Genomic DNA, 72,089 nt, shown 5'->3' on the forward strand with positions numbered 1-72,089 from the left:
GTTTATTGCTGTTGCGTTTGACATTTTAAGAAGTTTCTGCTATTGAAGTACTTGTGGTTACCATTGTGCAGAAGAGTAGACCACAAAAAGGTAAACACTTTTGACTCTATGAGCAATGTCTTCCCTAAAGCCAAAGGCAAGTAATATCTCGCTTCTTCATTATATTTACATGCCAAGTAAGTTATATTTAGCATATATGTTTGCTAGCTGTTGATTTTAAAAATCAAAAAAGATATTGATATTGATTGGTTCCAGGCCCACAGACCCATTAATGTAGCAAAATTATGTTTTATGCTACAAATGGTTAAGTCCTTAATTATTACATTCTTCTAACTCAATGAAAAATTATTTCATTAGAAGTTGTCAAAGTGTTGATGCAAAGTGTTGCATTATTACTACTTAAATAATTGAAATAAAGTAATAATGCTTTCACACTCATACTATAACTATGGCACAGATGCCCTCTAAATGGCACACATGTATACTGACATACTCTCTGCAAAAGTTTTACACATTGTTCTATAAATAAAAAATAAATACATGCAAATGATTACAGAAACTCAATGTTTGCCCTTTTCATGACTTTCTATGACATCTAAAGTCTAATAAAATGTTATGATATGGATTAATATTTTTAAGGAAAAAATAAGTTTAATATAATAAGTAAATAAGTAATAAATTTTTCATTGTGTTGTACCTGTCTGTACAGGAAATGCTGTAGCGTGTGCCATGGAGAGGAAAAAAGGAAGTATGACCTTACAATGTTGTAGCGTTAGCCATGGAGAGGTAGAGTTACACAGAGCCTGCAGGAAAAGATGAAGCTTTAGTTTTCTCATGTAGTACCACTTAAATCAAAATGTCATACATGTGGTTCCCATTACTCACGATTTGTTGGCCGTGCTCACTTGAGAGATTCTGTTTCTTCTCCTTAACCTTGTCGACTGCGCACTTTGTCATATGCGGGAACAGAATTTCATGGAAACTGCAATTGTCAAGAAACAGTTGCAGGAAACTTTTTGTGGATTCACAGGCTAAATTGATGCTCAATTACCAGACGCCACCTGATTCAAATATTCCACCAACGTTAAATAGTAATGACTTTATGAATTTCCTCACTGATAAAATAGATAACATTAGAAATACAATAGCGAATGTAGATTCTACAGCGTCTAACACTTCAGTTTCATCCATCGCACCCAAAGATAAACTGCAGTGCTTTACAAATATAGGACAGGAAGAGCTAAATAAACTTATCACTGTATCTAAACCAACAACATGTTTATTAGATCCTGTACCCACTAAATTACTAAAAGAGCCGTTACCTGTAGCCGAAGAACCGCTTCTCAATATCATTAACTCGTCGTTATCTTTAGGTCACGTCCCAAAACCATTCAAGCTGGCGGTTATCAAGCCTCTTATTAAGAAACCAAAACTAGATCCTAGTGTACTGGCAAATTATAGGCCTATTTCAAATCTTCCATTTATGTCTAACATTTTAGAAAAAGTTGTGTCTGCTCAATTGAGCACCTTCCTGCATAAAAATGATCTGTATGAAGAATTTCAGTCAGGTTTTAGGCCCCACCATAGCACAGAAACTGCACTTGTTAAAATTACAAATGACCTGCTTCTTGCGTCAGATCAAGGCTGCATCTCATTTCTAGTCTTACTTGATCTTAGTGCTGCGTTCGACACCATAGATCATGACATACTCATAGATCGATTACAAAACTATACAGGTATTCAAGGGCAGGCTCTAAGATGGTTTAGATCCTACCTGTCCGATCGCTACCATTTTGTTTACTTAAATGGGGTGTCATCTCATTTATCATCAGTAAAATATGGAGTGCCACAAGGATCCGTCCTAGGTCCCCTTCTATTTTCAATATACATGTTGCCCCTTGGTAATATTATTAGAAAATACGGAATTAGCTGCCACTGTTATGCTGATGATACTCAGCTATATATCTCAACGAGACCAGATGAAACTTCCCAATTATCTAAGCTAACAGAGTGTGTTAAAAATGTAAAAGATTGGATGACAAATAATTTTCTCCAATTAAATTCGGATAAGACAGAGATATTAATTATTGGACCAAAAAACACCACACAGAATCTTGTAGATTACAATCTGCAACTAGACGGATGTACTGTTACTTCCTCTACAGTCAGAAATCTGGGTGTTATATTGGACAGCAATTTGTCTTTTGAAAATCATATTTCCAATGTTACAAAAACCGCATTCTTCCATCTTAGAAACATTGCCAAGCTACGAAACATGTTATCTGTTTCTGATGCAGAAAAGCTAGTTCATGCTTTCATGACCTCTAGACTGGACTATTGTAATGGACTTCTAGGTGGTTGTCCTGCTTCGTCAATAAACAAGCTACAGGTAGTCCAAAATGCAGCAGCTAGAGTCCTTACCAGGTCAAGAAAATATGATCATATTACCCCAATTTTACAGTCTCTGCACTGGCTACCTATTAAGTTCCGTATCAGTTACAAATTATCATTACTTACCTATAAGGCCCTAAATGGTTTAGCTCCTGCGTACCTAACTAGCCTTCTACCACGCTACAACCCATCACGCTCCCTAAGGTCACAAAACGCTGGACTTTTGGTAGTTCCTAGGATAGCAAAGTCCACTAAAGGAGGTAGAGCTTTTTCCCATTTGGCTCCCAAACTCTGGAATAGCCTTCCTGATAATGTTCGGGGTTCAGACACACTCTCTCTGTTTAAATCTAGATTAAAAACGCATCTCTTTCGCCAAGCATTCGAATAATGTATCTCTTAAATTGTGAGTGTAGTTGCATCTGCATTTTTATTCTTTAGCTTGGGTTAAACTAATTTTACTTTGTTGGATCAGCAGCTATGCTAATGATGTCTCTATTTTGTTTCTATGTTTTGCCACGGGATTTACATCCCGTGGTAACTAGGATTTACACAAGCTCCAGTCTGGATCCAGAACACCTGAGAAGAGATGATGCTGACCCTCAGAGGACCCCAGATGATCCTAATCTTGAATCAACAAACAGAACTAACAATTATTGCTACATGTGTGACTGCATCCTATAATTACTATTAATTAATAATATTGATAGTTCATCATCTAGCTGACTACGTCTTGTATTATTATTATTATTTTTATTTTTCTAAAATCCTGTCAAACGTGCACAAACTACTAGCTACTACTAAATATTGTAGAAACATAATTTTCTGTAAAGTTGCTTTGTAACGATTTGTATTGTAAAAAGCGCTATACAAGTCAACTTGAATTGAATTGAATTGAATTGAATGCTCAGTAAGTTTACTGATATTATAAAGAGCTTTCCATCAAGCATCAAAGCAGGAAAACACCTGAGGAAATACGCACAAACATCCCAAACCAGGGCACTGAGAGGTCCAGCTGACCTAATATTACCTACACAGCTGCACTTTCACACACAACCACAGCAGTCCAGCACTGTTTCATCTTCATTTAGCATGATTCAGCAGGGCTGGTCTAGAATGGAGATGGTTTGAGAGAAAGGGAAGAGAACAGTGAAGTCAAATAATAACATTCACTAAACGAATAATATTCAGAAAATATTCTGAAATATGAACACTTTTTAAATGTATTTTTTTTTTTTTTTTACATTTTATTTTTAAATGTATTTAATGTAATCTCAGTGTCACACAATCCTTAAAATCATTATATTTTGCTAATTTGCTGCTCAGGAAACATTTCTTATTATTATCAGTGTTGAAAACAGTTGTGCTGCGTAATTTTTAAAAGTTTAAAGGCTCAGCATTTATTTAAATCAATGTAAAAGCCTTCTCTCACTTTTGATCAATTTAATGCATATTTGCTTAATAAAAGTACTAAGTACTAATACTAATCAAAGCTCTCAATAAAAAAGCCAACATTCTCGTGTAATGGGATTTCAGCCATAAACCACAACCACCTACATTGTATTCATCTTCCCAATATGAAAATCTGTTTTTTTTAATTATATATGATTAAGGTCATACTTCCTTTTTTTCTCTCTATGTCCAGGCTTCCTGGCATTTACTCCTTTTCTGTGTAACAAACACCACATTCACTGGAAGAAGTTCATTGGAAATTGCTTAACTAGATATGATAATAAACAAGCTCTCTTATGGTTACATTTATTCATTCTTCAAGATGGTGTAACACTGAACTTTACACCAATTCCACATCCAGCTGCCATAATGGAAACAGATGGTAGTGATGTTTTGGCTTATCAAATAGACCAATGCTTCCTTCTGACTGCATTAATATCTCTCTAGCACACATCCACTGTGAATGCCAAATCCATTTTAAGATTAAATGAGTTCGATCTGCTCTAAAACATAGTGAGTTGTCAGAAAGAACAACAGAATAGTTTGCCCAAACATTTATATTGGCTGAAATTTACTCAACCTCAGGCCATCAACTATTACTTTTTTCTTTATAGGAACAGATCTGGAGAAATTTAGCATTACATCATATACTGTACATGGATCCTCTGCAGTGAATGGGTGCTGTCAGAATGAGAGTCCAAATAGATGATAAAACTTAAGCGCTGAAACAATATGGCTGCCCACTGCTCCAGGTATGTGTACACTACTGTGTGCGTGCACTTGGATGGGTTAAATGCAGAGCACTAATTCTGGCTATGGGTCACCATACTTGGCCACACTTCACTTTTACTTTTCACTTCACAAGACATTAATTTAAAGACTGGAGTGGTGTGGATTACTCATGAACTATTGTGATGTTTTTATCAGCTGTTTGGACTCTCATTCTGACGGCACCCATTCACTTCAGAGGATTGATTGGTGATCTTGTGATGTAATGCTACCTTTTTTAAAACATCTGTTTTGTTGATGAAACAAACTCATTTACATCTCGGCTGGTCTGAGGGTCAGAAGAACATTTTCAACACATTTTTGGGTGAACTATTCCTTCGAAGTTTAACATGCATGAAAGTTTTTCCAAAATATGCATTTTAATTATACCTTGATTTAGCCTAATTATAAGGCAGGATTGCATGTATAGTATCCTTATTGAAGAAAGCAACATCCATGATTGAGGCCATTGAGGAAAGAGGATTGCTTATTATAAATTGTCCTAAATATGTTCTGTGCTTATTAATAAGAGTTTTGTGATGTTATCTTCGCAACACGCTATCTTCAGACTATTATTCAACTGAATGTTGACTCCAAAAAGAATACAAAAATCGTTAAGTGGATGCATAATGAAAATGAGAGTGATTCCTGAGGATTCCCATCTTTACAAATATTTGATGTTAATGCAGAGCATATTAGGTGTCTTTTGAGGTTTTCCGCTTGACTGTTCTTTGATTAAATTCCCCGGTGCTGCTTGTTAGTGAATGTTGTTTTAAGACAATGTTATTTTACAACTGGATCAAACAGTTTGGGATTCTAGTGCTAGATGAAAGACTGAATCCATCTCTTTACACAGTGGAACAACAGAACATGCTGTCCTGGACACAGACTGTGTTTGTGTTACTGTCTGTGCACACTGCCAATCTGATAATGGTGTAGTTTTCTTTGTTTTAATCAGGTACCGTTATAGGAAGTAAAGAGAAAGATGGAGTTAGATGCTCTCAGATAACCCAAACATTTCACCTATAGATTAAAAGCATCTAGGGAGACCAGATAACAAAAAAACGAATAGACTGAGACAAAGCGAACAGAGAAGAATGAGAGACGAGACTAGAAGGGGTTTGTAAAAACTGAAGTGAACTATGGTATAGGTGTACAACAGAAAAAAGACATTGGGTCCTTATTGTTATTGGCTTAACTTGTTTTAAAATGAAAATTAAGCTAGATGGGGTCTGGTCTGGTTTGGTCTAGTCCAGCAACAGCAACTGCATCAGATGAACTGTCCAGTTCAGGGATGAACCTTTTATAGCTATGTAAGAGGAGAGGAGTACAGGGAAATACAATGCCAACCTGAAAGCCTGACTTTGGTTCTTCTGCTTCAACGCAGTGTGGATCTCTGTGCCATAATTTCCCTGAGTAAACCCATAGAGACAATGGACCACAATCAAGAGCTGTCCACTCATGCCTCAAGGATGCTGGGACACAGAACAGCAGCTCAATACAATTGCATGTTGTGTAACCATTGCAAAATACCAGACAGGAGTCAACGTTGACGCACTGTAGGCCGCAGAGACTTCTGTATTGTCAAAGCCACAATTGCCAAACATTTAAGACTTTGTAAACCTGCCAATAATTGTTGTGGACGACAATTTTTAAAACTCTTGTTTGCTTGACGGGCTCATACATAAGAACAATGGCGTGGCTTTTAGAAAGAAAAACACTGAGAAAAAGACCTCTTCTGCCTTCACGTCTGTCTGCAAGCTAAATTTAAAGATTTTCTAGCTCATCAATCATCTCTATTGTATTTTCAAAGGCACAAAGCCATACCACATTTCTACTACCAGAGCTGAAACTGCAAAAAACAACTTTCGTGAGATTTTTCGTGTTGTAACATTGAACAGCCATTCTTCTCCATGTCTATCCACAGAATTAACAGATTAAACACATTACTCAACCCCTCCCCACATCCTCTGTCGCAATCTGTCATATAAATAACAACCTCACGTTCTTCATCAGTTGTCAAATTAAATTCAAACACATGGTTCAAAAATTCTGCATTTCAAATGATTTGCATGGTTTAGATTCACACTCAGAAAACCAGCATGAACATTTTAGAATAAACATAAAATGTGTTTGAAAACGTCCTGAAGCTGTTCACTGGTCAACTGGAAAACTGTTAAGCGCAATAAAATACAACGAACTCTGTGTATAATGACGTTTGACATATTTGCCTGAACATTGTTTGTCTGATGAGAACTAATTAGATTGTTCTGCATTGCTCTTTTATCAGCACTATGTTTCAGTCATGGGTCACTTTGTATAGAGAACTGATTACGTTATTTGATTAACCAGCTTTTTGCAATTATGTCATCACATGGTACTGTATATTCATATGAATTCACTAAATGTTTATTCTCTACTAAACAAACCAGTATCCAGGGCACTATCCTGTCTATCAGTCCAAAATAAAATTATTCTGAATTATGCAAACATCATATACTCCATGTAAACTAATTCAATGCCATGACTTTTACCGGTTGGCCTAATGTATATCAATAACTTTTGAGAGGTAAATTAAAAATAACATTTTATTTCCTTTTCTAAATTTTGGAGATTTGTAAACTCAAGCTACTTTATTTTCACTATCCTTCTTAAACAATAACCCCTGTATGTTTCATAAAAGCAGTTTGAAATATCATAAAGATGCTGAATTAATAAAAAAATTAATTAAAAATAAAATAATAAAATACCGAATTAAATACTCCTAACTTTTATTTGCTATATACTTTATTTAAATGCAATCTGATTGTTGCATCAAAAGTATCTTGTGATACATAATTATCAGATGATAAAAATGCTAACAATTTGGCTACATGATTTTAACAACTATTATAACTTGATATTATTTACAGATATCATATATTTGAATTGCAGGATTATTATAATTAACTAAAACTCAAATGTAAAATATAACTGACAAAAGAAGAAATTATAAAAACAAAACGTGTGAATAAATATGAATAAAAAACCCATCTCAGTGATACTAAAATAACACTGGTGAATTGTTTTCTATGAATTGTATTTACAACTGCTCTAGTTTGATGCATTAAAACAGTTTACACAATTATAAAATGCTGAATTACAGGTATATCACATGGAAAGTTAGAATATATTTACAAATGACATGCAAACAAAGACTGTTATGTTTATTTTTGGACAAGTTATGTGGTAACTTTAATTCTGCAGTGACAACATATTGTCAGTGACACAGGTCAATATATAACACAGATTTGGTGCAAAAAGGGTAATTGAACCCCAGCTTCATCCGTAATATGACCTGATGTCAGGGAAGGGTCACTTTCACACAGCCCAGACAAGCCTAAATCCATATGCTTCCTTGTGAAGGCTCCGCTCACTGTTAGTATGCATCTTAGTTCAGAGACAGAAGGCTGCTGGATGCTGTTGGCTGAGGATGTTTGGTATGATATCTACTCAAACACACACTGGGAAACCGTCTTTGATGTACGGCGTCTCTTTTGTCTTCACACCGTGTTTAAAGAGGTCCTCAAGACTCCAACCACTGGGTAAATCCAAAATGCCCCAGGACAAACCCATACAGACAAATACACTCCATGGGCTACAAAATAAAGCATCAAGGGAACTTTTTCCCCCATGCACAACAGGACAAAGACTGCCAAAGGACACCACAGAAAGCCAAATATTATTTGTTACCTGCCGTTTATTATTGATAATAAAAGAAAGAGACTGGATAAAGCTCAAATATGAGGTCATTCTCTATTAGCACATATTCAGACATAACTAAATAAAAAAAACTCATTCTGCATGGAACAGGTAAATAAAATTAAACCGGCAGAAAATTATAGTTTAGTGGGGGAAAATGAAAAATTAAGGACTGAAACTGGTCAGGCATTCTTAAAACAGCATCAAAGTTACTCGCTGCATCTGAAAACACATTTACAGCCACCTCATATCAATCAAAAGCCAACAGTCAGTTTATATAAGTCAATTATTCACAACATCAAACCCATTGTTACACAACCTATTACGCAATGCAGCACTCTCAGCCAAAGACACTTAATACAGGGGTTCAGCTTTATAGTTATGGTCCTCAGGGCATCTATAAAAAGCCTATCTGATTTAGTATTGATGTGTCATGGACTATATGCAGAGGTTGTGAGACAGAAATTGTGAGATGGTTTTAATAATCAACTACTGATCAAAAACATCTGTTTCGACAAAGTTTGATGTGAAGTCACCAGTTCTTGAATTTCAATTGAGGTAGCAGAAAGGATGCAGAATTGTGTTGATATGGACAGACAGTGAGATAGATAGATAGATAGATAGATAGATAGATAGATAGATAGATAGATAGATAGATAGATAGATAGATAGATAGATAGATAGATAGATAGATAGATAGATAGATAGATAGATCATTGATTAAAAATTTCATGGCATCTCAAAAAAGTTGTGGCACAGGCCATATTTACCACTGTGTGGCATCCCCTCTTGTTTTTAGGAATAGGAATGTTGTCCCATTCTTTTGCTCAGTTGCTCAACTGTCTCAGGTCTTCTTTGTCGCATCTTCCTCTTTATGATGCACCAAATGTTTTCTATGGGTGAAAGATGAAATCTGGTGTGCAGGCTGGCCATTTCAGTACCCGGATCCTTCTTCTACGCAGCCATGCTGTTGTAATTGATGCAGTATGTGGTCTGGCATTGTCATGTTGGAAAATGCAAGGTCTTTCCTGAAAGAGATGACGTCTGGATGGGAGCATATGTTGTTCTAGAACTTGGATATACCTTTCAGCATTGATGGTACCTTTCCAGATGTGTAAGCTGCCCATGCCACATGCACTCATGCAACCCCATACCTTTAGAGATGCAGACTTCTGAACTGAGCGCTGATAACAACTTGGGTTTTCCACTTTGCCACAGTCCATTTTAAATGAGCCTTGGCCCAGAGAAAACACCTGTGCTTCTGGATCCTGTTTAGGTATGGCTTCTTTTTTGACCTATAGAGTTTTAGCCGGCAACGGCGAATGGCACATTGGATTGTGTTCAACGACAATGTTATCTGGAAGTATTCCTGAGCCCATGTTGTGATTTCCATACAGTAGCATTCCAGTATGTGATGCAGTGCCGTCTAAGGGCCCAAAGATCATGGGCATCCAGTATGGTTTTCCGGCTTTGACCCTTACACACAGAGATTGTTCCAGATTCTCTGAATCTTTGGATGATATTATGCACTGTAGATGATGATAACTTCAAACTCTTTACAATTTTTCTCTGAGAAACTCCTTTCTGATATTGCTCCACTATTTTTTGCCGCAGCATTGGAGGAATTGGTGATCCTCTGCCCATCTTGACTTCTGAGAGACACTGCCACTCTGAGAGGCTCTTTTTATTCCCAATCATGTTGCCAGTTGACCTAATAAGTTGCAAATTGGTCATCCAGCTGTTACTTACATGTACATTTAACTTTTGCGGCCTCTTATTGCTACCTGACCCAACTTTTTTGGAATGTGTAGCTCTCATGAAATCCAAAATGAGCCAATATTTGGCATGACATTTCAAAATGTCTCCCTTTCAACATTTGATATGTTATCTATATTATATTGTGAATAAAATATAAGTTTAAGAGATTTGTAAATTATTCCATTCCTTTTTTTACTGACAATTTGTACAGTGTCCCAACTTTTTTGGAATCGGGTTTTGTAGATAGATAAATAGATAGAAAGACGGATGGATAGACAGAGAACAATGGACATAAAGACAAACAGAACAACAGACAGACAGACAGAGAGAGATACAAACAGAACAACAGACAGACAGATACAAACAGAACAACAGACAGAAAGACAGATAGACAGACAGCTAAAAGAAAGATAGAACAACAGACAAATTAAATGACACAGACAGACATATGCAAAAGACAGACAGAAAGAAAGAACAACAGACAGACAGACAGATAAAAGACAGATAGAAAGAACAAAGACAGTTAAAACAACACAAACAGATGGAAAAACAGACAGACAGAACGACAGACAGATAAAAGACATAGAAAGAACGACAGACAGATAAAACGACAGACAACCATACAGACAGAAATAAAGAATGACAGATAGACACAGACAATGACAGACAGACAGATAAAAGACCAATAGAAAGAACGACAGACAGATAAAATGACACGGACAGACAGACAGAAAGAACGACAGACAGAAAAACAATAGAAAGAACGACAGAGAGATAAATTGACACAGACAGACATATGGAAAGAGACAGACAGATAGAACAAATTCCACTTCTAGCTTCCTGTGGGGTGCGGCCTATTCAGTTTAATTCCAAACTATGCTAATTAACCTCATTTATCCATTCAACAGTGTTCCAGCAATGGACCTCTTATAGCAGCTCCAGGGTATGTTTATTTCAAGCTGCATATGCATGTCATGTAAATAATTTTACTTGTCCGTTCTCCAATCTCAAGTGCATAAATATATCCTTTCAAAACGCCATTGGATATCAATATCCAGCTGCTCTAAAGTCTTCAGCCCCCACCACTAAATCCAAACTCCTGCATATTGGCATGACAGAGTCAAACGGCAGGGGCCTCTGAACTCCAGTGCTATTACTCATACTGTTACCCAAGCCCAGAATATTTCAACACCTCACAGGCACTAAACACACGTGCACAATGACATCTACTTCCAGTAACGTAACGAAAGGCTTTACTTTTCTTTTCTTTAATTCTACAACAAAGTGTCACTTCAAAGTAATACCTTTAGTCCTAGCCTAGTAAAATGCCTTGACAAGTACAATGTCTGGGGAAGAGCTTGGTAATCTAGTCCCATGAAGAAAGCGCATTTATTTATAAAGAGCTTTATACAATACAGACCATTTCAAAGCAGCTTCACAGTAAAAGAGAAAAATAATATTAAATGCTGCAAAATTCAGCAATTAAATGACTTCAATTTCAGCAGTAAAACAGCTCTACAGAAGATATTTGTGTAATTATTCAGCTCAATTTAATTTATAATTGATTCAGTTCAGTTAAAACTTGATTTAGTTCGGTTTCACTGTTGCAAAGGTGATCAATTATGGAACCAATAAAACTGAACTAAACTAAGCTAAGATAAACTAAACGAAATGAAACTAAACTAAATAACAAATAATTAAATAAATAAATAAATATGTCACAATCTTTCAAACTCTCAACCTGTTCTCAAGAATAACAGTATTGATACCTGTATATCCTGCTGGTGTACAGTTACCTTTATTACACAGAGCCGGAGAGCATTGCAGAAGGATGTGGAAGACAGGCTGGAATAATATTTGACATAATTAGCAGGGGAGGATAAACAGAGCTGCACCTGGTCTCTCTGCAGCAGCCTTTCGCTGCATGCTGGCACTGGATCTCTGGGATATGCTCATGCTTGGCTTTCAACCGGCCAGTGAGGCTAAAGGAACCGAGCCATGATACACATGTAAGAGTTTGCAAGAGGTTAGTGGTGAGGTTTTGGTAAAATTAAGAAATCTGTGTCATGACTAAGCCAAATGCATCCATTTTGGAGGCCAAATTTTGGTAGAACTAGCATAAAATGTAATTTAGAATCACATGCCGAAGCGAGCATTCTTTAAATTCAATTTATAATACAATAAAGCAATTACATTTAAAGTCTTAGCTTGTTTTGGCATACGTTTGAAATTAATCTTTTAAATGTCTAAATATAGTGATTCAGCTGGGGAAATAATAAGCCATTATGTTTAATAAGATTCAGGTGGCTGGGGTGTAATAGTGAGAGTGATAGGTGAGCGCAGACATGTCATTTAAATGTATGTTGGCATCAGAAGGATACAAGGTCTCTTGTGGAGAGGGGTGAAATCGGAGTAAACACTTGGCATACCGCATCTATTGTGTATGTGTTGAAACATGTTCTACTGGGATCGAATGGTTACTCAATAACTGGGTGACGAGATATGTTGTTTCGATGTTTGTGGTTACTCCCATGTCGTTCCAAACACATAAAACCTTTGTTAATCTTCAGAACACAGATTAATATATTTTTTCATATAATCTAAGATCTTTCTGACCCTACAAAGACAGCAATGCAACCGACACATTCAAGGCCCAGAAAGGTAGTAAGGACATCATTAAAAAATAGCCCATGTGACATCAGTGGTTCAACCTTAATTGTATGCTATATTTTAAGCCATGACAACAAAAACTATGACTTTATTCAACTATTTCTTCTCTTCCATGTCAGTCTTCATGAAATTAGATTCCTAAGATTAAGGATGAACCACTGATGACACATTGACTGTTTTACTGATGTCCTTGCTATGTTTCTGGACCTTGATCATCGTAGTAACCTTGCTGACTATGGAAAGTCAGAAAGCTTTCGGATTTCATCAAAAATATCTTAAATTGTGTTCTGAAGATGAACGAAGGACATTCGGTTTTGGAACGACATGAGGGTAAGTAATTCTTTTTTGAATGAACTATCCCTTTAATTTAGTCCAAGGCCCATTTCCAGGAGAAAGGTCACAAGATCAAGCTCCTTTCCCTTAATAATTATGTTCTCCAACCAGTCTCAAACTAAAGGAAACAGATGAGGGCATCGTTAGGCAATTAAAAGGTTTCCTGGGTAACATGCGATCCAGACTACCTGTGGGCTCACAGAGGGATTCTGGTTTAATGTGAGGCCTTCTGCTCCTGACGGATTACACGATTCTTTCTACCTAGCGATGTCATACCAGTCATAAATACAACAACAATAACCGAAACCAGATGCACGCCATCATTTCGAACCATAAACCCCCAAAACTGGCCCTGGCTGAGGTTAGACCGCATGCCCTGTAGTCTTTGAGCAGACTGTTTGTAATTGGACCCATATCTCACTGATCATTTATGTGTAGGGTGAGTGGCATTTGTAGCCACGCACATGTTTCTCGTTGTGTTTTCCGACAATGAATCTGTAAGGGAACAATGAATACATCCGATTCAGGAATGAAACACATGACCTCGGCAGGACTTGGGAGTTTTAATATGACATGCCTCTTGTAGGACACCAATAAGTTTGGTGCCACTGACATTATAACAGAGAGGCTCTTCCTGAAGACCTTTGTAACCAAGCAAGGCTGCTTTTGTTATGAGAAAGTGAAAAATCAGGGACATATTTCTGAACTGTTTGTTCAGTGATGTTCATGCCCCTATACTTTAGTCCAATATTTCCCTTGGAGCAATCCCAGAGCTAGCTGAAAAACCCTGAGCAGGCCCCATGCAGAGTGAAATTGAACAAAAGGAAAAATCTGTTCATGTTCAGCGCATACTTTTCAAGAAGGAGGAAACAGTATGTTATCTGATGAACCTCAGGCATATTCTTACTCTACTGTTAGGATTTTCAAGTATCTTTTTACAATGTCTTAAAGGGATAGCTGACCCTAGTTTAACCACCAACATGTTGTTTCAAACCTGTATGACTACATTTTTGGTAACTGGGGATGTAGCTCAAATGCTGGTAGAGCAAATGCTTTGCATGTATGAGGTCCTGGGTTCAATCCCCAGCATCTCCAATCACTATTGAAACTTTAGAGGCAGTCATGGCCTAATGGTTACAGAGTCGGACTTATAACTCAAACATTTGATGTTGACTGATATTTCAACATTAAAAAAGATAGTTTATTCTTCTGCATTTAAACATAGTATTTATGTTACACAGCTGTATTACTGTATTACTGTAGCAACTACATATATGCATTTTATGATTGATTTAAGGTGCAGTTACGTTTACTGTTTTTCTGCTAAATTTCACACACAAAATCCAGTCAATCTAATAGACAATTCTCTAAAATGTAACTAATGTGACAGTACCTTTCGTCTGCTATTTGAGAGCCAATATCAAACCAGACATGCAGGCCAATTTTTTAACCACTGCTGTACATCACATTTAAAGAGCCTGTATACAAATTTATACGGATTTACAATCGCAGGTCTTCCAAACAGCTCTTATTGTTTACTGAAACTCAGGACAATGCCCTCATTGCATAAACTGTGGTAGTGCTGTATTATTTTGCTTGATGTACTACATACTCAAACAGGACAAAGCGAACAGTGGTTCACTTAAGTTTACATCTCATCTTCAATTAACCACAATGTTGAAATTGAACGTGCAGAAAATCGAATCCCTGTAGGCAGAATTCTCTGAAATGCTAACAAATCCTCAAGAAAAACATCAGTGTACTACAACTAAATTACATCCAATTGTAGTTTCACAAGTAGTGGTTTGAATGCTTGCAGATCGTGAGCAAAGGTCATGTGAAGTCTGGATGAATCTGGGGTGAAAAAAAAAGCATCTCCACAAATATGTAAGCTAACACTTTGAGAAAAAAGCCACAGAAATAAGTTACATGACTTACTGACAGGGACAAAACATTTCAACTCGCACATTTCTCAATCTGAGGCATGAAATGTCACATGAAGTCCTCCCAGGACACTGTGATGCATGAGATGAGACCTGAAACCTTTGGCTTGGTATTCAAAGGGATGATCTATCTAGCGACTAAATGCCAACTCAAAGGCGCCATGTGTAACTGATATTTGATTGAGGTGGACTGCTAAGGGAGTGTTATATTCAGCTAAAATGATCACACGTATCGCAATATTTTGAGGAGGCACTGCCTCCCTTGCCCCTGATATATATGATTAGTGTAATGGTCTGACTGACCAAATAAAAGTGATAATGTAATAAATGTAAATGAAAAAAACATTTAGTCAGGAAGGTTTACAAGGTCTCATAACATGCCGGTATTACCGTAATTATGAGATGACAAGCCAGAGATATCAAAAAAATCTAATTTTACAAGTTTTAAGCACAAAGTTTTATGAGGCTGTGAGCATTATTTACGTAATCCCGTAATTATGGTAATTCCACGTGACATAAATGCACCATGAGTTTTCTCATCACATGACAACAAAATGCACGTGATACATTAAATAGAGAGAATGCTAATAATAATCAGATACAATTAATATTTAAAGGCAAAATGAATTCACTGCACATTCTGCAGTAAATATTCCCTGGTTGAAGGTTAGGAACAATATTTTTTATTACTCTGGTCAGTTTAAAATACAATGCCTACTCTCTTTTTTTTCCCAGTTGAATCACATTTTTTAAAGAAATTTTAAATAATGTAAAAGATTCAAGCGATAAAAACAAAACCAAGACAAGCATAATGTCATTGAGAAAATACCTTTCAATAACTTCCTGTTTTATGAAAGACTTCTTACGCACTGAGCATCTATCACTCATATCAGTCATGTTACTGTAAGATTACTCAGATATTGTGATTTTGAAGATTTGGACATCTATGATACGTGTGATAAATTCAGCTTATTATTATGATTGTTACACACAGTTAGCATGACTCAGCAGTCCATCGCAATCAAATATTCAGCAACAGTCAAAAGTTCAAGATTTGGTTTTTGGAAAAAGTCGGTTATGCTTTGGGACAAGCATCATGTCATTGACCAATTTTCGTTTCAGCAATTTTTTGTTTTAGTTCAGCAAGTTTTATAAAGGACTTCTTATGCACTAAACATCTAACTCTACATTCAGTTGAGAGTTTAGACATATGTTGCACAAGTTGCTTTAAACATTTGCAATCTTGAGATCCACTTGAGACTACAAGAGGATATTGGCTTCAGTCTTTAAGAGCACTTAGAAAGCCAAGGTCTCTTTTAAGAGGTCCCACGCTGTATTCAGTTGCTTATTAAATATGATTGACAACTAATAACTGTGTATTTCATGTTTAAATACAGTTATGGGTAATAAAAATAGTAGTTAATCGATATTTGATGTCAAAATTTGTATTAAAAGGTCAGGTTTTTCTTATATAATGACAGTCAGTTCAGAGCGAGGCATTGCGTTCACACTACGACTACGTCATTGGGATTGATCTGTTTGTGTTGGTTCAGGCTGCTGTTTTGACTGTCCTTCCTGGTTGTAGGAGAACCAGCTCAAATCACTAAACAGACGTCATTGGCTGCTCGTCTCGGGACTTTCTGGAGGTCAGAAACAAGAGGAGTGAGAAAAATGCTGATTATTTTGAGACATGGAACATATCTGCTTGGGTTTAAAGATGAACTCAACATATTTAGGCCACACTTTAGATAAGATTTAGGAAATGAATGGGCCACACAAGATGTGTAACTGTATATTTTTATTTTATGTAACACATATTGTGTTTAAAATCTATTTAATATTTATTTAATTCTCCAAGCAATATAAAGAGCATGTTATGTCTGTAATGACTTAGTCCTATTCTTAAAGGGATAATTGCCCTAAAATTCTGTCATTATTTTGTCATTTTCATTTCGTTTCAAATCTGTATGACTTTTTTCTTCAGTGGAATGTAAAGAAAGATATTATGAAAAACATTTTTGTCCTTAGAGTGGAAGAAAATATGTTGATTTGGACGACACTGACTTTCACTGCATGGACAAAAATGCTTTTAAGTGGTTCTCGCAGAGAATTTTCTTTTCAGTAAAGCTATGCTTTCATTCTGTAGAATTACAGTAAAACATACACATCCACAGAAATATGCACTCATAAAGATGCCATGCAGGACCCATAAAGCAGCTGGGTCTGATTTCCACTCAACTCTGGTGCCTTTAGGAAGTTGTTAAACAGAGATACACAAAGAGGGCATGGTCCAAGTCAGCACTGATGTAATACAAGGTAGCGACTGATGTCATTTTAAAAGAAATCTGTATAAATTTCAAGTTTTGCTTAATAAGAAAGTGTGAAAGAGTATAGAGAACTTCAGGGAAGGAGTTTTAACCTTCAGAAACTGACCTAACATCATGATTTACAGTTTTTACAAAACTATAAAAGTCACTAATTAGTTCATTAAATATCTGTTATTATGTCAAATCTGTTTACACACCTGCATTTTAAAGCATATAATAAGGTGTGTCTCTGTGTACATATGTAAACTTGAATTTTAACAGCAACACTACTAGGTTAGATCACATTTTGTCTCATTTTTGTCATGAGAAAAAAGCAACTTCTGTCTCACATTAGTATATGCATAGAGTGTGTATAAAGTAAGGATTTAGTGTAAATATTTTTGTTTAATGCCATTCAATAGTTTGGGGTCTATTTTTATTATTTATACTGCATGTTTATCTATACATTAAACTGATCAAAATGAATATTAAAGACTTACATTCACATTGTTACAAAGCACAGGTGTGTTTGTACACAGGAACCATTAAACAAACATCTTCCTGAGGCCTACGTGACAAACGTTTGACGTGATTGACGTGTGTTTTCTAGTTCAAACGAGGAAGTCACAACTACAAACTGAACTTTCTCCAGATAATTTCATTGTTAATAATAGCACATCTTGAAAGAAAACAAACAATAATAAGATTATGTTATTTTATAGGAAACACTACTGTATCAGATCAGGATGTGCCAAAGAAAACACAAGATAGAGATTATTTATATTACAGATAAATATATTTATCTAAACATAACATATAAATATACATATACATCTAAATATCAACTGCTATATATATATATATATATATATATATATATATTTAATTTAGCAATTTATATTTATATACATTTTTATACATGATAAATATTCAGAACTACATATTTACAATGTACATTTATATATTCAGACTTAAGCATATATTCATATTTACTTATTTTATATATATATATAATTTTCATAATCTGATATATAAATATACAGTATATTTTAAATTTGCTTCTACATATTCAGACTTCATTATGAAATTACACAAGGTTTAAAGATGTACTTAAGTGAATCAAAAAAGTTAAACCAAACACATTTAATTTGACAAAACAATAATACATTATTGTTTCAGTGAAATTTAGATGTAATTTAATTGTCTAAAAACACTACATTGACACTACAGTAAGTATATTCTTTTAAAATATATTATTTCCCTAATAAGTACTTTTTTTAAATAAAATACTTTATCACAAGAGAAGCAAAATTAAAGGAAAAGTTCACTCAAAAATGAAAATTATATAATTATTTACTCACATTCATATTATTCCGTATCTGTGCATTGTTTTTTTTGTTTTTTTCAGACACAAGACAGGCAAGAACCAATCATGTTCATTGTTATTTACATCCAACATAATTAATTAGAAACCTGCTTAATTACACAGAGATTAATTTACAAGTCATTTTATATGTAGTTGTCATAAATGAAAAATGAGTTGGGATAAATTAGTCTGGATCACATTTATTGTGGTTATTTTTTTTATTAGACTTGATTGCCCGTGATCACTTTGAACTGTTCTTATATGTCACAGGAGAAAAAAATAACACCATGCAGATTTGGAATGACATGAGAGTGAATAAATAATGACTGAATTTATATTTTTGGGTGAACTGTTCCTTTAAGACATGTTACTGTTAAAAAGAGGGTTTCGGAAGCCCCCTCGCTTCATAAGACAGATCTAATTTCGATTACACAGCTGCAGGACATGTGTCTCTAAAATAAACATTAAAAACAACCCATTTCATTCATGAACACACTGAGTCAGCTGTGTCTGGAGACTATAGCATCATCTCATGAATGTACTCAGTGCCCTTGCAGACAGGGACATGTACATTGACCTTGTCTTGAGCTTGCCTTGAGCTCACCCTGTCAATCCCCTCGTGTGACGTTCTTTGTCTTCCTGCCATTGTATGCTTGTTGAGGAGGAACGTTCTAAAATTGGCTTTTTGTTTGAGAGTTTACTCAACAGCACGGTTTCCTTTCATTGCTCGTGCAATTCCACACTTACTGATACATCTTTAAAATTAGTCGACCAAACAGGAACCTGTGCGGATGAAAATTGGGATGCTTAGAGTGGGTGGACATCTTCCTCCTCTGCTTTATTTTTACACTGTGAAGGATCCAGTTTCATAACATCTCATATTTCCAGTTGTTATCTGGGCATGTGGAAATCATGGACGATGTACTCCTCGCGCAACACGATCTCTCCACTAAATACATTCTAGTGGCTCCCGTGGGAAACACTCGCGGCTCGGCCTCCACATATACAACATGATGTAATGTTTGCATAGGCTACATAATGAACTCGCTGAAGTTCTTGATTCCTTCATAAATAACAGCTTCACAGTCATTCTAATCTGGTTATGAGCTGATGCCAGATGCATTTCAGCTTAGAGGCAAAGGATGTTGGCGATTTCCAGGTGAATGAGAAGTTTCCAAAAAGTAAAAGCAGAACAATACAACTTGCGGTGACTCTTAGAAGTTGGAACAGCGCTGACATCCGGAGCTGAGCAGGGGATTGTGTCGGGCCAGACCTGCTCCAGGCCTCCATGAAAGAGGTAGTGGAAAAAGAAATGAAGCTTTGATTTCTAAATCTCTCATAATGTCTTGTTCTGTAAAAGCCCAAGTCCCGTGAGTTGATGGCTTGCTGGATAATGCCTCTGGTGTTTTTCAGGTCTTTTACAAAAGTAAACAATGTATCTTTTACATTGTCGTCCATGTTTTATGGATAGTGGCATGAAGACATGGAGGCACACTCAAAAGTAAATAAATATTTTCAACTCACACTGTGCAAAAATAGGGAGTGTATAATCTTTTACAAATTTTTGACCATAGTTTCATCTAAAAATCTAATTCATTTATTATTAGTTAATTTAATAAAACAGTTGTTATAAAGCTTTCAAAGTTAAAAGTGCAAAGGTTATAGCAGTGAAGTATAGATAATAAAATTATATTGACATTACTTAGAGTAGAGTTTTAAATATTTTTTTACATTTTTAAATGGTGCTATAAAGTCTCTTTTGCTCACTTTATGCATTTGTGTGATCAAAATTAGAGTATATATATATATGAATGATTTCTCTTGGATGATGTTACACTGAAGGCTAGGGTAATGTAGCTTTGCCAGTACATAGATAAATGTAATTTTAAAATATATTAAAATAGAAAACATTTTAAATTGTAGGAATATTTCACAATATTATTGTTTTTACTGTGATTTAATATAAAAAAGCCTTGGTGAGCAAAAAAACTTGAAATATAATTTTCAACTTTTGACCAGTAGTGTATATATTTGTGGAATTCTTTACATCATTTAAAGAAATATAAAATAACATATTTTACAACCTCCTAGTGAATATATTATGGCTTTACTGTAGTAGTTGAAAATAGCGTAAAATGAAATATTTTTTAAGGGATTGTTTGAATGAGAACCATTTAGACACAGGTTCTCTTTTCCATAAGCACTCGTGTACACGTTAACCCAGTGGAATAGATGTAAAGATGGAATAGCCAACCGCAGCGACTGCAGGGGTGAAGAGGAAGAACAACAGTTCAGGAAAACTGTAAAACAAATTCCAGTTTTCCTGATATCTGCCCTGTAGTGGTCCCAATATCGGCACTCCATCCGACCCCCTTGCTTCCTGAGATTTCCTGTCTATTCCCGGCCCATCCGGTCCCTGGCATGATCCGACTGTTGCTCAGGCAGATCCGGACAGGGAGACAGCAGGGAATTTATTTTCCAGACGTGCAGAGCCCCCACACTGCTCCCAAAGAAAGTGGCATCAGAGCCTATCACACGCTATTTAAAGATGACCCGAAGTGTTTAAGCGCATGTCGGAGTGTGTTACTGATGCTGGGAATGTTCCCTGATAGCTCTTCTGGAAAGTGCCACAGTCAGTTTGGCACCACACACACACTTCCTTGGAAACCTACTTTTAAATTTACTTTTGTGGGATGTTTCAGCACAGGAAAACACTATTTTTAAGTAAATATATTTGTCTGAGGACATATTTTCTTTTTTTGGAGAAATCTATTTTTTTTTTACTTGGTTTAATTCCTTTAGCCTAATACCTCTAGCCTGATCTGTTTTCTTTCTTTCTTTTCATAATCATAAAGCCTTCAATAATGGCAATAAAAACTGACACTACTTATTTTATGTTTTTAATACATTTTAGTTTAAATAATAAATAAATAAATACATTTGTCTAAAGCAATGTTGCAAAAATATCATCAAATGAGTTTCACCTTCCACAGATCATTTTTTTTAAATCATCTATTCTTACAGTATGTCACTCCTATTTAATTTGTTTGGCTTTTTTTCACAAACAAGAAATAAAACAAAACACACACAAAGAAGAAAAAAAAAAAAAAAAGTCCAAAAACAAAAAAAGCACAGAAAAACACCTTGTATGTAACCATTCGTGAAATTGTAGCTTTTGATCTCACAAGTATAAAATGGGAACAAGTGAAAATAAGAAAGGGAAAACTGAATCTGTTCTGAGACTATTGAAAGCAGTGGGGTTATGGTTCTTTTAAGAGTCACCTCAGTGTGTGACATTTAAAGGGGTCATATGAAGTGATTTCAATGTTTAATTTCTCTTTGGAGTGTTCTAACACGCCCCCACATCTCTACGTCACTATGTGGGAAGATTTGCATAACGCCACCAAGATGTTCATGCAAAGAATCTTTGTTTGTCCTTGCAAAAGAGGATGATATCTGCTTCATCATGCCTGGAGCTGATGGGTGCTGGTCGCTGAGGAAATACATCAACTTTGCCCTATGGATCACCGGATCAGCTTTCCTCGTGGACGAAGCAGAGTCCAGCCCGGGGTTGTCACGTAGTTGCCACAAGCTCCTTGTTGAATCCACCAGCCGCACCGTTCTCACTCAAGCTTGCCTCCACTCACTCTAGGCCACGACTCACTCTAGGCCTCCACTCACTCCAGGCCTCCGCTCACTCTACCGTGACTCACTCTATGCCTCTGCTCACTCCAGGCCTCTGCTCACTCTACCGTGACTCATTCTATGCCTCTGCTCACTCCAGGCCTCCGCTCACTCTGGGCCATGACTCACTCTAGGCCTCCACTCACTCCAGGCCTCCGCTCACTCTACCGTGACTCACTCTATGCCTCTGCTCACTCCAGGCCTCCGCTCACTCTACCGTGACTCACTCTATGCCTCTGCTCACTCCAGGCCTCTGCTCACTCTACCGTGACTCATTCTATGCCTCTGCTCACTCCAGGCCTCCGCTCACTCTGGGCCATGACTCACTCTAGGCCTCCACTCACTCCAGGCCTCCGCTCACTCTACCGTGACTCACTCTATGCCTCTGCTCACTCCAGGCCTCTGCTCACTCTACCGTGACTCATTCTATGCCTCTGCTCACTCCAGGCCTCCGCTCACTCTGGGCCATGACTCACTCTAGGCCTCCACTCACTCCAGGCCTCCGCTCACTCTACCGTGACTCACTCTACTGTGACTCACTCTATGCCTCTGCTCACTCCAGGCCTCCGCTCACTTTAGGCCACGAATCACTCTAGGCCTCTGCTCACTCCAGGCCTCCGCTCACTCTAGGCCTCTGCTCACTCCAGGCCACTACTCACTCTAGGCCTCCGCTCACTCTAGGCCTCTGCTCACTCTACCGCGACTGACTCTAGGCCTCTGCTCACTCTATGCCTCTGCTCACTCCAGGCCTCCGCTCACTCTACCGTGACTCACTCTACTGTGACTCACTCTATGCCTCTGCTCACTCCAGGCCTCCGCTCACTCTAGGCCATGACTCACTCTAGGCCTCTGCTCACTCCAGGCCTCCGCTCACTCTAGGCCTCTGCTCACTCCAGGCCACTTCTCACTCTAGGCCTCTGCTCACTCTACCGCGACTGACTCTAGGCCTCTGCTCACTCTAGGTCTCTGCTCACTCTACCGTGACTCACTCTACTGTGACTCACTCTATGCCTCTGCTCACTCCAGGCCTCCGCTCACTCTACCGTGACTCACTCTACTGTGACTCACTCTATGCCTCTGCTCACTCCAGGCCTCCGCTCACTTTAGGCCACGAATCACTCTAGGCCTCTGCTCACTCCAGGCCTCCGCTCACTCTAGGCCTCTGCTCACTCCAGGCCACTACTCACTCTAGGCCTCCGCTCACTCTAGGCCTCTGCTCACTCTACCGCGACTGACTCTAGGCCTCTGCTCACTCTATGCCTCTGCTCACTCCAGGCCTCCGCTCACTCTACCGTGACTCACTCTACTGTGACTCACTCTATGCCTCTGCTCACTCCAGGCCTCCGCTCACTCTAGGCCTCTGCTCACTCCAGGCCTCCGCTCACTCTAGGCCTCTGCTCACTCCAGGCCACTTCTCACTCTAGGCCTCTGCTCACTCTACTGCGACTGACTCTAGGCCTCTGCTCACTCTAGGTCTCTGCTCACTCCAGGCCACTACTCACTCTAGGCCTCCGCTCACTCTAGGCCATGACTCACTCTAGGCCTCCGTTCACTATAGGCCACGACTCACTCTAGGCCTCTGCTCACTCCAGGCCTCCGCTCACTCTAGGCTACGTCTCACTCTAGGCCTCTGCTCACTCTAGGCCTCTGCTCACTTTAGGCCTCCGCTCACTCTAGGCCATAACTCACACTAGGCCTCCGCTCACTTCAGGCCTCCGCTCACTCTAGGCCATGACTCACTCCAGGCCTCTGCTCACTCCAGGCCTCCGCTAACTCTTAGTCTCCACTCACTCTAGGCCTCTGCTCACTTCAGGCCTCCGCTCACTCTAGGCCACAACTCACTCTAGGCCTCCGCTCACTCTACCGCGACTGACTCTAAGCCTCCACTCACTGTAGGCCACGACTCAACTCTAAATCTCCGGCCTTCGCTCACTCAAGGCTGCGGTGTGTGACACTATTTTGTTGAGAAAGCGAAACTACTTTCTTTGACCTTCCAAAAGAGAACATGACTAGAAATTGTGTTTATATCATGTTTATAATGGGGTTTAATGTTTATGTCTCATCGCAATCACAATAAGTTAAGGGGTGTAACGTTTCAATCACACGCTTGAGGTATTCGGCCAATCACAATGCACTGGATAGCTGGCCAATTACAGCACACCCCGCTTTTCAGACCGATGAGCCTTGTAAAAATAAACGAGTTTCAGCAGGTGGGGCATAGAGGAGAAACAATAATGTACAGTATGTGGAAGTCTTAAAGGGATAGTTCACCCAAATAGCTAAATTATGTCATTAATAACTTACCCTCATGTTGTTCCAAAACCCTTAAGACCTCCTTTTATCTTTGGAACACAGTTTAAGATATTTTAGATTTAGTCCGAGAGCTCTCAGTCCCTCCATTGAAGCTCTGGGTACCGTATACTGTCCATGTCCAGAAAGGTAAGAACAACATCATCAAAGAAGTCCATGTGACATCAGAGGGTCAGTTAAAAATTTTTGAAGCATCGAAAATACATTTTGATCCAAAAATAGCAAAAACTACGACTTTATTCATCATTGTCTTCTCTTCCGTGTCTGTTGTGAGAGAGAGTTCAAAACAAAGCAGTTTGTGATATCCAGTTCGCAAACGAATCATTCGATGTAACCGGATCCTTTTGAACCAGTTCACCAAATCGAACTGAATAGTTTTAAACGGTTCGTGTCTCCAATACAAATTAATACACAAATGACTTAAGCTGTTAACTTTTTTAATGTGGCTGACACTCCCTCTGAGTTAAAACAAACCAATATCCCGGAGTAATTCATTTACTCAAACAGTACACTGACTGAACTGATGTGAAGAGAGAACTGAAGATGAACACTGAACTATTCCTTTAACAGTCCAAAAGAAGTCAAATAAAGCATGCACATCCATAATAAAACGTGCCTTTCACACCCTCCTTGGGTGAATAAAGGCCTCCTGGATTTATGTATTTTTGTAAGAAATTACAGCATTCGTCACTAATCAATGGCGCAACACATACGTCCATGTCATCCGCCAGAATGGCGACATCAATTTTCTTACACATCGATTCGCTACAGGACTGATGAACAAAACACCTGACCATTCTAAAGTTTGGAAGAACCAGGATCATTTTTAATATAACTCTGATTGGATTCGTCTGACAGAAGAAAGTCATATACACCTTAGATGCTTTGAGGGTGAGTAAAACCTAAGTTAATTTTCATTTTTGGGTGAACTTACCCTTAAACTTTATTGTCCTTAAAGGCAATTATTTATTTAGACAGGATTATGCATACATATACACATACAGCTGCAGCACAGCACACATAAAAACACATTTATATGAGTCTTTTAAAAACATGATTTCAGCAGGTACAAAGGAATTCTTATACCTATTTGATTTGCACAAAGGGAGTTTTAAGTCTCCGGCCAGAAGGAAGTAGTTGATATTTAGTACACAATGGGTGAGTGGCATCAGAATAGACTAACTGGCCCTTCTTAGTCACCTTATGTCAGTGGTTCTCAACCTCATTCCTAGAGGCCCCCCAACACTGCACATTTTGCATGTCTCCTTTGTCTGACACACCCATTTCAAGTCTGTGAGTCTTGTGATACTGTCTGTACTGAGTCTGTGATATTGTTTTCTATCATTGAAGTTGTCTTGTCTGAATCAGGAGAGAAATATGTACAGAACAAGGAACCTTCTGCACTGCTAAACAAATATATCGGTGGATTTTAATGTGAGAGGACTTTTTCACTGGAGAAAGCATTATTATTGAGTTTTAGACTTGTATTTTGACCAGAAGTGATGGTTTAAAGTTTAAGAAGATAACATCCATTGGTGAGCAAGTGGTATAATACTATATGTCTCCAAATCAGTTCGGAAGAAGAAACAAACTCAGCTATATCTTGAATGACAGGAGGAAAAAAAATGGTCAAAAATCACATTAATGGCTGTACACCTTTTTATTACAGTATGTGAAATTACACTAAAAAAATTACACAAAAAGATTAAATGTGTAACAGCATTAATTTTATAGATTAAATCCACACTATTCCAATATGATCACAATAATGCAATAATTATTCAAATATTTATGTGAACGCAGGACACAAGATGCTTGTAAACTACATGTTCTCTAGCTAATTTCCTGAACAGACATCTACCTGGTCCTGGAAGATTTGCTTGGCTATGGGAATTTGGACCAAGATCAAGAGAAACAACCAAAACCACTCCTAAAGAAACCACTCAAAAACAGCATCTGGTAAGAATATTCAGTGTAGCTTTACTCATTCTTTTTCTCTTTTACTTTTGTCTCTTGCTCTCTTCCTCCGTAAATCTGGATTCTTTCTGCTGTTAACGCACATGAAAACAAATCCATCTCTTCTTCTTACTAAAAACAAACATTTCTTTGATCATATTGGGTCAATCTTTTTTTCTTTTTTTTGAGAAATCTGCAAACAATCTCTCTCGGAAGAACTTGAAATGCAATGTTAATTAAGAAATCTCTGTTCGGTCACAGTTGTGCTTAAAGCAAAGTCCTTTTCTCATCTGGATCTCATGGTACTAAATATCCGAAAATGAAAAAGCGCAGCCTATTTTTAGAAGAAGGCTAAATAATTAGTATGTCATGTATTGTGCTTTTACAATCTGACAGTGCCACCCATAATTATATAAATCAGAATCAGACACAGGACCTTGCCCAACCTTATCAAAATCCCACCTCGGAATTCCTCCCTCTAAATAAGCAAAACTCAGATACTAATAATACAACATGGAGTTTATATAACCTGAAAAACATAGGACTGGTCAACTGACGTCAACCTGTAGGTTTCATACTGTCTGACAGGACATCCTGCAGGTGTGGGTGGATTACCTGGTCTCCAGTGCTCTCCACGGGGGCCTTAGATTCAACACCCACCCCATCCGCTGCCTCAGCCGGGTTAGACCGCTGCCAGCAGTGGGTGGTTCACCACAGACCTCCAGCGCTGGAAATCTGGATCCAGTCTGCAAATTCAAAGACAGGTATTAGAGATCAAACTCTTTGGAAAGTATTTTTTTCCCTTTTCTTTTTAATGATGACTAAATTGTATATTTTGTTATCCACTCTATAGCATTTAAATTCACAACCCACTGGGTAAGCTAGAATACTAGTTATTAAGAAAAGAGATGGACACCTGGATCATCCGGCTGGAATGTCTTTTGAGCCTCAAAGTGTTCTAAACAACATCACTCATATTGCAGCTTACAGAAAGATTTGCCCTGGTGCAGTATTTCATCCTTTTTTAAGTCTACCTCCCACCTCTGTCATCGTGCCATTGGGACATACTCTTCTTTAATACTGAATCAGGATTTCAACTAGGGATGGGACGATAACCGGTTTTATTGATAACCGTGATAAAATGTGCTGAAGGTTAGTAATATCGTTTAAAAATGAATTATCATTAAAACCGTGTTTGATTATCGCTGTTTTAATAACTCACTATTAAATCATGTCCAGCCAGCAACAGTCTGACGCAAGCGCAGCGCACAATGTTTTTTTTTGTTTTTTTTTCGAGAAGGAATGGCGAAAGTCAGTGACTTTTCTATGCTTTTCTATGCTTCTACACTTTTCATTGTAAGGAAGGAAATGCCACAGAATTTAATCTTTCTTTAAATTAAGTGCATAGAGTTGCTTGTTTTATTAGTTGTTTGTTGATTATTAAATATAAAACTTGCTGAAATGTTTTCAGTGTGAGCATCAACTATTTTTGAACACTTTCATCTTGTTTCAACAAAACCGTGATAATATTGATAATCGTGATAATTTTAGTCACTATAATCGTGATATTAAATTTTCATACCGTCCCATCCCTAATTTCAACTCATTCCATTATGGAATGAAGCACAAGGCAGAAGCTAAAACTGTGAGGTCTGTGTAAACTTAGAAGGCAGGTCACAACATAAAATTTGACATTACAGTATTGCAGACATGCCACAGTGTATAAGTAATTATTCACTCAGCTTTCCTCATTGATGTTCAAATGAATTAAAGGGGCAATTCACTCAAAATGATCCCAAACCTGTAACTTTTACTTCTTTGGAACGCTAAACATATTTAACAAACTGTTGCCCTAGGTGCTCTTCTCCGAACAGTGAATGATGGCAGATGCTGTTTAGCTAAAAAAAATGATTAGCCATAAAAGTCCAAAACAAATTTGCACTGTAAAAGTGTTTAAAATTTCCACAGAAAAATAAATAAATAAATAAAACACTGTAAATTAGTTAAGAGTAAAATACCATGAAACACTGTAAACATAATTGTATGTTATTTTACTGTCAAATATTACCAAATTAACTGTTGCAAATGAAAACTATGGGCCCTATTTTAACGATCTAAACGCATAGTGTAAAGTGCACAGCGCAGGTGCACTCAGGGCGTGTCCAAATACACTGCTATTTTAACGACGGAAAAACGGTTGGCGCGTAACATGCAATAAACCAATCAGAGTCTCAGTTTCCATTCCCTCGTGCCATGATGGATTTGCTATTTACACAGCGGAATTTGGCAAGCGCAAAGGCAGAACGCGTCTCCGAGATGAAACGCAGCTGCTCGTGTGCGAGCATATATATATATATATATATATATATATATATATATATATATACAGTACAGACCAAAAGTTTGGAAACATTACTATTTTTAATGTTTTTGAAAGAAGTTTCTTCTGCTCATCAAGCCTGCATTTATTTGATCAAAAATACAGAAAAAATATAATATTGTGATATATTATTACAATTTAAAATAATTGTTTTTCAATGTATTATACTTTAAATTATCATTTATTTCTGTGATGCAAAGCTGAATTTTTAGGATCATTATCACATGATCCTTTAGAAATCATTCTAATATGATGATTCATTATCAAAGTTGTAAACAGTTCTGCTGCTTAATATTTTTCAGAACATGTGATACTTTTTTAAGATACTTTGATGAATAAAAAGTAAAAAAAAAAAAAAAGAAGCTGTATGTTTTTGAAATATAAATATTTTGTAATAACAATATACACTACTGGTCAGTAATTTTTTTTTCTTTCTTTTTTTTTAAATAAAATAAATACTTTTATTCAGCAAGGATGTGTTAAATTGATAAAAAGTGATAGTAAAGAAAATATATTATTAGAATATATATTATTAGAATTCTTTTTTTATTTTGAATAAATGCAGTTCTTTTTAACCTTTTATTCATCAAATATATTAGACAGCAGAACTGTTTCCAACACTCATAATAAATCAGAATATTAGAATGATTTCTAAATGATCATGTGATAGACTGGATGTTACATGTGACACTGAAGGCTGGAGTAATGATGCTGAAAATTCAGCTTTGCATCACAGGAATAAATTATTTTTTTATATTCAAATAGAAAACTATTATTTTAAGTTGTAATAATATTTCCCAATATTACTGTTTTTTCTGCATTTTTGATCAAATAAATGCAGGCTTGATGAGCAGAAGAAACTTCTTTCAAAAACATAAAAAATAGTAATGTTTCCAAACTTTTGGTCTGTACTGTATAATATATATATATATATATATATATATATATATATATATATATATATATATATATATATATATATATATATATATATATATATATAGTGTTCCTGTAGCTCGATTCCCTGGGAACACATGATAGGTAAAAATTGTTAGCCTGAATGCACTGTAAGTCACTTTGGATAATAGCATCTGCTAAATGCATTAATTAAATTTTTAATTTTAATATATATATTAAATTATTATTTAATTAATATTTAATTAGCCTACAAAAAACTCTTATGTATTGCAATCCTTAAATTTTTTATATTTAGCATGTTTGTGTGCTGCTGTGCGTCCCTGTGTTTAATAAGCAGCGTGTACATGCGTTGTGGATCCGCCTATACTAACACGCTCTTTAAATAACAAAGAAAAAACATTGACTTTAGACTTTAGACCAGGTTTGAGTTGGTCTATGGTGCAGTCTATTTTCAGCTCCTAAAAATAGCAATGCGCCAGCAATGCGCCTGAACACACCTCTTTTTTAGACCAGCACGCCCATGGGCGCAAAAATGGGCGCAAATGCATTTGCTAATTAAACGACGTGGCGCTGGAAGGGAAAATGTGAACGGCGCTGGACTGAAACTAGCAAACACACTTGCACTGCGCCTTGCGTCGCATTGCACCGGGTGTATGATAGGGCCCAATGAATGACCATATAGTTTACAGTGAAAAACAGTAAACTTTTTTTTTGTTGTTGTTGTTTTTTAGTAATGATAAAGTGTTTTGTGTTGCATTTTCTGTTCAAGTTTCACATATCTGAAACAATGTTATTGTACTTTATGGTATCATAAATACTGAATATTTTACAATAGCTTTGTGTGAGGAACATTAGTAAATAATGACAATCTACTATGTCTCTTCTTTTATGTTCCACTGAAGACAGGTTTTTTAATACAGGTTTAGAAGAACAAGGGTGTAAGAAAATTACATAATTAAAATTTTTGAAAGAGCAATCCCTTTATTATTTTATGCAATACAACAAACCAACTGTAAATTGCTTCTCAAAATATAATGTCATGGCATTTCAATATGAATTAATTCAATATGAATTATACATTTTAATAAAGCATCACAGGTGGTGGACATCTGTAACTGTTTGTGGCCTCATGCAATGGGGTAAAGATACATTTATCTTCCTGAGTTATAAATATATTGACACACATCCACTCATCCTTTTGACTTACATGTAAGAGTGTATAGGGTTCTTCAGCACAAGGATTCTTCTTCTTGTGAGCCCTGCTAAGCCAAACACAAAGCTTCTTTACAGGACCAGCCAACCCTGTCTGATTCACATGACTCACACAACATGGATCCAATCAGATCTCAGAGGCTTTGAGAGGATGTTGTGATGTACGCCACATCTGTCCCACTTATGTTCTGCATATCAACACATTTATGCAAGAATGACAGTGTAACATAACCATTACCATGAAGACTGACACATCTCTCAAGGCATATTAGCAATGAAGGCACATACTCCCATCAGAAGTATTTAAATATGAAGAATGACCCTTATTCAGATAAGTATTTCTTCAACTATAGACATTTTTGGCAAATTATTTAACCTCAAGCTTTTTTAATTTTTTGGTTGTGATTAAGACGCTGCTGTACTGGGGTTCAAAAACCATCCAAATGGTTTATGTGTATTTTAAACTGTTTAGATTTGCAGTTTCTAAAAATATAGTAATTCATATTTTTATGATGGATTTTCATAGTTTAAGATACAGAATGCGGATAAAATGAGGGTAAAACAAATCTATTCCTAAGTCATTTGAAAGACAGCATAACCACATAATGATGTTATTTTAATGTGACCTTCATTTATCAAAGAAGAAGAAAAAAAGCATATTAAATCTATTTGAAGTGATCAGATTTAGTTGCTGTTACAGGAAAAGTTCATCCAAAAAAATGAAAATGTATTCATCCTAAGGCCATCCAAGATGTAGATGATTTTGTTTTGATTACTATTGACTTACGAAAAAAAATGCATTACTTTACTGCACAAATAAATCTTCTGCAGTGAATGGGTGCCATCAGAATGAAAAAAAAAAATCACAATCATTTGCATATCCATAATAAAGCTTCCTGCAGTGCAAAGGTCCATCATCTCATATCAAAATCACATTTAGTTACAAACATACTTCGTTTAGAACTGTTTTGGAGTGTTTCAGCTTGTGAAAGGAGCTTGATCTGGATGGAGCATACAGTATTTCTCTCCTGACTCTCATTCTCATGGCACCCATTCACTGCAGAGGATCCATTGGTAAGCAAATGATGTAATGCTACATTTGTCTAAATCTGTTCTAATGAAGAACATTTGAATGTCGGATAATTTGTGTAATAATGCAAGTTGGAAAAAATAGTGGAAGTATATGTATGATTTTTTTTTTCATAGCATGGTTTAAACCCCTTGGTTTCATGTTGTCTGCAGGTGTTGTTTGCATTAGCGTTTTCAATAAAAAATTCATACATTTCTGACTAGCTCTGAATACAGTTCAAATCATCCAATCACAAAATGTTTTGCACCATGTTCACACTGGCATTTAAGAAATGAATTCTAATACCAGGTATAAACAGTGTCAGTTATCATGAAAAGCATGCAACGAGTTTGCTGCTCTCCACACAAACCCCCAGAACCCAGTGCTAAACATCTGTTAGACCCCCATAGAACTCCTCTTTGTGTGTCTGTCTCACAGTTTCTGTGTATTTGCTTGCTCTCTGTGCTTGAAGAGTGTCTGTTTCTAGATAAATGTTTGAATGCGTGTACGTGTTTGTGTGCACGCTCAAACTGCTGTGTTTCTGTGTGTGGATGGCTGAAGGATTCTCTGCCAGTCCCATTACGATCTCAGCTCCCCTGGCCTGTTGATTGACGTGCTTGAGGGGGGGTCTGTCCTCGCACACATGGTTTGGGTTAGCGGGGCAGTAAGGATGAACCCTCCCCTCGTATTTACAGGTTATATACCGTGTATGTAAACAGTACAGAACCGTTATCTGACCCTGGCATCCCTCCCTATACTCAGGCTGATGTTTGCATTGGTTATTAGCATGAATTGGAGAAGGTATGAGGTCCGGTGTGGGGTCAGTGCATGCTGAGGGCACATGCTCAATAAAAGCAATGAGCTCTTATGATTGATGTCCACCCATTAGTCATCTAATTATTACGCCTACTAGGCTTTTATTTAATGGTTATGCAATACTTGTTTTGGAGAAAATGTAAAATGTGGTTGAATAACACTGGGCATTAATTAAATTCTTGCAAATCTATGCAGGCAAATTAAATGAATATGTTACACTATGGTGTTCCATCCCATGTTTTTGTTCTTAGAGAAATTAGATAAATCATTATGTGATATAAAATTTAACATTTTAAAAAAAGCATTTTATAATTAATTTGGCAAGCATTAATCAATCCTCCCCCATAGTTGTCGTTAAAGTTTGTTAATTTGTACACAAATTGCAGTATCGACCCTGTTACCCAAGTAAAATAAAGGATACATTCTAAAACTTTTTTTTTTTATCTATTATACATTTGTTACTGTATTTTGTTCAATTAAATGCAGATTTAGGAAAGACATAAAAATGTATAGAAAACATAAATTGGAATATATAATATTTCATTTGACCTTTTGAGGTTGATGAGAATCTCAATTTCTTTATGATTAAGCACTTTTTTTATGCTAGCCATTTGTAAAAACAAAAAAAAAAACAGGAAGTTCACCACAAAATGAACACTAGTAATCCTATTTACCCTCATGTTGTTCCAGACCTGTATCAAATTCTTTCTTCTGTGGAACACAAGGTAAGATATTTTGAGCAACCACCATGGCTTATATAGTGTTTCACATGATATAAAAAATAAAAAAATGAGGGTGAGGAAATGACAACAGAATTATTTTGGACGGACTATCCCTGACAGAGTTAACAGCGTCGGACCTTACTTTGCACACCAGTCAAATGTGCCTCTAACGTGTTTCCTTTTTGAAGCTGGTATCAGTCACACACAAACACACCAACATGCACACTCATGGGGAGCGATCCACGTCCACCCTAACGCCCGTCAATTCCCATGGAATAACAAACAGAGGGTCTGTAGGTGCGTGCTGTGTATGATTTAGAGGTGGCAGTGAAACAGAAAGGCCCTCTAGGGGAAGCACAGAGCTGCCAAGCCGTGCTTTAAACCCCAGAGCACTACACCACCACAGCCCAAAGACAAGAACAAGACACACGGCACATGCAGAATTTCAAATGTGGGGAAATAAATTTAAACAAGATTCACTATACAACATTTATGAGAACAGCCAGGATAGTTACTAAGCATTCTCTTACTCAATGCATCAATGAAACTATCCAGACCTGAGCAGTCTGAATAAAAGTCACTGATGTAATATGTACACCTGTGGGTTACAAATTCTCTGAAGAGAGAACTTTATTCCACCATATATTTAGAATGTAAAGATGTCATAGCAAATCCACATGGTATAACTCTAACCATAAAAAGGGTTTGCAACTGGGAAATGATAACTGCTCCTGCAAAGAAAGAGAGAGAGAGAGAGTTTGTCAAAAGGAATGTAAAGAAAAAGAAGGGGAGGCAGAGAGCCTCCATGTGCTTTCATAACCCATGAAGAGTGTTTTCCTGCTAGCTAGTTTCCTGGACGACATGGTGGTCAAATATCCGATGCTGGATCCAGGTACAAGAGCTTACACCTATGTGTGATGAAAGGATATTAAAATTATATGAGCATCAAAAACCTTCTCTGTGCTGACACATTGATGATGATGAAGGGAGTTAGTAGTAGTGATGAAAGGGTGATGTACAAGGTGAAGTGATAAGGGTCAGAATCGTCTCGTGACGGAAAGGATGGGTGTAACATCACAGCAATCCATTGAAAGATCCTTCACAGATGATTTGTATTTTATCACGGCATTTCACCAAGCAAGTAACTGAAGAAGTACCAGCAAAGATCCCTTGACAAAAACCCAATAGGTTTTTTTTTCCATTGGCTTTGGATTATTGCAGAAATAAAACAAAAGACTATGATTCTTACGTTTTGTTAATGATAACCTTTACAAAGGAACATGCCTTTTATGAATTTTAATGCCTAATTAACACTGTCACAAGTAAAGAGCTATAAATATAGGCTATAAACAAAGTACATCACCGTAAAATGACTTCAACATCACTAAAGTTAAGTTTCTACAAAGCATTTTTGCCTGAAGTTTGAGCACAATCATAAGCACAATGTGCTTGTAAAGCTAGTGAGTAGATGAATTTCCCTGTGATGACGTTTATTCTCCATAACCGCTTTAGTCCGATTTAGCTGCTATTTAGCAACTGTCTTTTTCAAGACAAGAAAAAGCTTTAAAAAGAATCACGAGTGGTATTACTGATGTTGAAGAACAAAAGGTGAAAATATCTTAAGCTTGTGTTCACCACAGACCTTATTTCAGGCATTTAGCTAAAGAAAACATTTTTAAAAAGTCCATTACATTGAATGAAGGAAACCCCGGAAGTGCTAAAATGTTAGCTTGTTCGAATTTGACCAACAAAAATACATCATCTCTGCAGCACTCTATAAAGTCCAATGCCAAGCCATTGCCATGTGATGATGTGACTCTCCAACAGTCTACTGCCTAACTTGATCTCATGCCACTGTCCAGTGGTCTATCCATCATTAATCAATGGATCCCAAACTTATAATGCCCACATACAACCACACACACTCAAATTCAACAGCTGTTGTTTAGAGTTGAGCAGCATAACATTTCACACAAGGTCAAAGTTTGTCTTCACGTGAGATTCAAAAATCCAGATCCAGTTAAGTGAACCCATGTGTGTATGTGTTGATGATTGATGATCATTGTGATGATGACACAAATACTGAATTTGGTTTATTGTGGTTATCTGATGTAAAGACAGGCGTCTGTAAAGCGAGTAGTGATCTGTCAGTTAAACGCTGAGGAACGAGGGATTTCATCGTATAAATCAATCAGAGATCAACAAACCCTGACTTACTCATCTCCTTCTTTGGGAAAGAGGCCCTCAAAATATTAGCTCCTAAACATGCCTTCAAAAGCCACAGAAGATCTGGCCTGGAGTCTCCTTAAAGCCTCAGATTAGTTTTTATTTCATTAGATATCTATTTTCCTGTCAGTTGCTAAGCCTTTAAGTGCCTTTTAAGAGATGTTTGAGCTTGAGTTAATCTCTGCATCCCGTTTTATCAAAACCATCTATGCTAGGAATGGACATTCAGTGGACACTGGCCTGCATGGAGGTGAAGGTTCACTGGGTCGGTAAAACAAAAGTCATGTGAAACACTATAATCATAAGTCGATAGAAAGTTAGTCCAAACTCAACACTGAGTGATAAAAGAGGGGAAGTTAGCATTTTGGCAACGTTCAATCAGGGAATTAAAGGGATAGTTCACCCCTAAATGAAACTTCTGTCATAATTTCATCACCCTCATGTCATTCCAAAACTGGACTTTCTTTCATGTGTAGAATTTCCAAGAGTTTTTGTCCATACAATGAAAGCCAGTGGAGCATGATGTTATTTTGCACTTCAAAAATGCCAAAAATGAATAGTTTTTTGTTGTTGTTGTTCTGTATACTTTCCAGGTCTGTCAATGGAGAGAAAAGGCCCTAAATAAAGATGTGGCTTTAGAAGTTAACTTTATCTCCATATAGACGCTTTTAGGAAATCACAGAGCTAGCTGGGGGAAACTGGAGGCGGCCAATCGATGTAATATAGCCTCTGCCACTGCCAGACAAAAAAAACTACAACAGCTGTGGTTAAACGCGATAAAACGAACCGACTGGACTGAAACGATCATCAAAAATACTTATGTTTGCCGCGCACACTTCTTATCAGAAAAGGTTTAATAAATTATTGTCTTTTGTTGTTATAAGTGTGTCTAAAGATTTTCTATGCATCTAACGACTATGTAGTGTATGAAATAATGTCTGTGTGCATGTGTGTAAAACAACAAACTGACGATTTAGATGTTTCATCATTTGAAATTGTATGTACATTGTTGTGATTAATTGTGGCTGGAATAATAATGTAGCTGTGAAAATAGTTGCCTGCTGATATTGAAATGAATATACATCTTCATGACTAGATAGTCACGGTGAGTTCATTAGATGGGAGTCGCTCATCCGGAGGGAATCCTGTCAGATTGTCCAAGCACTGAGTGAGCGTGTACGGGTCGGCCGATCTGGTTTAGTCCATTAAAGTGAACCTTTTCAAATAGTAATCGTGGTCCCAGACAGTGAGTCACCTTACATATAAGTAAGTAAAATAGGATTTTCTCTCATTTTTAAAAAACAAGCTAACAAACTTCATAGCTAGCGTTAGTGTTTTCTCCGCCCAAAGAAACACATCCCAATGTTTACTAACAGAAAAAGGGTCTATACACAATAAATATTCCAAAACGGGGGTTCTGCAATGCCATTGCAGAAGCATTTTGGGTTCCCCAAAGATCTCTTTAACGAACCATTTTTATTGTTTCCACAATAATGAACCTTTCTTTCCATGATTCCATGAATATTAAAGGTTATAGATGACAATAAAGAACCTGTGCTAGGTACGTGAGTTGAACAAAAGTCTGTCAATATGCTATAGTTCACTGCAATCTACTTCATAATCAAGTTAGTCAATCTGAAGAAAGACTTTCTCTGACAACACTAATAATTTTCCCAGTAGTGTAAACAATGTTTTGTCATTTCAATGGGTCAGACGTTTATAAGAAAGAAAGAAAGAAAGAGAACAAATGCATAATCTGATGAAGTCATTCCCTAAACATTAATCTCTGCCGAATTCTGCACATGTTACGAAAACCAGCTGCTTTCAGCAGGAAATTGAACATTGGAGAGAAAGAATAAGAATTATGACTGATGAGATATTGGCACAGCTATGATCACTGCTGACCTGAATAGAAGATGTTGGAGGATTTATGACTGATGTGAAGCCCTTCTTATGAACAGAAGATATGCAAAACAAAGTAATAAATGTTAGCAGGAAAACTGCTGGCTAGTGCAGATTTCCTCATCTGACTTGATCATCATAAATACTAAATGTCTATTATCTTAAGAGTGTTTCATTTTAATAGCTGACTTAATACAGCACATTTTTATGCCTTATATCTTTTTAAAACATACCACAAAAAATAGGCTAATGTTTCATCATCATTCCAGTTAAGATGTTTGCAGTAAAGGTTTAGATTACACTTTATTTCAATTGTCCACTTTTGACATTCTACTAACTACAACTACATGACCCCACGGTTTGCCTGGGGACTTGGAATGATGGAATGATTATGTAAAGGTGCTGACTATGCTGTATTTAGGAGGCTTTCTCAAAGCCTCAGGGCAACTGCATTTTGGAGCATACCCCAATCTGACACTTCCAACATATCATTGAAGAAATATTGTACCTCATGTGGCTCAGTGGTAGATAAAAACTGTTAGCCTGAATGCACTGTAAGTCGCTTTGGATAAAAGCGTCTGCTAAATGCATAAATGTAAATTTAATCTGCAGGTTCTAAACATGGCATTTCTTGAAAACATGTTTATGTAAATATGACTAGTAGTCACCCTCTGACAGATTGCTGTCCTGACAGAGATCCCTGTTGTAAACATTACTCAATCAAACTTCAGGATTTTTTTGAACGGTAGTGTATATAAAAACATTTAGTGGGCCTATCCATCTAAATAAAAAAATGGAGTTCTGTGGACAGAATCACTAGCACACATCCTCCTAAATGCAATGAATCAGAAAAAGGACACAAATGAAACTGTAGACCTTACTACACCATGTCTGTTTCAAGGCTACGTTTGGAAATTCCTTACTAATTAGCACCCTAGCTTTTAATAGTGAGCGAGTGAGTGCGCACACACACACACACACACACACACACACACACACACACACACACACACACACACACACACACACACAGTTTATTGCCATTAGAAATTCTTCCCCTTATTAAACCTCAGCTGCCTCCACCCTGTAGTTTATTAGTTTTAGACCAAGTGTATTAGACATTGTTTATTGGGACGGGTTGTGTTTGAAGGATGACCTGGTTGGGATACACGTGGACCTGTTGCTCTCTGGGGTGTTGCCGGACCAACTTTTATGCCCTAGGAGTTGTACTAACTCCCCTGAACAGCACTAATGAAACACAAGAGCTTCACATTTCCGAAAGCGTTCATTAAAGTGTGTTTGTATACATGTCTGATGGCACGTAGAAAACTATGTCACTATTCACCTTATTGGTCTTCATTGTGCAATTATGTCACATCCTCAATATGAAGCATTATTTGGGAAAAGTAAATAAATGAGGGGCCAGTCAAGTAGTTCAAAACCTAGGGAATGGATTGATTTTATTTATTTTTTGTATTGGTATTGCAAAACTTTCTTTTGACTTTATTTAACCCCAGCAATCATCTTTGTGTCAAAAATAAATAAATAAATAAATAAATAAATAAAGGGTAATATGGACATATACAGTATAAACATTATGCACATTCCTGATATTTATATTGTTCCTAAGTCCAAATGTTATAATCAAAATACCACTTTGATGGTCATTTTGCATGGTCTTAAGCCTATTGTGCATGCTGGAGATTCAGTTTGAGAATTTCTTTTTTTGTTTTCAAAATTGATCTCTGGTGGGAGATCAGATAGGAACCTGACATTTTCACAAATACTTTATAAGTCCTCTATGGCAGCACTGCTCTAAAAATGATTCTGAGTTTCCACTAGTTACAGAGCAATGTAAGTATAATCCATAAGTAATTGACATACACACTGTGTATTAAATTAGATTATGAAAAAGTAGAGTGTAGTAAAGTAGAGCAGAGTTCAGTAGGGTGCAGTACAGTATAGAACAGATTGTAAAACTTTAGATTAGGGAACACATACTGACTTTGAGTTTTCCCTCAATAAACTCCTAATTTGATGCTTATTGATAGTATGTAAGGGGGTAATTATGTTTAGGTATCGGGTATTGTTAAGCGATCTAGAATATGAATGCATAATAAGATATTAAGAATGTACTAATAAGCAACCAATATGCTAGTAAAATGCATCCTAATAAGTAACTAGTTAATAGAAAATAGTGCTTCCTAAGCTAATATGTGACAAATAAACCTATGCTCACTGGAAAAACATGACTCTAACTATACTTTTGCAAAACTCCAAAAATGAAGCTATACATACAATTCACAACAGTTTCCAGCTAAAATGTGCATGATAGGTAAACCAACACATTTTGACGTTTACTGTACAACACATAACCAGCTCCATATGTACGTTTTTTTTCTGACATAGTAAACTTGCTCAGTAGCACACCTGGTACAGCACTGATAAAAGCATGATAAAATAGCTCTACCACTTACACAAGCAAGCTAAAAAATCATTATTGCTTCAGAAAATGTGTGTGTGTCTGTTTCTCAAATATATTTGTTAACTTGATCGGTTAGGTTTAAGATGTGTTATATGTTATCTTTTTAACCTTTTCATTTTTTCCCCCAAACTGCCGCAAGATGTGTGATAACAATTAAGTAATAAACTGGCAGATTCATGATCAGCTTCAGCTATTTTGGATGAAATGGCACAGTGCTTTAGCACCACTCACTACATATTTCACTGTATGTCACCACAGGCACATTTTCCAGTGCACTTGGTTACAATAAATGTATTCATTTCTCAACCAAAATTCAATGACAAAGCCAGTTTAAATTACTATTTTGCTTTTGAAGAGCATTAGTGATCAACAATGGATTCAAGACACAATGAGGAGAGAGAGAGAGAGACCACTGAGCCAGGTTATCTTACCTAACTCAATATGTTCCCAAACATACTGTACAGCTGTTGGTCTCCCAAAAGAGTTACATACATTTTTGAACCTGGCTCACTGGGCTGCTAAATCGATTTATTTTTTATTATTATTAGGTTTTTATTTGTTTATTTTTTTAGACTGAGGGAACAGGGAACATGACTTATGTGTAAGTCTATAAAGTCTTAAGTCTTTACTTAATAGGAATAAATCTCTTTTAATTCTCTTTGTGTTTTAATGGGGTGGGCATGACATCATCCAGTGACCTATCAGATGGTTTGGTCCTGTGAGAGTCACTGACCTACACCTCCCCTCACTCTGGCCTTCACTCAATGAGAATTAACACTAGCAACAGGGGACTATTGAATCCCCTAACATTTATATTTCACACACACATACTTGCCTGCTTTGTGTTAACAGCTTCCTATTCATATACTGTTCAAATATAGTGACCCCTAGATGCATTCTGACACTTTTAGAGCAGAACTGTATTTGAACGTCATTGCATTAAATAACTGAATATCTAAGCAATTTGCACCTGCAGCTACATCTTTTTTTCACGAACTTCACTTTTCTGAACCACTTTTTATTGTATTGTAATCGGTTATATAGTAAAGTATATGTATAAAGTCAGTTCTCCTCATGTTTATGCAGATGTTCTTAAAAAGTAACCACAGGTGTAGAGAACCACTTTAACTATGAACGTGATCCACTAACATTTGAAAGAGTCCAAATACGTTTAGTCTTCATTTCAAACAGTATACAGTATCTATTGGTTAACATTTTAAACCATATTACACTTCTGTGTTAGATTAATAGTTTTAAACATGAATTAAATATTTAGACCCCCTGTGAACCTTTTGTCCTTGTAGAGATGCCAGGATTGACTATTCATCCGGGGAAGCTTCATCTCCACAAGGACATAAAAAACTGAAATATTCAAAAGAAACACACATAAAATAGAAATTCAATCCTTATCTACAGTAGAGGTAAAAAATAAACATGTATTTGCCAAGTTAAATATCAGCTGTCAGCACCATTATCAGGCCATCAATCCTAAACATTTAAAATGTTTTTGAAAAGAATGGAAAACAGAAAAGGAAATATGGAGAGTTAAAGATCCTGGCATCAATGATTGTAAGACTTTTACTCTGATATAATTGCAGATTCAACAACTGTGCATGTATTTTTTTTTTTTTGTGCTGTTGCTTGAACTTAAGAATATTAAAAGTGTTAATTGCCACATCCTTAAAATAAAAATAGCAACCTGCAGCATGCTAGCCTTGTGTGACATTATATAACTTAAGTAATTAATCACAAAAACATCTTGACATCCATTCTGTCTCTCACTCTTTTTGATAAAAAGGTTTCCTTTACAGATCGGACTGATATATGATTCTCTTTGATATATGATCCAGTAGGGATATGTCAAATTTTCCTGTTGCGATTAATGGCTCATACTTTTATCACGGTAAATGGTATTATCACGGTATTGAAACTTAGTTTAAAAAAAAGCTCATAATACAATTTAACAGGTTAAATAACTTTTTTTCTTATAACAAAAGTAATCTAAACATTTAAATACAATAAAGCAATACAGAAAATATAGAAAGTTAAAAGTTTTGCACAGATTAAAGTGCAAAAGAACTATAGATACCCATAGGTATCACTTTATAATAAGATCTCATTAGTTAACCATTAACATTCACAATGAGCAATAGCTACATTTGCTACAGAAGTTATTAATCTTTGTTAAAAAAAAAAAATACAAGTCTTAGTTCATGTTAGCTCATTAAATAATACAGTTGCAACTTTAGATTTTAACAACATGTTATTAAATATTGTAATACCTAAGATTAATGAATGTTCATAAGAATTTTTCATTGGCAGTTTATGTTAACCAATTAATTAACTAATGTTAAAAATGAAGCCCTGACGTAAAGTGTGAATTAACAATAAAAATTAAAACACTTTCAAACAGTATGGCATGTTGTAGTCAAGATTAAAATAGCCTATTAAGTCTTAATACTTTGGCACTGTGATGCACATCATAGCAAATCCACAAATCAGAATGGCTATTTACAATTATTTAAATATGTTTTAGAAAGTAGTGCAGCTGCTTTATTTATGGGTTTTCCAGGGTAAGGACTGCATTTTCTGTAGTTTAGTGCCATCTGCTGTCAGAGAGTGAATGTGCTTTCATTCAGCGTGTCTCTCACGTGTTTCCCCATGTGCTTCTCATACATGCTTGTTTACATCAGAGCGCACACTTCTTTCAAGCAGCATACAGCGGTGTTGTGCATTTTGACCAGTTGATGGGAATAGTATTCTTAAAATGCATTCCAAATTCTAAATAATTTGTAATACTTAATTATTCACCGTATTTAGAAGTGCCCACGATAACAATATTGTGCATATTCATTACCGTGATATATCGCATTACCGAATACCGGCTATTCCAGTTTCAATGTTTAACAGCTCATTGGAAGCAAAGAATATCAAAATATAAACTTATTTTTATCATAATTTATGGAAGAGTATTGTATGGCTTTATAAAAACTAAACATTTAAAATTTGAATAAGAGAAAACTCAAACCGGTTTAAAATGACATGAGGTTGGCTAAATTATTTAGCAGAAGATCTCAGCCATTAGTGTGTTGACACCACCAAGAAAAAAAAAAGAATCTCTACACCTGCCAAATTTCCAATGCAAAACATATACAGCACTCATAATAAAGCAATATCACACAAGTTATTTTACAACATTTCAACAGACAATTTACATAAGTTAAACCAAAAAGTATGCCATTGCTAGTTCAAAAGATGTCCAAGCTTGAAAACATTGCTGGAGTAACATGGAAGCATTTATGGAAATATCATTCCAAGCAAAGTAACAGTGGTGTTTTGTTTCTGAATGAGTCAGCATTTTTTGGATAAACCGACTAAAGCAATGATTCAGTTACTCATTAAAAAAATCCCTTGTATCAAATCACTTGTATTGTTCTGGAATGAATCACAGTTTTGAACAAATTTGTTCAAAGCAAAAGTTTGAACAAAAACATCAGTTTGAACAAAACTGATTCAGTGACTCATTCATAAATACAGCCAGTTGTTTCATTGCCAAATAAATCTTTTTTTTTTTTCATTTTCTTTTTTTAGGTCAGTTGAATTAATGATTCAATGACTCTTCATAAAGACAATCACTTGTATCGTTTCTAACTGAATCAGCATTTTTATAAGAATCAGTCAAATTAAATGACTCCATAAAGAAAGCCAGGTTTATTCCTGAATAAATCTGATTTTGAAATAAATGAATAATAAAAATTTGTTGAATGAATGACTGAACGAATAATTCATAAATAAAAGGAATGCATCAGAATATGCGTGCTTTTCTAAATAGCAGGCGAAAACTAGTACAGTATGCCTGAATCCACAGTATTCATAAAGAAGTAGTTAAAATGTCCCTGGAAGAGCTACTAAAATGACAACATGATGAATGTAGTACATCTGGTTTACATTTATACTGCACACATTCATACTACATAAAACATATTTATTAATGGTCAAGAAGTATGTACTTCTTAAGAAAAAATAAAATATAAAATAAAACCTTTTAATAGAGTATGGGATTTTGGATAACGCCAGTCATTTCTACCATTCCTGTGTGAATCAGTTGAATGATTCGACTCACTTATAAAGATACTTGTTACAAACTACTGGCTTAAGGATGCAACCTGCAGAAAGAATCATTAAAAAAAATCCACATTACTAATTCACAGACTGACAATTTGATGGGAACATGCAAACTCAGACTATATATCAGCACTCTTGGAACGTTACTCAACCAGTCAGATTTGAGGAGTGGAAGTAACTGTTTTAAGAAGTTGCATAGTTTAAACACCCAATAAGCTAACATGTTCTATAAACCATAAACACAAAGACTGAAGTTAACACACATTGAGTTGTTTATCAAGGTGCTGTTGGAGACAGTGGCGGACCAGTGTTTTTGTAAGAAGATATATGTATAAGGCTACGACAGGGTGCTCCCTTGTGTACCGCTCCTGAAGACTTCTCCAGGCCAGAACTGAGGCATACAGGGGAAAACTGGCCTCAACTACAGGAGAATTTCCACAGAGACACTTTCCTGTATGATTTCTCCACCATACATCTTTAAGACTGCCATTTCTGGATCTGCTGATTGAAGAATAAATTAAACAGATAAATGCCTAGATACTCTTTGAAGAATTATATAAATGATGATTTGGAGTGCAAGCACAGACAATGATCAAGCTTATGGAGGACAGGAGGACTGAAAAGTGAATACAGTTCAAAATCCCCTTTTTTCTTTCCTAGAAGGTTTTTTTTTCACTCCAGCATTTGGCTTAAGTCTTGCTTGAATTTCCCAGAATGCCACCTCACACACCTACCCCCCCCCCCCCCCCCCCCCCATCCTTTTTTTAAATACTCCCATGTAGTTTAATCACAAACACAGTTCTTTTGACCTACTTCCTACTGAAAAATTTATTGATTAAAGGGATTGTCCCTTTATTTTTATGTCACATGAGCTATAATTAGAGCTTCTGGTCTCTAGGTATTAGGGGTGAGATCATTTCAATGTACAAAGATCTGTGTAGTGCAGATTGATTCATTAAAATGTTTAGGCCAATGTTCACTTTTCACACTAGCAGCATATGCAAATAGCTTCAAAAAGTTTGATTTCATGTGGTATTTAAAGGATCTTTCTGCTCATAGCATCTAGATGAACTCAGACATTTGACTTGTTTCCCTTTATTCAGCTGAAATACTTGATGAATGAAGAAATGCTTCAGCTGAAATTGTGTTTTCAGACACTTCAAACTGGATATGATGACTCTCTAGTGTGCAAAATCATTTTGAACAGATTAATGGTTAAAACAGAAGTAATTCACACACACACACACACACACACACACACACACACACACACACACTTACATACAGAAGCATTGTGCTCCTTACACATACACACACACACAAGCTAAACATCTCTAAACTTAATGGCCTGGTGTTTCATTTTCTGGAATTTATTGAACCAGAATAACCAAAATCACCAATCCTCATGGCATTCACTTATGAGTGCAAAAAGAGAAGGGCATTATGAGGGAAATGGACATGTCTGTCCAAAGTACATCGAAATGGTTTAACCATAAAACACCTTTAACATAGAACATGTTTCTGTTTCTGCGGTCTTGAGGGCAACCCACTAGAGTTTCACATCTCAATTGTGGGTTTGACAAAGCAAGGGGTGACCTTCCCACAGACTAAAATTAATACCTGCTTATTTTTCCAGATCATAAGTTGTATTTTTATGCAAACTTGCAAAATGTTAAAGTTGAAGTAAAGCATAGTTAATGTTTCAAATGTTATTTAGTTCTGTGATGGTCTAGGATTAGAAAAGACCACATTTATTTGAAACAAATCATTTGTAACATTACAATGTGTTTACACTATATGTTAAATGCTATTGCATTTTTATTTAAGAACATATTCTATACATTATACAAATATGCTAGAAAGAATTTTCATATTTGATACTTCAAATTATAATTTTCTCAATCTATTACTTTATACTTCAGATGATGATATAAGTATGTGTAAATGTTTATTTTTGAATGGTTTGCCATTCTTTTTGTGGATGAAGTGGTTCTGTGGGACAATGGGAAAATTTCTGGCTGCTTCACATGTAAAAAGTGAATATTTGCACGTTATTTGGCAAAATCAGTAAAATGAGGGTGTTGAGAGGCCAACAAGTTTATTTAAATATGTACTGTTAACAATAATTAAACGATCAGTTTGGCTTGAACATGGAGAAACTATCAACACATGCTTATACAGTCACATCACCATTGTCCTTATTCTCGTTCACATCTCCGATTTCAATAGACATGTCAACACTTCTCACAAAAACATCCCAAATCTCGACTCTGATTTGGCAAGAAACCCATACTCACAAACACAAACACTCTCACATTTCTGCACAACCTTCCAATCAAACCACACAAACACACACCCATGCCATGCAGAATATTCATTTTGGTTCAACTATTCCTTTCAAGTGCATTACAGTTTTCTCACAACTAACAATGTGTTTGAGTTTCACAGTGAACATCCATTAGTGAGGTAATGAATGGTAACTGCACCTCAGGCCAGGTCTGAGAAAATATTTTTACAAAAAATGTATTCGTGCAAATCCATGCTGACACACACAGATGCTACTGGCTACAAGGTGAAGACTGTCTTGGGACAGGTTAGCGTTTGCGAATGCCCTCGCACACTTGGCTACAGTAACGCTGGTGTCGAGGGACGGTCTTTAAGTTGTGCGCAGCTGTGCGAAGTTTGAGAAGGTCTGCTGCTTGGGGATGGAGATGTCAGCTGCAATAAAATGAATCATGGAACTTGGGGAGGAAAATAAATCTAGGCGGCTCATTCCCAATGACCTTACAATACGTGCCGTTCCATCTTATATTAAAACTTTTCATTAAATTGGAAATGTTGACACACACAGAGTCACGCACACTTGCATTACAAGAATGTTGCTATTTATGTGTGTGTGAAGCACAAGTATGGCTTCGAACGTGATTCATCCTATTGGGATTTAGAGTCAGAAATGTTCTACAATGTGTTTGTGGGCAAATCCAAACAAAACCTTTTTTTTTTGTCATACCTTGCAGCTGTGTGCAAAAGATGCTGATTGACGCAGAACTGGTCGATGTACCTTGTAGTTAGAAAACATCACCACTGCCATGCACCAGAGAGATAAGAAACACAGATGGCCAACTATGAAATGGAGGAAGATGGCAAACTCATATCTAAAGAAAAACAGAGTACAGAGCAGCAGCTGGCATGCACACCTTGTTTTCAAAGCTGTACAGGCCAAAGTCTAATAAGAACACATGAGTGTAAAGCCAAGTCAAATGAAAACATGGAGCCGCATTAACTCAGCTATCATCATGCAACAAGCAAGATAATCATTAATAACAGCCACAGTCCTAGTATAATCATATATAAATATATATATTCAATATAAGGGGTTTGATCGTGTCAATACAATTTGAATGTATTTCACTGCAGAGTGGGGCTAGTTGTCAAATTAATGGCAGTGAATTATTTCTGTATTTGTTTTTGTTTTTTTCTGTGTAGGTATTTGATTGGGAATTTTGGTAAGATAACAAAATTTATACAGTATTAAAACATTATATAAATTATAATTATACTTTTATAATTATGTATAATTATGTATAATTATAAAATTCACAAATGCACAAAATGTAGTAATGCATTCAAAAGTAGTGTATTGTGCACATTTTTCATTTGAAAGTAGGCTACAGCTTAATGAACAAAAGTGCAGTAACATTTGGTTTGCAAACACTTTAGATATTTGCCACTGTCAGGGCAATAACGTTTTTATAGAAAATATTACATATTTTGTGATAGAAAAACAAGTTATGTTAAGAGTCCAGAGCCTCGATCATAACATTATAACAGGCTCCTTCCAAGTAGAGACCTGCACTATTGCGGGACCCAACACAACGGAGCGGAGCGGGACAACAATAGATGCGCACTTCCAATTTCCCACTTACGAAGTTCTGATTACGAGCAAGTTGCATCCTTTTCTGTTAAAAATAACAGTTAACAGTGTGCTTAACTGGCTAGAAAACTCACCAGACCTGAACCTATGGGTTATCTCGGGGTATCTATGGGTATTGTCAAGAGGAAAATGAGAAACAAGAGACCAAAAAATGCAGATGAGCTGAAGGCCACTGACAAAGAAACCTGGGCTTCCATCCCACCTCAGCAGTGCCACAAACTGATCACCTCCATGCCACGCTGAATTGAGGCAGTAATTAAAGCAAAAGTAAGTAAAATGTTAAGTAAATGAACATACTTTTCAGAAGCCCATACATTTTTTTTTATTATTATTGGTCTTATGAAGTATTCTAATTTGCTGAGATTGTGAATTGGTGGGGTTTTTACTGAAACAAATGAACTTTTCCACAACATTCTAATTTATTGAGATGCATCTGTATATAAAACATTGAATAAGCATTGTGTGATATGTCTGGGGGAAGCTTAAGTTAAGGGAATGTGGTCTTTCACCTTGTTTAATCCATAAAACACTTAGGGCCCTATTTTTACGATCTAAATGCAATGTGTAAAGTGCACAGCGCAGGTGCACTCAGGGCTTGTCCAAATCCACTTTTGCTATTTTAACGATGGAAAAACGGTTGGCGTGTCCGGGCGCATGGTCTAAACGGGTTGTCCCTATCCTCTTAATGAGTAATGGGTGTTTTTGGGTGTAACGTGCAATAAACCACTCAGAGTCTCATCTTCCATTCCCTTTAAGAGGCAGTTGCGCTCAAGCCATAACGGATTTGCTATTTACATGGTGGAATTTGGCATGTTTGTGTGCTGCTGTGCGTCCCTGTGTTTAATAAGCAGCGTGTACGCACGTTGTGGATCCGCCTATACTAACACGCTCTTTAAATAACAAAGAAAAAACACTGACTTTAGACTAGGTTTGAGTTGGTCTATGGTGCAGTCTATTTTCAGCTCCTTAAAATAGCATTGCGCCAGCAATGCGCCTGAACACACCTTTTTTAGACCAGCATGCCCATGGGTACACAAATTGGCGCAAATGCATTTGCTACTTAAACGACGTGGCGCTGGACGGGAAAATGAGAACGGCGGCGGACTGAATCTAGCAAACACACTTGCACTGCGCCTTGAGTCGAATTGCGCCGGGTGTATTATATGGCCCTTCATGTTAAATGCTGTTATTACAATGAATTATAGCTAATTCTGGCGTTGTAACATGAAAATATATGAAGAGATTCTTTTTTTTTTGCCTTTATGCTTACAACTAACATTAACCGAAATCTACCACAGTAATGCACTCATTTGAATGGGTTTTTGCATGTGTAAACTTTTGTCCGGTGGAGTAAAAAAAATGACATTCAACGTGGCTAACAACCAGCCACGGTGAAATGCATGTCGCTCTTTTCAAACTGCGTTTTCAGTCTCGTGAAGGAACTTCGAAGAGGTGTTTTTCGTTCAAAATGAAATTGAACAACTAAATCGTTTCACTAGGCCATTCAAAGAATCTCGGTCAGTTTCCTAGATAGTGTATCAGTAGATCATGCACACAATTTTCCAGAGACAGCTCCCCTCCGAAGACCTCATTGGCCATTGGGATAAGACCACGAGAACCAGACATGTCCTCTGCTCAATCTGACCTGTGCTGCAGCCTGGAATTAAACCACACTATGCTTGTTTTGTCTGGCTAGATGAGGACTGGTCTCCTGACTAAGTTTGGATTCTCCCAAGGTTTTCTACTCAATTTCTGTCACCGACAGAGTTTTGGTTCCTTTCCGCTGTCACCTTTGGCTTGCTTATTTGGGGATGCTTGGCTGATTTCACAGACATTATTGGAAATGAGCTGAACTGGATGATGTCATCACTGAATCAACAATGAACTGACTTTAACTGGAAAAATGACTTGTTGTTGTCCTCTTTGTCCTCATTACTGAAAAAAAATATTTTTCTGTTTGACTCTGTATAGCTGCTTTGACACGTTTAGTATTGTATGAAGTGCTATATAAATAAAGGTGACTTGACTTGATTTTATATACTGTAAAACCTGGTTAATTTTTTATTTTTAAACTTCTGCCTCATTTTAAAGATGTAATTGTTGTCACACTTCTCAGGAGCTGGGAATGAGACGAGGAGAGGTAGGAATTAACTCAAAAACTTTTATAATAATAATCTTTAATAATCTAATCACTAGGAACACAGGGAGCATAGGAGACACTAATCACACATACAATGATGATTAAGAACCAAACAAGACTAGGACTGGGATTTAAATACAAGACAATCTGAGGGAATAATGAGGAACATTGGGAGAAAAACAGGTGCACAGAATAGCTAATTAGACAAAACAAGACCAGGAACAGGAAAACCATATATGTAAATATTTCTTTGCAGACATATTGTTTAGCTAGTTTAGTTTTTTTTTTTTTTAAGTTTATTAAACAAAGTTAAAACTGAATGTTGCAGTTATATTACAGATGTAATGTTAGTCAACTGGTGATTTAAAGGGATAGTTCACTCAAAAATGGAAATTTGCTGTTAATTTACTGACCCTAAGGCCCTCCAAGATGTAAGTGACTTTTTTTTTTTAAGTCTGCATGGTTAGTCTATGAAAAATGTTAGAAATGGAGATGTTATTAAATAAAGTCTAGCATGTGTTGTAAAGTGTGTGTTTTTGATGATTGATAAACACCAGTTAATTATTTTTAATAATTTAGTTATATGAAATGTAACAACTAGTTCCCAAGCAATTTCTTATGATGCCCAAATAATAAATCTTAGTTGAGCTAACATAAAACACGTGGAGTGAATGGTTAAATTTTAACTGACATAACTTGTTGTAGTTTTCTAAATGCTAACCTTTTAGCTGAATTGACTATAATACTTTTTCAGTAAAGGTTGAGCCAACTAAACAATAACATTTTAGGCAACACTTCTGTGGAAATAGTTACTGAATAATAATTAATTGAAACAGCTTGAAATTGTTTTACAGTGCAGAATGCACACAAATTATAATTCAAGACTGCTAGAGAAAACCAAACAGACATTAACATCATTGCAAAATGCATCATGGGATCCACAAATAATATTAAGCAGCACAACTGTTGTCAACAAATTTTTCTTGAACAGCAAATCAAGATAGTATATTTATAAATAAAAAAGAAACAGTTAGAATTGTAAAAAATGTATAGTGTCCTCTATAAATTTAGTGGCATGCCTATGAAAGGTAATTATAGTGGATACTTTGGCCAACAGAATAGCCACACATGTGTTCAGAAATAATGACATTAAGGAAAAAGGGACAGATTAATATCAGATTGCTATGATAAATACAAAACACAGGGTTGGCATGACCTCACCAGTCAGTAAAGCATTTGGATATGTATTTCAAGAATACGAAACAGTGAGAGGAGCTTATTGCATGTCTCTTTTACCTGTTGCCTCAACTATAAATATTGCCAGCAGTATCCCTTGGACCCAGCTAGTGTATGCATAATTTCATTAATTCCCTTGTTCTCTTTCACTAGCTCACCCTTCCTCTCACCTCTTGACCTGACCGCAGAAAATTCCTTACCTACCAGCTGATCAGCTATTAAAGAGAGACTTTATGATGTATTGGGGTAAGAAATATCAATCTTCAAAAGGTGTGAAGAGGAAATGAAAGGGAAAAGAGTGAGCGAAAGCATGCTGAATATGGAAAATCCTGTCTTTAAAAGCTCTGCATAGTGTTTGTTGATCTTGGCATCTTCGAGTGAAAACTATTCAGAGGGAGAAGGTGCAGATGAAGCGAGACTGAGATTTTTAGACAAGTCTTAGAAAAAAAGAGAGAGAAAAAAAAAAAAAACTTTTGGATTGCCTGCATGATACCTGCTGCATATATTAACATAACAACAGAAGAACCTACTGTGGCTGAACTCAGTAAACCTTTGAACTACTTTCCCAGTCTAGATCTGAGTACTTAAATATTATTACAGTTTTACATGTACTATTACTGTAAGAAATCAGAGCTCCATACACATAGTCCATGTGTGCTATTTTTAAAATTCTCTTCATACTTGTGTGTTAAAAAGACTGAAACTGTATTTCTGCAAATAACTGCTTAAACTCTGGACTCTGTAATGGAGACTCTGAATAAACTGTATGTAATTTTAGAGATTGACAGTAGTCAATATCCTCTGTTGCAGCATGAACATTCTGCTTAATATCTCGTTTTTATTAAACACAAAATTAGATATTTAGCAAAATGTTCACGTTGCTCTTCAGAAGAGAACAACAATACAAGTTCAGAATGGCATAAGGGAAAAATTATTTTCATTTTCACCTGAATTTTCCTTTTAAACTATTCTACTTCCTTATTATCTTACCGTGGATCATTAGCATATCATAGTTACACCATAGTTACATTTTCATAATAAGAGTCTCTAGTCACAGAGCCTCAATGTGACAATGACCAATCAAAAGTGTCCAAGTATAACGACAATATATATATATTTATATATATATATATATATATATATATATATATATATATATATATATATATATATATATATATATGTATATATATATATATATAAAATAAAATAAATAAAATAAAATAAAATAAAAACAAAAAATATAATTTAATATGTCTTCACCAGCTCCCAGTTTTAAGGACTTTTAAAAGCATGAATTATAATTAGTGTGATTATTTATATGACACTAACAGCTCAAATTATTGTCTCAAAAAAGCTGAAGAATTGGGCATCTATGGGCATCAAATTTGAAGCATCAAGAACAATGTACATTTTCGTGACATGACCCTTTTAAATACTACTCTGGTAAACCAGTTCAATACAGTGTCAGGAATGTGTATTATCCTTGCAATAAACTACCACAAGCTGATTCATACATTCATCTGTAGAAAAACTGACCCAACGGAGGCCATTCTCACCAAGAGGAGTCAGTAGCGGTCACAAAGAGGATCAGTGGGTGGTGAAACCATCAAACCACATTAAGAAATCAAATGCAAAACAGAGGCAGTGACCACCAATGTATCACTGCTCTCATTCAAAGACAAACACTGTTTTATGGAAGTGTTTCATTGTTGTTTTTTTCAAAGCCAGAAAACCAAAACTACAAAACAAAAGCCCCTCAAAAAACATTCCAACATGTGATCATTACCAACCAACATGAGAATCAAGAGTTTCCCGCTGGTTCAAAAGAGGCTCACACTTTTTATAGGCTTATATAATCAATTCCTCTGTTTTCTGGACAAATCAAGAAAGTTGTAGAACAATAAGAAATCTCTTTGCAATGGAGGGGAAAAGTGCGCAGCTCAGCATTAGAAGGAAGCATTTGCAGCTGGGGGTGAACCACAAGACCCCCTCAGGAAACCAAATCCACCTACGGATGAACTGTGAGTGAGTAGTAAAAGGTGAGAGAGGAGGGGGATGACAACTGGGATAAATCTCTGTGTTATATTATCTATATTCCACACTTCTAACTCATATTCCTATATCATTTGGACACCTCTCTCTGCGTGCAGCACTGCAGGAGCAATAAACCACGACTTGGCGGACTGATATGTAGTGGGCAGTGAACACAGTGCTCATTACAATACAATAATGTGGTTTATACCGGTCAAAACCTCTGCTGAACTGAGATTTCAGTTACTACAAGAGCAAGAAAAGAAGACAAGAAATCATTGCTTATTACTTTGGTGATTTGAAGATTGAGGCTTTCACTCTGCATTCACATTGTAAATGTTGTAAAACATTTGAAAACACTTAAAGGTCAATTTCTCCTCATAATAGTTGAGAGGAAGAAACACGAGACTATCAGTAGGCTAATAAAGGATTTATTTCACATGAAGTGGGTTGCTATGTCGAAATCGCATAACCATTTGGATACTCATCACTTTATCTCTGTAACCATTTTTTTTATCTAAAGTTTAAGTTTAGATTCTAAACCTTTTGTGTATAATATTAATTGCATATCCACATTCTTATACTGGCATTGGTAATCTATAAACCTTTTTTACATTACATCCACACCACTAGGTGGCAGTATAAGTCCAAGGTCGCTGACATATAAGCTAGCATCATGCATCTTTAAAGAGGAATTCACAAATTGCAGCAATTGATAGTGGAGGTTATTTAATCTACAATTTACATTTTCACCAATTTTATTGAAAGTTACTACAGATAGCAACTGTTCTGTAAGTGTTGAAAGAATATAATAAAGCCTTTTCTGAAAACAAAAACAAACAGAACAGAAAGAAAAAAAAAAAACTCTGAAAACAATTTAATGATTTCTGTAGAAGTATGGTCTTAAGTCTCAAAATCAATTAAATCTCTGGCTTCCATTAAGAGCTATGCAACAAAGAAACAAACAAATGGAAGCAACATGCTATTCAGAGATCTTACTGTAAATAAGAAAGTGTACCAACAAGAAAAGGCAAATCTGAACAGTAACCGACTGTTAATAATTTTGACCGATTAATAATCAAATAAATGGTTAAAAAAGTCATTTATTATTTATATATATATATATATATATATATATATATATATATACAGTACAGACCAAAAGTTTGGACACACCTTCTCATTCAAAGAGTTTTCTTTATTTTCATGACTATGAAAATTGTGGAGGCATCAAGGGCTATTTGACCAAGAAGGAGAGTGATGGGGTGCTGCGCCAGATGACCTGGCCTCCACAGTCACCGGACCTGAACCCAATCGAGATGGTTTAGGGGTGAGCTGGACCGCAGACAGAAGGCAAAAGGGCCAACAAGTGCTAAGCATCTCTCGGGGAACTCCTTCAAGACTGTTGGAAGAACATTTCATGTGACTACCTCTTGAAGCCCATCAAGAGAATGCTAAGAGTGTGCAAAGCAGTAATCAAAGGCAAAGGTTGCTACTTTGAAGAACCTAGAATATGACATATTTTCAGTTGTTAATTCATAGTTTTGATGCCTTCAGTGTGAATCTACAATTTTCATAGTCATGAAAATAAAGAAAACTCTTTGAATGAGAAGGTGTGTCCAAACCTTTGGTCTGTACTGTATATACAGTCGTGGCAAAAAGTTTTGAGAATTACATAAATATTGGAAATTGGAAAAGTTGCTGCTTAAGTTTTTATAATAGCAATTTGCATATACTCCAGAATGTTATGAAGAGTGATCAGATGAATTGCATAGTCCTTCTTTGCCATGAAAATTAACTTATTCCCAAAAAAACCTTTCCACTGCATTTCATTGCTGTCATTAAAGGACCTGCTGAGATCATTTCAGTAATCGTCTTGTTAACTCAGGTGAGAATGTTGACGAGCTACTGTTGACGAGCATCTGCACGCACAGTGAGGCGAAGACTTTTGGAAGATGGCCTGGTGTCAAGAAGGGCAGCAAAGAAGCCACTTCTCTCCAAAAAAAACCTCAGGGACAGATTGATCCTCTGCAGAAAGTATAGTGAATGGACTGCTGAGGACTGGGGCAAAGTCATATTCTCCGATGAAGCCCCTTTTCGATTGTTTGGGGCATCTGGAAAAAGGCTTGTCCGGAGAAGAAAAGGTGAGCGCTACCATCAGTCCTGTGTCATGCCAACAGTAAAGCATCCTGACACCATTCATGTGTGGGGTTGCTTCTCATCCAAGGGAGTGGGCTCACTCACAATTCTGCCCAAAAACACAGCTATGAATAAAGAATGGTACCAAAACATCCTCCAACAGCAACTTCTTCCAACAATCCAACAACAGTTTGGTGAAGAACAATGCATTTTCCAGCTCGATGGAGCACCGTGCCATAAGGCAAAAGTGATAACTAAGTGGCTCGGGGACCAGAATGTTGAAATTTTGGGTCCATGGCCTGGGAACTCCCAGAAATCTCAATCCCATTGAGAAATTGTGGTCAATCCTCAAGAGGCGGGTGGACAAACAAAAACCCACTAATTCTGACAAACTCCAAGAAGTGATTATGAAAAAATGGGTTGCTACCAGTCAGGATTTGGCCCAGAAGTTGATTGAGAGCATGCCCAGTCGAATTGCAGAGGTCCTGAAAAAGAAGGGCCAACACTGCAAATACTGACTCTTTGCATAAATGTCATGTAATTGTCGATAAAAGCCTTTGAAACGTATGAAGTGCTTGTAATTATATTTCAGTACATCACAGAAACAACTGAAACAAAGATCTAAAAGCAGTTTAGCAGCAAACTTTTTAAAAACTAATATTTATGTAATTCTCAAAACTTTTGGCCACGACTGTATCTATATATATATATATATACATATATATATATATATATATATATATATATATATATATATATATATATAGTAGTTTTTAGAGAGAGAGAGAGAGAGAAAAAAGATAATTCGCGTTATATTATTTAATTCAGAAATAGACCTGATGCCGACTTTTTTATTTTATTTTTACAAACATTATAATAAACACTGTAAACATAGCTAGGTTATTTTATTTCCCCTCACGCCACAACAATCCTTTCAATTAACAGTATTTAAAAAAGAACAATAATAAAAAATGTAAGGAGCTAGAGCAATATAAATAACAAGCCAAAACTAATTAATTTAGGCTAAAACTAAACTGAAACCAACGTTGGGTCTCTCAACACAAAATCCAATGTTTCCGTATTTGCGATATATTTGAATGCCAAATTATAATTTATTATGTAGCTACTTCACTCGTGTTCCAATATCCATGTACAACCCGAATTCCGGAAAAGTTGGGACGTTTTTTAAATTTTAATAAAATGAAAACGAAAGGAATTTCAAATCACATGAGCCAATATTTTATTCACAATAGAACATAGATAACGTAGCAAATGTTTAAACTGAGAAATTTTACACTTTTATCCACTTAATTAGCTCATTTAAAATTTAATGCCTGCTACAGGTCTCAAAAAAGTTGGCACGGGGGCAACAAATGGCTAAAAAAGCAAGCAGTTTTGAAAAGATTCAGCTGGGAGAACATCTAGTGATTAATTAAGTTAATTGATATCAGGTCTGTAACATGATTAGCTATAAAAGCTTTGTCTTAGAGAAGCAAAGTCTCTCAGAAGTAAAGATGGGCAGAGGCTCTCCAATCTGTGAAAGACTGCATAAAAAAATCGTGGAAAACTTTAAAAACAATGTTCCTCAACGTCAAATTGCAAAGGCTTTGCAAATCTCATCATCTACAGTGCATAACATCATCAAAAGATTCAGAGAAACTGGAGAAATCTCTGTGCGTAAGGGACAAGGCCGGAGACCTTTATTGGATGCCCGTGGTCTTCGGGCTCTCAGACGACACTGCATCACTCATCGGCATGATTGTGTCAATGACATTACTAAATGGGCCCAGGAATACTTTCAGAAACCACTGTCGGTAAACACAATCCGCCGTGCCATCAGCAGATGCCAACTAAAGCTCTATCATGCAAAAAGGAAGCCATATGTGAACATGGTCCAGAAGCGCCGTCATGTCCTGTGGGCCAAGGCTCATTTAAAATGGACTATTTCAAAGTGGAATAGTGTTTTATGGTCAGACGAGTCCAAATTTGATATTCTTGTTGGAAATCACGGACGCCGTGTCCTCCGGGCTAAAGAGGAGGGAGACCTTCCAGCATGTTATCAGCGTTCAGTTCAAAAGCCAGCATCTCTGATGGTATGGGGGTGCATAAGTGCATACGGTATGGGCAGCTTGCATGTTTTGGAAGGCTCTGTGAATGCTGAAAGGTATATAAAGGTTTTAGAGCAACATATGCTTCCCTCCAAACAACGTCTATTTCAGGGAAGGCCTTGTTTATTTCAGCAGGACAATGCAAAACCACATACTGCAGCTATAACAACAGCATGGCTTCGTCGTAGAAGAGTCCGGGTGCTAACCTGGCCTGCCTGCAGTCCAAATCTTTCACCTATAGAGAACATTTGGCGCATCATTAAACGAAAAATACGTCAAAGACGACCACGAACTCTTCAGCAGCTGGAAATCTATATAAGGCAAGAATGAGACCAAATTCCAACAGCAAAACTCCAGCAACTCATAGCCTCAATGCCCAGACGTCTTCAAACTGTTTTGAAAAGAAAAGGAGATGCTACACCATGGTAAACATGCCCCGTCCCAACTATTTTGAGACCTGTAGCAGAAATCAAAATTGAAATGAGCTCATTTTGTGCATAAAATTGTAAACTTTCTCAGTTTAAACATTTGCTATGTTATCTATGTTCTATTGTGAATAAAATATTGGCTCATGTGATTTGAAAGTCTTTTAGTTTTCATTTTATTAAAATTTAAAAAACGTCCCAACTTTTCCGGAATTCGGGTTGTAAATCGAAATGTTTTGCATAACATCAAGGCGATAGGGTGATAAAACTTAACGGCACAGATTTTTACTACATAGGCCTATTTAAATTGAGTAGTTTTTTTTCATGTTTGACTGACTGTATTTTTTATGATAATAAACAGGCTGCATTGTCAAGGTACTGAAGCAAAGCTTAACTGTGTGTGTGCATGCAGCACCAGCACAATCACTTGAAAGTAACTAATCCTTTTAGTCACAAAAGATAATCGGAATTGTAAAAGGTTTGCCTTTATTTGTGTACATTCACAATAAAAAACAAATCTTTATGCTTTTGTAAAAGACCATGTAAATCCTCATGTTCTGTTGTTTGCTGCTTTTTGCACATGTAAAATTAATTCCCAGGATACAAATGTTAGCATTTTTAACGGGTCACAGACACTTATCCTTTCTAATTTAATTCAATTCTAATTTAAAATAATCTTGTCGGTTAACGGTTAACAATCGTTTAACGAGCATTGTTTGCCGCTTAGGAAAAATAACCAAAATGAACATCCCTAATGCCAACTGGATAGAATCATTGGTTGTGTCTCATTTGAAAGCCTGCACCCTCTGGAGGTCTTATTTGCTGTAAGCATACATCTCGTTTCAGAAAAGTAACCATTGTAAATTTTACTGTTATTACTTGTAAGGTATAAAATTATTTGTAATTCTTTTCTTATTAAGCTTACTTTTCTAAAATGAGGCAGCTTCAATGACATACTGTATGTGGCCGACAAATTCAACATCCAGAGGGTGCAGCCCTCGAAGACATGGCTATAGTAATACACTGCATGATTTTCTGTGAAATTTATCAATCCTGACTGCCCAAAATCTACAGACTGGCTGACTTTTGCCAACTCATCCAGACTACAAATTAAAGGTTAAACATCCATGCAAATGTAATCCAGTTTTAAGTCTAAAATTCAGTTAGATTTCTGGCTTTCCATGAAGTGCAATCCAACAAAGAAACAAACAAAAGGAAGTAACATTCCAAAAAATATTACAGTAAATACTGAAAAAGTACCAAAAGGAATTATTGGAATAAATTGTCTAATTGTAATTTTATGTTCTCTGTTTGTTTAGCCCAGAGGATTATGAATGTTTAGCTACAATATTTCCAAAATTATTTAATGCCCCTCAAATCTCTACCATTCCATGACAGATGGCTTTGTTTATCTAAAGTAAGCCTTGGAAACTGGATGGTATCAAATGGGCCGTGTGTTATGCTGAAATCCATCAAGTGCACTGGAATGTTCGCTCCCTAAAAAATCCCGTAATGCACTGCAAAAACCAGGGAGCATTATTGGTCACTATGTTCATCAACAGAATGTCCATCACATTTCTAAGACCTTTATCAGAAGAGAGGACAGAAAAGATATCAGTGAAGCTAAATCTAGTTAGTTCAATGTAAACACTGAGTTGACAGCAATGAGACTTTTGAAGAACCATCTTAAATATTTGAAAGTTAGCCTATTAGAGCCTAAATAGCTAAAGCCAATGAAGTTAAGATGGACTGAGGTCTGTACTGATCTATGAATTTTACCAAGCTGTCATCTTTGTGTAGCTACCTAAAGTAGTATGACAAGCTGAGTATAATAATGACTTTTGGATTGAACATCGGCCTATGTCATCTGTGTTTTCCCCACCAGCAGCTGCCAATCAAATGAACACATTGTGTGCAGCAAGAGTTTATCTGAGGATACCATGTGTGAGTTTAACCCAACAATCTGATCTAAGGACAGCATAATAATGGGATCTTCAGCTGGATGTGTTATTGCTCTAAGAGCTATCTATGGTGCTCTTGAATTCAAGCCAGTAGATACACATCTTTGTTGTTATATGTTCTGGAATAGTTTCATCAAACATCTGGAATGTTCTGACGACATTTGGCCTTCATCTCTTAGTACTAATCCACAAAACGCAGGCACCCGGCATTGAGGTGAGATAAACCTCTTAAAGTTGGTTTTCACATACTCTGTGCGTCACTTTTTTGAAGAGTTACAGCAACACTTCAAAGACGGTTGCGGGAGAGAGGAGCTCTTAATGAGAAACAGGTCCTTGTTCGCTCACGGCCATCCCGGAATGTTTATTTAGAAGGATGAGCCAAGAGTGGCCAGCTGCTTTCTTTTGGGAACAATACGAGAATTCAGCACATCTGCTCTTTATTACAAGATCCTTCCCTCATTCTCTCTTTTACTCTAAGCTTTATCATTCGGATCTTATCCTCCTCCCTCTCCATCATACACACTCAAACAAATGCACATGCACCAGATACATTTATCGGTACCTTTAGCCAAGCTTACAATGCTATCGCCATCAGCTCTACCTCTGCCTCAACTTTGACTGAAGAAGCAGTTCAGTGTTCAAGTACACTGATGTTAATCTACTCAGAACTCAGTCATCAATGGAGCTACGATCAACTTAGGTTTACAATGCTTTTGGGAAAAGGCAGCCTCGTCTAGTTTGTTTGTTGGACAAAATGGCAGATTCGGCATTATGATTGGTCAGATCACCTGTCAGTCAAACTCATGAAGAAGGGTCGGTTGCAACGTTATATCTCAGAGTATCTTGCATCTGCCACTTATTTACAAATACAACTTTAATTCTTGCAATTGTGAGAAACTGCAACATTATACAGTATCTTACAATGTGACTCTATATCGCACAATTGCCATTTTCTCAAAAATGTAGCGAAAAGAAACTGTAACTTTACAGTATAACTTATAATGTGACTTTACATCTCGCCATTGCTGCTTTCTCAAAATATAGTGAAAACTTGTAACATAATATCTAACAATGTAACAATATTTGTCAATTTTCAATTCTTCACAAATGCAACATCAATTCTCACAATGCTTAGAAATGGTTTTATACTGTAAAATGTGAAACAGACATTCAGAGACATGGAGGCAGTAAATAGGGTAAATTGTGAGAGAATTGTTCTGAAAACTCCCCATGTAATCATGTTTCAGTCTGAACTGTTTGTTCCATTTGCACTGAAGCTGTACCACAGTTTCCATATGTTGGGCACACTGACCTTACATTTCAATATGGCTAACATGCCAGTTGATAAAGAGCCATGAAGTTGTTTTGCTGGATGAAATCTGCTAAAGTTTAAAAAGGCTTAAAAATACAGTACCACATAAGGAAACGCAGCAGAAGCACATCTCATCTTTCATTCACACTCTTTCTCCTCTCCTGGGGCAAGTGTCACTACCCCCAGCAAAGACCTCCCAACCTCGCTAAATTGTGCAAGCTGAAAAGGTAATAGATGATTCATAGGCAAAAAAAAGGGGAAAGGGATTCCTGACATTTTCTAAAGCAAATAGAAAAATACTGTGCACGCGGGTGACCTGTTGTTTTCTCGCTCATCTCACACTGGGGTCAGGAGGGAGGTGTGCTTGTTCAGTCACTGGGGGAGTGGGATACTTGGGTCGCTAAAGCCTGCGGTCAAGTTGTTATTTCAGATTCAATAAATTTCACTCTGCTGAATAACAGGTTCTTATTTTCAGACAGGTTGAACATTGTGTTTTAGCGAGTGACGCAGTGAGCTGACCCTAAAGTCCAGAGGTCACCAATTAACTGATACCAACTCAAAACTGTTTCCATCTGCACTGCAAGTCATTTATCATGAATGACATAATTATGCATGCTCATTGTAAACAATTTTTTTAATATATAAATAAAATAATTGTAGTATGCTTTAACTAAAAATGTACTTTTATTCAGTGTTATTTGCCATTTCTTTGTAATTAATTGTGAATAATAATACCATTCCTATCTGCCGATTTCTTACACATGCGACTGCAGTTGTAAAGAATTGTATCATTATAATCCACAATGTGACTTTATATCTTGCAATTGCCACTTTCTCACCAATGTGACTTTAATTCTTGCAACTGCAAGAAACTGTAACATTGCCTTAAAATGTGACGTTATATCTCGCCACTGCCACTTTCTTTCTTTATTGTAACTAATAACTTAATATCTCATAATATCTTGCAATTGCCACTTTTTTAAAAATGTGACTTTAAGTGCAAGGAATTGGAACATTATAATTGACAATATAACTTTATATCTCACGATTGCCACATTCTCAAAAATAAGACTTACTCTCAATGGTGAGAAATCTATTAATATAATTCATAATGTGATCTTGCAGTTGCCAATTTCTCACAAATGCAACTTTAATTCTTGCAATTGTGAGAAATGTCCCATAATGTGATAAAATTATTATTATACTCTACTTTTTATGTAAACAGAAAATTGGATTACTGTATGTTTTACAAGAAACAACTAAAGTAATATTTATTTTTTATTTTTTTCTACTTCAACACATTCAGGTTTTATTCAGTGTGTCTTTTGCAGATTCATATTTGTTATATTTACTAGCCAAGTCTGAGTGAAAATTGTTTCAAAATAAATCCTACACCAATTTTTTCACTGTATAAAGTAGGCTTATCTGCTTTCCCCAATATGCATGTCAATGTGTACTTTTCAAAATCAAATATATACTGTTCAAAGGAATTAAATTTTTTAATTTTAGACATATTTCTGAATAATAGCCTAGTAAATATTCAAAAAACATGTTATTTATTAACATTTATATTAATATGATAATATAATAATATTATTCTTAACTGGAGCTTAAATACATCTACCTTAGACTGTCTGCTTGACACAATTCAGCAGAAATCGACTCATCCTGTGTAAATCAGGGAAACAAATTGATCAGTAGCAATCTAGTAAACATCGGTGGCATGGCCTGCACAGATTGGAGAAGCACTCAACTGAGTTTAGCTGAAAGAGTAACAGGTGTGTGAGATCATCATTAACACATCTGAAGCAGCATCAGCGTTCAGGCCTTCAGCCAACTCTTCTTACGTTTTCCCAGAAAAATCTTCTTATATTCACATGAAAACCATGAAGACTTTAAAACTGAATGGGAAAATAGTTGCAGTTCATGAAGTGTTTGTCCTTGCCTCACAAACTGAAAAAAACATAAGCGTGTTTGCATAATATTTGAGCCCCGTTATGGTCCCATGGGTGCCTTGAGGTGGGAAAATAATCTGGCATTAATAACCAGTGTGTAATATTAGTGTGCTTTGATACTGGGAGGCCTGGAAAGGCCCTGTACCTTTGCCACTCAGTGTCTGGATGCACTTCAAAGAGACAGTTCACTGGAGGCATGGAGTACGTTAAGGAAAGTTTGCTGGAAAAGTGACAAAATTTACAGACTATGTCTACCTCATAGAACATAATCACAAGTGCATGGTGAAAATTACATGAGTGGTACAATATGGCTCTCTCTTCCCTTGTGGCTGTTAAACCCTGCTTATGCATGGCCAAATTTTTCATTCTGGGTGAAGGGCAACAAATGCAATGGGTTTTGTCACTGTGGTCGTGTAATCTGAGCCGCTTGGTTTGATGTATGACATGTACAGCATGATACAATGTTGGACTTGGCAGCGAGCGCAGAAGTTGGGCCGAGGTGATGATAGGGTCCTTTCCAGATGTCTCGCTTCCACTTTCAGCCAAGCAGAAAGGAGTAGGACATTTTCTGTCTTATTTTTGTTTTCTTGCCTGGTACTGCATGTTCAAACGCTGTGTCTGATTTCATTCCCTGATTTTCATGATGCTGTACAGTCTGAAACCTCTCTTTCTGTTTTAAAATAATGAGACACTACTACCGACACACATTATACTAAGAGCAAAAACATTTGTTTAATTGTGTTTTTTTATTATCTGGTTGATTAAATCAATTATGCAAATCAGATTACTGTGTGTGGGGGGGGGGGGGGGGGTAAGTTTTAGGTTTAAGTAAAAAATAAAATTACTTTGCTCAGTCATTTAAGCAATGTTTGAACAGTGAATGCAAATTGGTAAACTGAAGTGCATTTACTAGTGGGTTAATAAAAGGAATAGTAGACCCAGTAATAATAATAACAATAATAATAAAAATTTAACAGGCCTCTGGCCATCCAAGATGGATTATTGTGAATTTTTTCTTTTGGTATTTAGATAATTTTGACTAAAATTTGATGCAAATAGTAAAACTGACTAAATAAATAGCAAAGTAAATTTAAACAGATTTCATCAAAAGCAAAACAACAACAAAAAGAACTGTGACTAAAAACTGTACAAAATTAACACTGACTTTATGTCTGGATTTTTCAAGGTGCTCCTCTTGAATTATCACGGCCATGTTCAATAATTTTGTACATGCTGAATAAAAGACTAGGCAGTTTTTAGAGCTGTAATAAAGTGCACAAAAGCACCACAAATGCTTAGTGATGTCTCCCTGATTTCATTCCTATAACCTTCAACACTTCTTTCTCTCCTTTCTTTCCTTTCTCACTTTCTCTGTGTCTCTTAAAAGCATCTCTCATCACTCTGTCCTCCAAACTGAAGAGTCTTCACTGAGAGCCTGTTAACGGTCAGGAGGAGGTGAAGATGATGGATAATGAGAGATGGATAGTAAGAGTCTGGTTAATGTTTTTGCCTGGTACTCACGGTCTTTCTTGGGGTGTGGATCTCGCACTACGGCACTCAAAAAGTATCTAGTCTAAAGCACTTCAGATTCCACAGCAACCTCATCCATCTTCTTCAGTATCATCAGCAACAAAATATATCTTCACCTAATAATTCTCTTGATATAACGGCTTCAATGAAGTGCTGCTCATTGCCGAAAACCTTCGAGATGCACTGAAAATGTCTGAGATTCTTTTGTTGAAACTGACCACACTGACAAAGGAATCATTTACTGTAGCAGATTGGCCAATTATGCACAATTTTGAGGACAGTCAAAACCTCATAAGTGGGAAATTCGGCTTTTCCCCCACATACCATTTTTACAAACAGAGTTTAGCACTTCACGTGACCATAGAGTGATAATTAACATGTTTTAGTGCTGCTAATGGTCAGCATCGAGTGTTTGGATGGGATGTGATGTTGGCAGAAACAGGCCGTTCTCGTGCCACTTCAAAAGGGGGAGATAAAAGCCAAGTTGTTTCCCTCTCTGGAGTGGTGGACCACAGGAGGCCAGGCCATGAAACAGCAACCTCTTTTAAAGTGCACACACATGTGAACACACACACATAGTCAAAGTCCTGCTCTCAGCACAATTTCGTATGACCCCAACAATCAAAATAAATAAACTCCAAAGAGAGGATGAATAGATGGTTTTACTAAAACAACAGGCATTTGAATATGAAAGCAGCACTAATGTGAGGTAGAACAGAGAGCGGGATTGTGGAGAGCCGAGCTGTGCTGAGTGAAGCCTCTAGTCTCAGTACTCACACACTCACAGCAGAGGGCACTTCACCACTCTCTGTCTGTCTGTTTATTGTTTATTGTAAAATGGATCCCCATTAGCTGTCACCAAAGTGAACGAGCTAGTCTTCCTGGGGTCCACAACAAAAAGAAATCACATAATGTTAATATAAAAACAATATAGCACTACAACATTATATACATCAATACGCATCATCATAAATTAGTTTGAATAAATGATTACAGTATTACATTCATAAAACAAATATGTCCTTTCCTTACTCACAATTTCTAAATAGTGCATTCTCAGATGGTACCTAAAAGAGTCTTTGCCATTCATTTTACGTATATTCAATGGGCAATTATTCCAATGATTGATGTCACGATAAATAACAGTTCTCTTTAAAGCATTTGATTTTGGGCGTGGTAACATCATCAGGCCATCATCCACAGACCTAGTCACATGAGAATGTACCTGATCACACCTAACCATTTGGTTATATAAAAAAAAAACTGGTTGAGAAGAATAGACAATGTTTCTAAAAAACTTAATTCTATTAAAAACCAGCCTCTTCTCCACCGTTAACCATGAGAGCTGACAGTGCATACTAATTTGTTCTAATGGGACAATGTAATACTAACCTAGCAGCTCTGTTTTGGGTCGTTTGTAATTTCTTTAGTTGACCTTTGGATATTGATGACCATACAAGGGCACAATAATCCAAATGACATAAAATTAAAGATTTAGCCACCTGCTCCACAATGTGTGTGGGGACATAAGAAAGACATTTCCTCACCAATAGAGATACCACTACCCATCTACTAATATGTTCTACCCATGACGGCTTACTATCCACTATTGTGCCCAGTAATTTTACTTTATCTACCTGTTCTATAGGTTCCCCAGACAAGTTCAAACTCATCTTTGGAATTAATGACAATTTATGACTCGATCCAAAAATAATTGATTTGGTTTTTGAGATATTCAGCACCAACTTATTCTGTTTTATCCAATCAGAAACCATATTTAACTCAGCTGATAAAACATAATCCAGTTCACTGACAGTTTTTGCAGCATAATACAATGTGGAATCATCAGCATACATTTGTACAGTTGCTTTACACAAAACAGATGGTAAATCATTAGTGAAGATGGCGTATAAAAGTGGTCCCAGGCAGCTCCTTTGCAGAACCCCACAGTCCAAGACCTTAGAGTGAGACCAGCTGCCAGTGTAATAAACCCGCTGAGTCCTACATGTGAGATAACTCTTCATAAAATCTATAGCAGTTGGACTAAATCCATAGCATTCTAGTTTACCAATGAGTAGATTGTGATCTATGACATCAAATGCCGCACTAAAATCAAGCAATACAGCACCAGTCATCTTTCAATTATCCCTTTCCTTGAGCCAGTCATCTGTCATTATTGTAAGGGCAGAACAAGTTGAGTGGTTTTGTCTATAAGCATGTTGGAAATCTGTGTTCAAACCATTAGAATCAAAATATTCCTTTACTTGTGAGTGAACTATTCTCTCCATCAGCTTACTAAGAACTGGGAGAATATTAATAGGTCTGCTGTTCTTCCCAGTAAGTGCTAGTCTGCCATCTTTAGGTAAGGGAATAATTTTACCTTCTTTCCAAATAGTGGGAAAAACACCTTTCATTAAGCATTCATTTAATATTTGACATAACGGACCGCAAACATAGTCAACTGCCAGGCTAAGTACTTTACTGTCCAGCATATCAGTACCTACTGTGTAGCTGTGTTCGGGCAGAGACTTCAACAACTTTTTTACTTCCGGCTCATCAACATTGTTAAACTGGAAAGTACAACTCTTATCTAACATCACATCTTTTTTTTATACATTTTAGGTAATTAGAATCAGTATTGTCCATATTCTGCCTTATGCATGGACCCTATTTATGTAGAAATCACTAAAATAATTCTAATACTATATTAACCTTACATTTTGGAATTTTAGTTTTTCTGGTAATTGCTATGATATTATGGTCACTAAAACCCACAGATCGAGAAACTGGTTTAGTGCAACATTCAGGAATATTTGTATAGATATCGTCTATGCAAGTGGCAGAAGTATGTCCAGCACTGTTAGTAAAGACTCGTTTCATTGGACATTGTTTCGCAAACCAGTCAATGTTCATATCCCCAAGTAAAAAAATATCACTATTCACATCTGTAACTCTGTCAATTAACACACATAAATCATTCAGGTATTGCACATCAGTCCCAGGAGGTCTATAACAGCAACCTATTAGCACCGGCTTTAGGTGAGGAAGATGCACTTTAACCCATAACAATTCTAAACCATCTGAGATAAACTCAGAACACAGTGTTGCCGGAAAGTTATCTCTGATATATAATGCTATGCCACCCCCATATTTATTCCTGTCCCTTCTAAAAATATTATACCCATCAATGGAAATCTCTGTGTCAAGAACAGTAGCATCCAGATGAGTCTCCGATACTGCCAAGATATGAATGGGGTTTTCTGTAGTTAGATAATTAAGTTCAAATACCTTATTTCTGATGCTGCAGACATTCAAATGAGCCATAACAAGACCCTTTGAAACAGAAAGGAGATGCTTATCACCAATAGGCCTACTATCCATAATTATTATTTTTCTTTAAAATCAGTTCTGTCTTTATGAGCTCAAGTTAAGGAAACCAGAGAACTAGTCTCTCACTTCAGCTCTTAGCTCCAACTCCTGGCTGTTAGTTCCTTTCCTATCCTTGCTTTCAGGCAGGGTGATGGACAATTAGCTTGTCATGTCGGATGTAGGCTATGTCACCTCGTTCTCTGGCAGCTTTCATGGCTGGAATGAGTTCCTTACGCTTTTGCCTGATGGCTTCAGTATAATCCTCGTTCACATAGATGTTGGTCCCTTTCAGGTCCTTAGTCTTTCCCAGAACAGTCATTTTATCTTTGTATCTGAGGAATTTGACCATGATAGGCCTAGGTCTCTTTCCAGAATATCCGGATGGATTGCCAGTCCTATGTGCACGTTCAATCACCATCTGACTACTGTCCACGTGAAGCTTCTCATTTACCACATACTTGACTTTGTCCTCAACCTCTTTCCAGCTTTCATTCTGGGACTCAGGAATGCCATCCACAACAAGGTTATTCCTTCTTGTTTGACCCTCCAAGTAATCAGCTTTCTCAGTCATTTCTGCCAATTTCACCTGCATATTTTGGTTTCAGCACAAGCAATTGTTCTTTCTGACTCAGTTTTATCATTTTTCTTTATTAGATCATCAATGTCCTTCTGGGAGAATTGCAAACTGCTTCTCAGCTCCTGTGTCTCCTTGATCAATTTGTCAATCCGAGTGTTCACATTGTTCACAATTAATTCCACAACAGTCTTAAAGTTGCTTTCTTGCTGCTGTAGAAGTTGCATGAACATATCCCTTTGTTGACTCATTAGATCCCTTAACTGTGAAAGTGACACCAACTCCTCTCCATTACTTTGGTTGCTGCTTTGGTCCTTCTTGGGTGGCATGGTGTGCAGAGATTCTCTACCAGGAAATCCTCAGGCTTCAGCCGACCAAGTAGGCCAAGATAGTATCCAACAAAAATCACAAAGTATGAATACCATCCACTGTTTTTCATTAGGTATCTTATAAAATATAGATTCTCTGAGTGGATATAAAAAAAATGTAAATTCATAAGTTAAGATAAAACACTTAAAATTCAGGGTTCAGAGGAACTGCAGGAGATAGGTGATGTAAGTTTCTGTCTACAAATATAAAGGTTTTACTTGGTTGGATGAGTTTGGTGTGGAAGAACTCGACTGGAGCCCTGACCTCAACCCCACGGAATACCTTTGGGATGAACTGGAACGAAGATGGTCTGTCAACCATCTAATAAAATAAAAAACATTCTTCACATGTTCTTCTCCATATACCACTGTGTCTCTGAAAAATTACTGTAACACAATTCTATGTTAAAGAGCTGTAATTCCTAAACCTTTCCTCCAGTTTTGATGAGAAGACATCGATTTAAAGCTCAGAGTGTGCACTTTAAGCCCATATTCATTATATAACTGTAATCTGAATATGTTTTGGTCAGCAGTTAAATAATAAAAGATGTGCCCGGGTCCAAATATATATGGGAAAAAAAAACCTTTGAGTTTTCACGAGTACAGGCAATCTGAAAATTTTGTGAAACGATGATGTCATCAGCCTCATCACCGCCGCTGTTTAAAAGCCCAACGCGCCTCTCCTCAGGAGACCGGTCTCTTCCCCGTGCATGCACACTGGTGTCCTCGTGGGTCCAGGAAGGGTGCGTTGAGGGATTTCCACGCCTCCAGAGATGTAAGCTGCCGGATCCGCGATCCGGATGGGAATGCGGGCAAGGCGGAGCCTAGACAGCGCAGTTGGGAAACATCTGGTGACTTCACTCCCTCTCGCTTCCAAACGTTCGTGAGAACCCGGACTGGGACGGAGGAAAACCGGGGACAGCCTCCCAGCCACAAAAGGGATAAGTGACTTCTGTTATTGTCATTTTACCCTGTGGTTGGTTGAGGCTGTCACTAAAACCCGGTTTCTCTGTCCCTGTTCCGGTGCGCTGCGATAGGGAGGAGTGCTCGGAAAGGAATCCCCGCCCACTCCGACCGTTTGGAGCCTGGTTGAGGATGGTAGCACTCCCGTGTGGCATCCCGCTGATGACAGGGATGTCACTTGGGAGGGGGAATGTGACAAGTCAGCTGCCACCTCCCTGATTGTCACCGGCACCCCGTCCTAAATCGCCGCCCTTCACCAGGCTCCCGACTGGGGTGGGTGTGTGAGAGAAGGGGTGCTGGACGAGTCAGGACTGATGGGGCACACCTGAAGGAAATGGAGCCTCATCACCACCGCTGTTTAAAAGCCCAACGCGCCTCTCCTCGGGAGACCGGTCTCTTCCCCGTGCATGCACTTGTGTCCTCGTGGGTCCAGGAAGGGTGCGTTATGGGACTCCCGCGCCACAAGAGACATGAGCTGCCGGACCCGCGATCCAGATGGGAACCGCACCCGTTTACATGGCCGTCGGGCCAGGATGCCGGACCGTCCATCCCCTGCCAGTGCCGTGGCCAACGAGATTGATGCGGCCGCTAGAGGAAGCCGCCGCCCCTCGCGCCCCGGACCGAAAAGGGGAGCCTTTATCCCCTGTTTTATTTGATTTTCTGTTAATAAAAGCCTCTCCGAGGCCTGACGCCACGCCCACTGTGTCTGTCTTGTGCTCCTCCCGCCACAGTATGATGATAGTTGATTATAATAATAGTTCAGCTTATTCCCCTCATTATTAATAGTTTGCCCTGTGGGATAAATAAAGTTAATAGTCTTATATTAATAATACTTCATTAACATTTTTATTTAATTATCCCTTTTACAATATTATTCATGTCAAAAACTTTTTTTTTTGTTTCCAGTTCTCTGCCTGGGGTCCATAAGAAATGTAAAGAATTTACAAATTAACAACACTAAATACTTTTGTGATCTGTTTTCATTAGTTATTTTCAAAAGGGAAATACTGACATGGATGTTTAAAGAGCAGAGGTCACCTTTTTAATTCCAGTTGGAGAGATCGATTTTTGTTTGTCTTTATTATTATTATTTTGTGCTTTATTATTTGTCACTGTGTTATTTCTTTTTCAAAAGGCAGCAATAAATAACACTTTAATATCTAGAGCATCCATGTGATTGTAAATATTATAAATGCATAATAATTGTCATAATCATAAAACCGTGATTATTTCTCAGACAATAATCGTACCAACAAAATCTATAATCGCTGCATCCCTACTCTGTGAGCCCTTTATTGCAGACATCAAGCCAAATCTGTTTACCACTAATGTTAACATTAAATGGACACTCAAACTCGTGAAAAGGTAATGGTGTTTTTATCATCTGTTTTGACTCTCATTCTGTCGGCACCCATTCACTACAATGGATCCAATGGTGAGCAAGTGATGTGATGCTAAATTTCTCAAAATCTGTTCTGATGAAGAAACTAATTAATTTCATATTGGATGAC

The 72,089-nt window shown here is 36.8% G+C and overlaps 1 long non-coding RNA gene and 1 other non-coding gene across 2 annotated transcripts; one reads left to right on the forward strand and one right to left on the reverse strand.

The window, feature by feature from the left end:
• Positions 1-773: 773 nt before the first annotated feature.
• Positions 774-31,237, reverse strand: LOC132107309 (uncharacterized). The gene is made up of 5 exons (XR_009424268.1): positions 31,181-31,237; positions 27,291-27,421; positions 3,419-3,499; positions 886-982; positions 774-803 (listed from the first exon to the last, which is right to left on the reverse strand). It is a non-coding gene; the product is annotated as an uncharacterized LOC132107309 (long non-coding RNA).
• On the forward strand, positions 14,130-14,205 carry trnaa-ugc (transfer RNA alanine (anticodon UGC)). The gene has a single exon. It is a non-coding gene; the product is annotated as a tRNA-Ala (tRNA).
• Positions 31,238-72,089: the final 40,852 nt, after the last annotated feature.

The sequence above is a fragment of the Carassius carassius genome, chromosome 27, assembly GCF_963082965.1.
Source record: "Carassius carassius chromosome 27, fCarCar2.1, whole genome shotgun sequence".
NCBI classification, from domain to species: Eukaryota; Metazoa; Chordata; class Actinopteri; order Cypriniformes; family Cyprinidae; genus Carassius; species Carassius carassius.